The 70729-nt window shown below is 49.8% G+C and overlaps 2 protein-coding genes across 3 annotated transcripts in view; one reads left to right on the forward strand and one right to left on the reverse strand.

Annotated features, from left to right (window-relative positions):
- Positions 1 to 7462: 7462 nt before the first annotated feature.
- MLLT1 (MLLT1 super elongation complex subunit) lies at positions 7463 to 39695 on the reverse strand. Of its 2 annotated transcripts, none has more exons than XM_048497069.1 (12): positions 39451 to 39695; positions 36958 to 37138; positions 35948 to 36030; positions 33937 to 34080; positions 31759 to 31884; positions 30161 to 30730; positions 27615 to 27702; positions 21463 to 21574; positions 19553 to 19652; positions 19243 to 19314; positions 14656 to 14727; positions 7463 to 13112 (listed from the first exon to the last, which is right to left on the reverse strand). In XM_048497069.1, exons 1-12 carry the CDS (start codon positions 39460 to 39462, stop codon positions 12984 to 12986), a joined length of 1689 nt encoding a protein of 562 aa, XP_048353026.1. In that variant the 5' UTR covers positions 39463 to 39695; the 3' UTR covers positions 7463 to 12983. The 2 variants fall into 2 exon arrangements, with proteins under 2 accessions (XP_048353026.1, XP_048353025.1); XM_048497068.1 differs by having other exon boundaries at positions 27615 to 27711.
- A 19536-nt stretch (positions 39696 to 59231) lies between these two features.
- Positions 59232 to 70729, forward strand: part of LOC125432735 (protein-lysine 6-oxidase-like) — a 17621-nt gene continuing 6123 nt past the window's right edge. The window contains exons 1-3 of the mRNA XM_048496618.1: positions 59232 to 60013; positions 64377 to 64485; positions 68763 to 68900. Coding sequence (XP_048352575.1) covers positions 59416 to 60013; positions 64377 to 64485; positions 68763 to 68900 — 845 coding nt within the window. The 5' untranslated portion in view covers positions 59232 to 59415. The remainder of the gene's footprint in view (positions 60014 to 64376; positions 64486 to 68762; positions 68901 to 70729) is intronic.

The following is a 70729-nucleotide window of genomic DNA, read 5'->3' on the forward strand; positions in this document are numbered from 1 at the left end:
CTGATCCAGCAGGCTAGTTCTTATGCCTCTGAGTGAGGAGGGAGTATTTTCCCTCTTACGTTGGGTTTAGCAAAAACACCACATCTTTTTGCATCATGAGTCTGGGGCGCTACACAAGGGAGTTGGGTAATTGGCACTAGAACAGCGTAATTAGTCCCTGGAAAACTCGGATCCCAACCGGACGAGCACTTGTGGCCCAGGGGATAAGGGCTCCCACCCTCTTGTGCTCTCCTTCCCCAAAGCTGCTAAATTCAAGGGCTCAGTTCACAGCGAGACGGCTTATCTGTGGTCCGTTCAATTAATTTCCACGTTGTAGACTTAATAGGCTTCCCCGTCCCTTCCCAACTTGGGGCAGCTTACGTTATGATATGAAATACATATAAATAAACATCTAAAAGATTTTTTTTAAAAAATTCCAGTAAACCAGTATACCAAACTATTCAATCCCAGAGGCAATAACAATCTTGGGGGGTTGTGGGTTTTCCAGGCGGTATGGCCATGTTCCAAAAGCATTTTCTCCTGGCGTGTTGTCTGCATCTGTGGCTGGCATCTTCAGAGGATCTGATGGTAGTAAAGCAAGTGGAGTACATATACCTGTAGAATGTCCAGGGTGGGAATGTCCAGGAATGCAAATGGTTCTTTCTCCCACCCTGGACGTTCCCCAGGTATATGTACTCCACTTGCTTTACTCCAGCCCAGAAACCACACAACACCCCAGTGATCCCGGTCGTGAAGAAGAAGAAGAAGAGTTTGGATTTATATCCCCCCTTTCTCTCCTGCAGGAGACTCAAAGGGGCTGACAATCTCCTTGCCCTTCCCCCCCTCACAACAAACACCCTGGGAGGTAGGTGGGGCTGAGAGAGCTCTGAGAAGCTGTGACTAGCCCAAGGTCACCCAGCTGGCGTGTGTGGGAGTGCACAGGCTACTCTGAATTCCCCAGATAAGCCTCCATAGCTCAGGCGGCAGAGCTGGGAATCAAACCCTGGTTCCTCCAGATTAGATACACGAGCTCTTAACCTCCTACGCCACTGCTGCTCCTGTTGAAATAGATTGGGATTGGGGGGGGGGGGGGGAAGGTGTCACCTGATTAGATATTACTCCATTTTAAAAAAATATCTGCCTGTAAACCATCAGCAAGTCAACTACCCGGTTTCCCCGAATATAAGACATCCCCGGAAAATAAGACGTAATAGAGGTTTTGCTGAAGTGCGAAATATAAGGCATCCCCCAAAAGTAAGACGTAGCAAAGTTTTTGTTTGGAAGCATGCCCGACGAATAGAACACAGAAAAATAAGACATCCCCTGAAAATAAGACATAGCTCACCTTTGGGAGCAAAAATTAATATAAGACACTGTCTTATTTTCGGGGAAACACGGTAAATAAAAATGCCTCTCCCGGCTAGTTATCTATGTGAAGGGAAAGGAAGACCACGCAAATCCCACCCATGTAGAAAATCAGCATTTGGAGAGAGGGTTTCAGACATGACTTCCCCAACATGCTGGTTTTCTAGATCCAGATACTCTGTTACTGAGCGCAGGAATAGATCAGGAAGCAAAAGTCTAATCCAGCTGACTCGTTTTCTATTTGGAACCTCTTCTTGTACGGCAGGACAGCCGCGTTACCTGTGCCTGGGAAACTAACCTGTCAATTAAACGGGATTGAGATTAGCAGGTATTCGAAACATAGAGCTGGACGGGACATTCAAGGGTCAACTGGACACACGTCCAGCACAGTGCAGCCCACTCTTCCAGTGACCCCTGCCTTAAGCCCAGAGGAAGGGGGTGGGGAGGGGAAACCACTCCAGGATTGCGGGCCAATCTGTCTCGGAGGAAAATTCCTTCCTGACCCCAATACGCTGATCAGCGTTGCCCAGGGTGTGTAAGAATCAGCCGGGCCTGACTCATCCCTTCCGGTCATCCCTCTCATGATGTGCGTAAGCTCACAGAATCAGCATTGTGGTCAGACAGCTCTCGAGCCTCAGCTTCCAACCCTCCAAAAAAAAAGCTCACTGCCGCTTGGTGGATTCTGGTCCATGGAGGAACCGCTCTGTTGGGAAGTTCTTATGAAGGTTTAGCCAAAAATCACGGAGCACCCTGTCCAAAGAGACTTTCAACTCTCGACCCGCTGCTCGGCAGGGAGCCCCTGGCCCTGGGGTGGTCCCACGGTGTCAGTCCCCTGCTCAGACAATAAATCACTTGTAGGTTTTCAAGGATTTTATTGAAGACTTATGAGAGACAGAAGACTACAGTTCTGGTGAAAAGGCGCCAAGCTGTTGATCACATGGATAGCACAATCCCCACCCCCACATGGGAACAGAGAGAGGCAGAAGTGTCCAGCCTGGAGGCTCTCCCCAGCCGCAGAACTCCAAGGCCAGCACTGTTAAGAACATAAGAACAAGCCAGCTGGATCAGACCAGAGTCCATCTAGTCCAGCTCTCTGCTCCTCGCAGTGGCCCACCAGGTGCCTTTGGGAGCTCACCTGCAGGAGGTGAAAGCAATGGCCTTCTGCTGCTGCTGCTCCCGAGCACCTGGACTGTTAAGGCATTTGCAATCTCTGATCAAGGAGGATCAAGATTGGTAGCCATAAATCGACTTCTCCTCCATAAATCTGTCCAAGCCCCTTTTAAAGCTATCCAGGTGAGTGGCCATCACCCCCTCCTGTGGCAGCATATTCCAAACACCATTCACACGTTGCGTGAAGAAGTGTTTCCTTTTATTAGTCCTAATTCTTCCCCCCAGCATTTTCAAAGAATGCCCCCTGGGTCTAGTATTGTGAGAAAGAGAGAAAAATTTCTCTCTGTCAACATTTTCTACCCCGTGCATAATTTTATAGACTTCAATCATATCCCCCCTCGGACGTCTCCTCTCCAAACTAAAGAGTCCCAAACGCTGCAGCCTCTCCTCATAGGGAAGGTGCTCCAGTCCCTTGTTGATAGCAAGGCTCCTGCAAAAGCACTCCCAGACATTTCCACCCTCCTTAAGACCCCTTCCCCAGTTTGCTTAGACAGGCACGATGGAATGCTTTAATAAGTCGGGGCGCCTGAATGCAATCAGCATTCACCCACTCATTCTGTCCAGGTGAGTAACCTTTCCATGAAACCAAATACTGCAAGCGGTTGCGAGAGATGCGAGAGTCCAGCACATCCTGGGTTTCATAATGTTTGGCACCATCAGTCAGAACGGGAGGAGGATGAGATGGAGCGGGGAGCCAGGAGGCGTCAGGGGAAGGCGGCTCTTTTGAGGAGGCTGCAATGGAAAACAGGATGAATTTGACGTGAGGCCTTAGGCAAGTCCAGCTGCTCCATCACCTTGTTGATTTTGCGAATAACCTGAAAAGGCCCAATATATTTGTGACCCAAATTCCTGTACTTATGAACGTCTCCAAGATTCTTGGCGGATAGATACACCACATCGCCAGTGCAGGAATTGGTGGGTTTGGGGCTCCTGGCTGCAGACCGGGGGGGGGGGGGGCTACCCCAGCCGTGGACATGGAGTCGGTTGCACAGGTGGAGCCCCTCCCGCTGCAGGCTCTGATGCAAAGGGTGGGGCCCGCAGAGCTTCAGCTGCCGGGCCGTGTCCCTGAAACCTCGCTGCATCTCGGCCACCTCCCTTCTCAGAGTCTCATTTTCAGCCTCCAAACAGCAGAGGTCCCGATCCATAACAACTGACCGGTGGGACTCTCTTAACTCCACGAGTTCAGCTTCATTCCAAGACGTACCTTCCCCGCGGCGCCTTGACGGAACGTGCAGCCACGAGGCCCGTGCGAGGTCGGGTGGCGTTGCAAAAGAGCCAAGCTACGAGGAGCAGAGAAGACCCACATATCCAGGTCTTGTGAGGGTAGGGTTCACCACTGCCCCCCCCCCATCTGCACCCTGGTCCTCCTTATCCTCCTCTTCAGCCAGCAGTGGAGCCGTTGGGATTGCTGGCCTGGCTGTGGCCCAGACCACGTACTCCCGCAAGATGGCCACTGAGCACTTCTGCCAAACTGTCGCGTCCCTAGACGGTTTCATAACGAGACCCCGTATTGTCGAAGGCTTTCACGGCCGGAATCATTGGAGTGTTGTGGGGCTTGGGGGCTGCATGGCCGTGTTCCAGTAGCATTTCCCCCCGATGTTTCAGATCCTCTGAAGATACCAGCCACAGGTGAAGGCGAAACGTCAGGATAAAATGCTACTGGAGCACGGCCAGACAGCCCGGAAACCACACCACACTCCAATGAGACCCTGCGTTCAGATGATTTCTTAATTATGAAACAAGCATTTTCATAGTTGCAGAACTAAAGCGTATTGCCAGAACGAAAGCCTAAGCAGGAAGGCGCCCTCCATGACACCCCACGTTGTGCCCCCACAACCCACAACATCACCCCTGACTACCCGTTCCCAAGGGGGGGCGGCCCCCCTCCAGTCCCACGGTCCGGAGATGATGCAGCCTCGCCTCGCCCGGGGTCAACACAACCTACATTCCTAGCGAGCTGATCAGGCATTGCTTGGAAAGCACAGGACAAAGAGTGAGGAAATACAACCGCCGGAATGAAGAGGAAGGAAAGGATCCCAGGAGACAGAAGACACGGCAGGGTCAAACATGGGCGGATCGTGACATAACTTGAGCCTCCACCCACAACCTGAAGCTCTGGGCAAAGTTCAGGATAACCACTTTTTGTGAAAAGTTTGGGACTTTGCTTGGGATTGACAACTGGAAAACCTGTTTGAGGAGAAACAGACCAGGCCTTCCCTTACTGACAAAATTGGCGTCAGGGTGGGGGTGGGGGGCTACTAAAGATGGAACTCTCTGATTTTTGTGGATGCTGTTAAAACCTGAGAGGCGGATGACGGCCTGCCCCTTTACCCCCAATCCTCATCGAAGTGCCACCAATAATGCAGGAGTTTTCTGCAATGGCCCCTCCATTGTGGAATACCACCTTTCCGCCGATATTTGGCTGGTTTTGAGCAGCCTCTGTTTCCAGCATCACTTGAGGACAGATTTGTTGACTGGGGTTTCCCACTAAGCAATTTTTAATATGTTCATATTTTATGCTGGAATTAAGAAAAAATTGTTAGCACGTTGTTTCATCGAAGAGTCCTATGTTGAATGACTCAATTTGTTGCTTCCATTTGCAGAAAGAAAAACAGTTCTGAGAAGAAAACAATATCCCTTAGTATGTGTAGGTTGGTTTCAGTTGATGCCGGAGCCTTCGCTGTACACAAAAAGGCTTGCGGGTTTCTAAAAGCCATTATTAAATCTGCATTTTAGACTCTAGGTTTGCAGCCAAAGGTTTGCGCAGCTTTAAAACACCTCATTCAGATGTTGCAACAAATCGAAGACTTCCTAGGTCAGTGATGGCAAACCTTTTCGAGGCCGAGTGCCCAAACTGCAACCCAAAACCCACTTATTTATCGCAAAGTGCCAACATGGCGATTTAACCAGAATACTGAGGTTTTGGTATAGAAAAAATGGTTGGCTCCAAGGCACACGTCACTCGGGAGTAAGCTTGGTGGCAGTCGGTGGCTTTGCTTTGAAGCAACTGTGCAACGCTTCGAACAGGTGAATCACGACCCTAGGAGGGTTTACTCAGAAGCAAGCCCCATTGCCAGCAACCGAGCTTACTCCCAGGTAAAGGATCATGCTGTAGTTCTTCCCATGAAAATCAGTGGGGTTTAATAGCGCTTAACAGGGTTACCTACACTGCTTCCCCAAAACTAGGTCTTAGGTTTAATGCTAATAATCTCCCTGAAATAATTACACTATTATCACATGACAAACTGTGCCCACATGCCCACAGAGAGGGCTCTGAGTGCCACCTCTGGCACCCGTGCCATAGGTTCGCCACCACTGTCCTAGGTTAACAGGGACCTCACTCTCAGGGGCCGACCTGCGTTACAGACATCAGCCCAAAGAGTTCTTGGCTTGTTCCAGACGCTGGCACCAATGCTGGGTCTGCCAATAGATCAGATTTGAAATGGATCGTCTAAAAATCATGTGCTACAGATTGTTGAGGAATCCTGTAGTATTGTTATCATGCTACCTGATATGACAATGAATGCTGATTTGGGAAAAAAACTTATAATTCCTGGCTGAGGCACCAATGAATGAATGAAAAAGCACCAAGAGCCAAATAGTTTAGTAAGATTTGGAAAACGAGTTTAACGAAACAATTAAAATATTTATGTGCGTGCTAAAAGAATGGCAGATTTTAGTGGCGAACAATGCACCGGAACCTCAAGTTCTGCGGCGGAATCCACCTGTGTGTTTCCTTTGGTATTCTATAAGAGATGACGTGGAATTAAATGTGTAAAGTGGATTTGGTTGCAAGAGCTTATTAGCCATTTAAACAAAGCTGAGTTTAAGAAGTCTGTACACAGCAGAGTGTTGTGGGTTTTGCAGGCAGGAAGAAGCACCCAGGTGATTTGGGCAATGAAAGTCTTAGTTGATAGTTCGTAGTGGACAGCTCCATGGGAATGTCAACTCAATGCACGGCGACTGTGAAAAAGGCAAACTCTATGCTGGGGATCATGAGGAAAGGCATTGAGCATAAAACTGCAAAGATTGTCATGCCCTTCTATAAAGCCGTGGTGCGACCGCACTTGGAGTCCTGTGTTCAGTTCTGGTCGCCACATCTCAAGAAGGATATTGAAGAGATAGAAAAAGTGCAGAGAAGGGCAACGAGGACGATTGAGGGACTGGAGCACCTTCCTTATGAGGAGAGGCTGCAGCGTTTGGGACTCTTTAATTTGGAGAGGAGACGTCTGAGGGGGGATATGATTGAAGTCTATAAAATTATGCATGGAGTAGAAAATGTTGACAGAGAGACATTTTTCTCTCTTTCTTACAATACTAGAACCAGGGGGCACTCATTGAAAATGCTGGGGGGAAGAATTAGGAGTAATGAAAGGAAACATTTCTTCACGCAACACATGATTGGTGTTTGGAACATGCTGCCACAGGAGCCACTCACCTGGATAGCTTTTAAAGGGGCTTGGACAGATTTATGGAGGAGGAGAAGTCGATCTCTGGCTACCAATCTTGATCCTCCTTGATCTCAGATTGCAAATGCCTTAGCAGACCAGGTGCTCGGGAGTGGCAGCAGCAGCAGGCCATTGCTTTCACATCCTGCACGTGAGCTCCCAAAGGCACCTGGTGGGCCACTGCGAGGAGCAGAGTGCTGGAATAGATGGACTCTGGTCTGATCCAGCAGGCTCTTTCTGATGTTCGTATGTTCTTAAAGTCCTGGACAATACAGTCTTTGTATCTAACAATGCTTTGCAATGGAGTCTTTGCTTTGAAAACTGATCACATACTGTTAAAGAAAGTCATTGTTTTGATCCCCATCCCCCTCCTTTTAATAGTCATTTGATGCCTCCAGAATTTTCTATTTCCTGGTTTGGGAGTAGGCAGAGACAAGCCAGTGGGGCCAACCCAACCCAATCCAACAGCAGAACACGAAAAATGCCACGACACGCCGGAGTTGTGACTCTCTCGCCTTTTATTTCTTGCCTTTTTTTCCTATAAAAAAACTCCTCCATAAATTTCACAAATTTAACAAAGTTTAAAAGTCAGGACAAAAACGATCCCATAACTCGTTACAAATATTTTCCCCTTCCCGCCCCATCTTTTCAGGATTTTTACCTGGAGTCTTGGGCTGGGCGAGCAAAGAACCCCCCCCCCCCCTCCCAACATGACCTTTTTTTTTTTTAATGTCCTCTCTACTCCATGACCAGGTATTTAATACCTTTTCTTTCTTTTCTTTTCTTTTTTGCTTTTGGCAGACAAAAAAGCAGCCAGAAGAAAACTAACACACGAGCAAGAGGATTAAGTACTTATTTACTTCCTTGAAGAGTGCAAACTCTTTTGTTCGCCGGGGCTACCACCCCCATAGCCCGCCCGCCCCATGACAACTCCACTCCCAGTCAAATGTTTAATACATAGGAGGCCTGTTCAAGAAGGATAAATCAGGCCGTGCGTACTTTGCGTTATAAAAGAGAAGAAATCTGCATATATGACATGCAAACCCCTCGGAAATCCTAGTCTGCTCACCCCTCTGCCTCCGAGATCCCCACCCCACAGGTCTTTCCTTGCTGTACTGGTGAGAATATCCACAAGGTCACACACTTGCCTCTTTCTTCCGTCTAACAATACAACTGGGAAGGACAATTTCTGGGGTTGAAACCCTCTCTGTCAGAGTCCGGAGGTAACAGCGGTGGACACACAGTCTCAAGTACAACCGACAGGTCACTCGGAGACACGTGGGCCACGACACACTGAACCACGAAAACAAGCCGACGTGAGGGCTTGTAACGGCAGAGCCGGCCCCAAAATGAAGCCCTTCTGACCTCTGCCTGATCATGCATTAAGAGATGGAGACCGTGCCAGCCTGGAACCAACAGGTGTTTGGGTTTGAGCAAAAGCTCAAGGGAGCCAGTAGGGGAAAGAGCAGGAACAGAACTTGCAGCCCTTCCTGGCTTCATTTCTCTCAACCACTGCCAGCAATGGGGTCTACTTCTCTCCAACGCACCCTCTGCCGCCTCCGGTCCAGCACCTCTCCATCAGTGATACACATCAGTCTCTGCAGTGGCCACTCCAGTTTGATACCAGACACAACGGCTGGGGCCAGGTATTGGGGAAGAGAGAAATGCCACACGAAAGGTCCAAGTCTAGCTACCTGCCTTCTCCATTTGCCAAGGCCAGGTATGGAAAAGTTGAAAACTGCCCTGGCAGTGGCAGTAGATGGAATTGCAAAAGAAAATACTCACAAGTTTTTGCTTTTTTAAAAAAATGAAAATTATGCCCCCAGTGTTAAAAGCTAGATTTGCGTTGTACCCTCTGGGCACCGACAAGATGTCTCGGCTCTGAGCTTTCAAGAGTCAAAGCTTGTGTTGCAAGCTTTGACTCCTGAAAGCTCATACCATGACATTCTTAGTCGTCTCCGAGGTACCACTGGACTCGAATCCAGCTCTTCTACTGCAGACCAGCAGGGCTGCCTAACGGGTGTTCGTTGCCAAACCCTTCCCCCATCTTTTGCTTCTGAACAACAGCAAGCAGTAGACATACTGATGTTCCCCACCCCAACACAAGTTTCTTCTCCATTGACCACAACATGATTTCAATTCCCATTTCCAAACCTGCCAACTCAGCCAGTCTGGAAAACGGGAGGTCACAAATTGTCAGCCAGCCCAAAGCTACGGTTTCTACTGGAGAATCACAGCCAACCTCCCCCACGCAAGTCAGGGCGCCCTGCCCTGGCCTTTGTGAACTTGTGCAATAAGCCCCCCTCCTCCCCAAAACACACCAGCAGCTGGTCCAAAACCACTGACCTATACCAATCATTGAGTAACACACCTGCTGGTTTTAGAACCACCCATTTCCCGAACTGCTTCCCTGCCAGGCCGCTCTGAGGCAATTTATACCCTGAGCTGGGCCAGCGTCCATGGAAGCATTTGGCCAGAGCATATTGGCACGTCTTTGCAAAAAGCAAACTCTTAACAAATGCTTGCTCCAAACGGATCCCAGGGGTGGGAGAGTTGGGGTACCCTAAACTTCACGGCTCATAACCACGTGTTATCGCGGCTGTTATGGGCCACAAACCACACTTATGTCGGTCGGTGAGCCTTCAAGGTGCCAGAAGACTCTTCTTTGCTGGGAAGCCGGGTTTTGCTAGAACAGGCTAAACGCAGCTGCCATTTTTAGGTATTGTTTGATATGTTCACCACTGAATCAAAAATAATGCAAATCATAGTGTCTATAATGTTGAAGTGTATACAACATTAAACAGCCTTGGGGAGAGCCAACCCATTGGTCCATTAAGGCCAGTACTGTCTACTCAAAGTGGCAGAACAGAACCTGTGACCTTCCGCACGCCAAGTCTGCCTTTGACCCTTAACTTGAATTCCCTCCCAAGTTTTCCTTCTTTTTTTCTTTTTTAATCCCTCTTCCCATGGCTTCAGAACTGCTTACAACCCCCCCCCCCCCAAAAAAAAAACAACAACACACAAACCCCCTGGTGTCTGCTCAAAGCCACTGGGCAAAGAAGTAAACGAGGTGGTCGCCATCCACAGTCAAGACTTGAGCGCAGAGACCAGTGTTCCTCTGGATCACTTTCTGATTTGCCCTCCCCCAACTGTGCCCCACAGTGGCAAATGGAAAGGCTGGAAACAGATGCCAGTTTCTAAGGGGGGGTTCAGTAAGGGGGGGGGATGGAAAAATATATGGCAAAGATATCCATCTGAAATGTTAGCCACACCCTTTGTCCCTCACTAAGCTGTACAGTAATAAATGCTCACTGCAACGAGGTACCATCCCATCTCCCAACTATTTTTTAGCTACCTACCAAATGCTTTCAAGGGAGAGAGGCAGACACAAACACACACACACACACACGCACTGGATCCACAAACACAGCTGAAGAACGAATCTACTACAACAGAATGGGCAGACGGGCACCGAACACACCAGGCCCAACGGCCACGCCCCTGGCTAAAGGCCTCCAAGGCTTTTGAGGGTTTTTTTTAAGCGCTAAAGAAAAGAGGGGGGAGTACACTGGGTGACCACAATGTCGGTGAGGCCAAACTGGTGTTCTTTGGAGTGGGGGGGGGGGGGGGGAATTCTTTAGAGCCAGTCCACAAAACACTTTTGAAACAAAGAATCCCACCATCTTGTACAAACGAAGGTCTCTTTCCTGCAAGCCATCAAAGAGGAAACTTGAAGCAGTCTAAAGGGACACAAGGTTTCAGAACGTGGTGCTGCTAGGAATCATGCCAGCCGAGGCCTGTGCCCCTCTGCCCCCCCAAAGCTACGCCCAGGGACCCCACCCCTCAAGAGCAAAAGGTTCTTAGGCTCTCGCACAGATGAACTTGCCCAGCTCTTAGGGCAAACATGCTTGAGCAGAGAGAGACTGGCAAATGAAATCCGTTCAGGAGGGAAGGGGGAACATCCGTTAACTTTGGAAAGAAGCAGTTTAGTGTGTCTTCTTTAGAGGGGATTTTGGTCACTGTTCAAAGACTTGTGTCTAGCGCCGAAAGTGGGCCTCCCCCCCGACGGTAAACAGCTGCAGCATCACCCCAGATAGGAAGACGTAAGCCCAGGGGACCGTCCAGGATTCAGAAATGCCTGTGTCCCAAGCCAGCAGAGAAGGATCGAACAGCCCAGTAAGCACTTCTGTTAACACAACGCTGGTTCCTCTGGAGTTTCCAAGGCTCAGAGTTCAGTCACTGCGCCGGGGCTGGGGTACTACCAGGGCGGTGGCATTTTTATAACCGAAGGACAATAGTGTGCAGATACAGGAAGAAAATGTTTTGTGGGCATTCAGGGTCAACGTGACCTACCCCCACACCACCTTATTGCCATTTCAGTTGTAATCACTTGCATGATTTAAAAAAAAAGAAGAAAAGAAGGACAGGATGCAGCTCAAGGAACTAAGCTTTCCTATTTGATTTCTGTTTCTTTTTAAGTTGAACCAGGAAACCACCCCTGCGAGGAACTCTTTGAAAAGCACAAAGCGAGAGCAGTCTCTAGTCCAGCACCCCTCGGCCAGCAGCCGTTTGGCAAAAAAAAGGTTTAAAGAATCCTTGTCTGGAAACAAGTTCCCCTCCCGAGTTCTACGAAGACTGACTCAAAAGGGTCTTGTGCCCTTGCAAGCGCCTCGTGGGAAGTCCCTACATCGCACAAATACCAGTAAAGCACAGAAGAGCAACAAATATTCCAATTAGTGTTTTCGGTCTTATCAATACTATGCTTTCCAAAGTCCTATAAAACGGCAGACCTGCACGTCTGCAGGTTTTCCCAAAAAATGTGCGAGAGACATATAAAGATGTCCCCCGTTTTGCTTTCGCTCCACAGCATCCCACCTGTAGCTGCCTGGAGATGGCCCAACGCCTCTCTCTCTCTCTCTCACTCTGAGGACACAGAAGAGAAACGAGGGGCAAATGCATTTTGGCAAAAAAAAATTTTTTTTTTGCAAACACTGATGGTTGGAGGGAAAAAATAATAATAATAAAAAGCAACACGGATCAGCTCCTTTCAGAGCACAGAACAGAAGGCTTCGTACACACCTGCCTGGCTTCCAGACGCTAGAAACTGTCCCACTCAGAGGCCTTGTAACAAACAAGTCAAATGTTGCCACCTTTTAAAAAAAGAAAAAGATCCAACCCCTCTTCCCAATTTTTATACACACCCTTTGAAGCCATAAGACCCAAACTGGGCCCTTTTTACACCGTACATATATATTATATATATATATATATAAAATAGCATACAATGAACATAGTCCTTACAGTTAAAGCGTATTTTTTTTTAAAAAAAGGGGTGCAGAAGGGAGAGACTCTCTTGGAGGGGACCGGATCCAGCGCTGCGTCTAAAGTAAGCAAGGTTGGCAGGCTGCAAGCTATCGTCTGCAGCACTCACAGGAAGTCCGCTTGCCGGAGGAGTCTGGACGACCCCCTCCTCCTCGGAAGGCGTGAGAATACTGTACGAATCCGACGGTCCTCTGCTACACATCAAGACTGCAGCCGGTCAGGTGCGGACACCCGCCTCGTTTCAACAGGTAAGCCTCAGAACGCCACAGGCAGGCATATTCCGCAGTCTGTAGGTTTGTCAGAAACAAAACAGCTTCGCTCAGCTCTGAAACGAAGAGGCAGCTTCAAAGTGCATTCTCAAAAGACAAGCACACGCGCGCACGGAGCCCCTTTTTTTCTTGAAAGCTGGAGAGAGGGACGAGTGCGCCACGGAACAGCTTAGGACTGACGCGACTGGGCTCTATCAGGCCCAGGGGGGCTGCCAAAGCAAAGGAGGACAGGCTGGGCGGTGGCTTGGCTGAAGCTCAGAAAGAAAACGCGGCGGGTTTCTAGAGCGCAGCTGTTCTCTAAGGCAGTGCTTCAGGTGAATCGAGGAGGATAAGGCGGCAACAGAGGCCCACGGGTTGGTTTCCTGGTACCAAAGAGACGGGGAAGTCTGGTTTTCCAAAAAGCGTCCCACGGAATCCGGGAGGCCGCGGGTCACGTAGCCACAGCTTCCAGGTAACTCTGCAGCTTGCGGACGGTGGTCTCGTCCAAGGAGAAGAGGTCAAAGTCAAAAGTTGTGTTGGTGACGTTGAAGTGCCCCGTCTCCTCGATGAGGTTGACGATCTAGGGAGGAGGAGAAAGAGAGGAAGGCTTCATTCCAACAGCAGCCCAAACCGGCTCCACTCCAGTCGTCCAGCGCTGCCGTTCCCATTTTCTAGCCCCCGCCCCACATTGTGAACCCCTGCATTGCAGGGATATTGTGTCTGATGACTACAGAAGAAGAAGAGTTGGATTTATATTCCCTCCTCTCTCTCCTCAAAGGGGCTTACAAACTCCTTTCCCTTCTCTCCCTCACAACAGACACCCTGTGAGGTAGGTGGGGCTGAGAGAGCTCCGAAGAACTGTGACTAGCCCAGAAGGTAGCCCCATGTCCCCGAGCACATGCCACTGAGCCCCTGCAGGCCGACTCAGGTGGGGGCGGGGCTTGGCAGTGGGCAGCCGTGGCACGCAGGCCGGGCTTGGCAGTGGGCAGCCCCTGCCAGCCTGCACTGAGCCCAGGGGTGAATCTTGGCAGCAGGTAGCCCTGCCCCCCGAGCGCAGGAGGCCCAGGGGTGGGGTGCCCACAGAAGGGGTTGTCTCCAGGTGCCATTTCCCCCGATACGCCTCTGGACTAGCCCAAGGTCACCCAGCTGGCGTGTGTTGAGAGTGCACAGGCTAATCTGAATACCCCAGAAAAGCCTCCACAGCTCAAGCGGCAGAGCGGGGAATCAAACCCAGCCCTCCAGATTAGAGTGCACCTGCTCTTAACCACTACACCATGCTGGCTCTCAGAATCTCTATGCTCAGAGGCAGCACCCTCAGGATACCAATTTATGCACATGCACCTTATCAAGTCGCTGACATGTTAAGAACATAAGAACATCAGAAGGAGCCTGCTGGATCAGACTAGAGTCCATTTAGTCCAGCTCTCTGCTACTCGCAGTGGCCCACCAGGTGCCTTTGGGAGCTCACCTGCAGGAGGTGAAAGCAATGGCCTGCTGCTGCTGCTGCTACTAATGTTACTAATACAAGTTTTTTGGGGGGGGGGGGGGTGCAAACAGCAGAGCAAGTCGGTTGCCGTTGCGCCCTGAGAGCAGGCCTGCCGGACTCACTGCACGGGCCGTTATGGGGAGAACGAGGGTGGGCTGGCCGGCCCTTTGACCCGACGTTAGCAGCATGGAAATTGGGTTCAGCCGCTCTGGAGCTGTTTTTTTAAAAACAGAAAAGGCGGTAGAGAGAGCCCATCGACCCACACGTTCCTTGGTACGCGCAAGCCCCTGCCTTACGAGGAACAGAAATATGACAGCAACCACAGGAAGAGGCAGGCGCATCAACCACTCCCTAATTCTGTGGGGAAAGCACAGAACGGCTGAGAGAGAGAGAGACGCATGCGCAATGGGAGCAGGGTGATCTTCCTTGGCACCGGGCTGGTTCTGAACTAGGGCGGGAACAAGGGATTTGAAGGGTAACAAACCAGCCAGCTTTAGGCAGGATTCCTTTGCACACCCATCCATCAAAGGCAGCCAATCCTGGGTTTCATAAACTTGGGCACTGGTTTCGGACGCGGAATTTTGCTTGGTTTTGTCTCGACTCTGCCCCGTTCCCCCCCCCCCCCCGCCCCAAATACCTGCTGTAGTACGTTCCGTTCTCGTAGTGCCATCAGCCTCCGGTGAAGCTCCACTAACTCATCGGTGTAGGCCTTGAATGAGGAGGAAGCAGGGAGGGGAGAGAAAGCAGATCAGCGTGGCCACTCCCATTTGTTACGCTGAGGCTTCCCCACTGGGGGGGGGGAGGGGGTTTCGAGCCAGATCCAGGCAGCTGAACTGGGCCAGAAGCCTCCTGATAGCTCCGTGGTGGCGAACCTTTGGCACTCCAGATGTTATGGACTACAATTCCCATCAGCCCATAAGAACATAAGAACGAGCCTGCTGGATCAGATCAGAGTCCATCTAGTCCAGCTCTCTGCTACTCGCAGTGGCCCACCAGGTGCCATTGGGAGCTCACATGCAGGAGGTGAAAGCAATGGCCTTAAGAACATAAGAACGAGCCTGCTGGATCAGACCAGAGTCCATCTAGTCCAGCTCTCTGCTACTCGCAGTGGCCCACCAGGTGCCTTTGGGAGCTCACCTGCAGGAGGTGAAAGCAATGGCCTTCTGCGGCTGCTGCTGCTCCCGATCACCTGGTCTGTTAAGGCATTTGCAATCTCAGATCAAAGAGGATCAAGATTGGTAGCCATAAATCGACTTCTCCTCCAATTGGCCATGCTGGCAGGGGCTGATGGGAATTGTAGTCCATAACATCTGGAGTGCCAAAGGTTCACCACCACTGTGATAGCAACAAACAGAGCAGTCACGGACTTGGCACCATCTGCTCCAACTGGCTGCAGGTCCTCGAGGCTATCAGGCAGACAGAAGCCTTTCCGTGCACCGCAGATCCCTGGGAATAAAGGTGCCCATGACCTCTTGGCATGCAAAATGTACCCTCCTGCTGCCTACCCCCCACCTCCCTTTTTGGGAATGGGTTGAGAGTCTGTGATGGATGAAAAGCCCCATCACTGTCAGAAGGGCAGGTTGGTTGAAAGATACTGATAAAATAAACAAGAATGATAAAGGAAAAATTCTGGAGATGCGGATATTGACTGTTCTTTTCAACATATATTAACATAACAATGATGCGGCTGGCCTCCACACGGGCCAGGACTTTTACAGCGTTGGCCCCTGCCTGGTGGAACGCTCTTCCTCCAACTGTCCGGGCCCTGCGGGACCTTGGTGAGTTCCGCAGGGCCTGTAAGACCGTGTTGTTCCACCGGGCCTTTGGAGTGCCCAGCCGCTGATAAGGTGCCCCCTACTGCTCCTTGCCCTGGCACTGGTACATCAGAGCCCTCATATTGAGGGGCCTGCCGTCCCCCTCTTGGGGTGGGTTGAAATTGAGGCTTGGACGCCTTTTGTTTAAATGTTAATAATTAGCCGCTGTTTTTATGTATTTTAAGATGTTTTATTGATGGAGCCTATGTATTGTATTGTGTTGTATTGGATTTGCTCCTGTTTTATATTATGTTGTTCACCGCCTGAAGCCCTTCGGGGATCCGGCGGTATAGAAATTGAAACAATAAATAAATAAAAATAAATAAATATGTGGTGGACATGCAAAAAAAAAAGTGAAAAAAATGTAGGATAAAGACAAAGGCATTAATACAGGAAAGTTTAAAAATTAAATTTATTGTGGAGGCAAAGCTAGTGCTGCTAGGCATATTACTAAAGAATCTTTCAAAAACTTCTGAAGGACTGTTTCCGTATTTGCCAACAGCCGCTAGAGTGACATTTGCAACATGGCGGGAGATGGGAAAATGCCCTAGCTTAGAAAACGGGGAAAATAAAATGAGGGAGTACACAACAATGGCAAAATTAACATGCTTGGTCAATAAAAGACCTAATCAGGAATTTCGAGACACATGGGAAACGCACTTCTCGAATTTTTCATCCATGTAAAAAAATTAATACGCAATGTTAATAAGGGAACCTTACTGTATGTACTCGCATGTAAGTCGAGCTTTTCAGCACTTTTTTTAGGCTGAAAAATGCCCCCCTCGACTTATACGCGAGTCAGTGGCAGGGCTACTGGAGGGGGAGTGCGCCATGCAGCCGGCGCATGGCTTTGGGTCACGTGGGGGGCAGAAAATTCCCACCCTTCCCCTCTCCCTTCCCCCTGCGGCCCCCCTCCCTCACGACGCCCCCCCCCCACACACACACTTACTTTAGCAAACGGAGCAGGCTTGAGAAGAGGCCTGCCTGTGTTCCTGGGAAATGTAGTTCCCACCAGGTCGTTTGCAGCCTGGAAGGGAAAAGGCAGGTCTCTTCTCCAGCCTGCTCTGTTTGCTAAACTAAGCGTGGGGAGGGCGCCACGGGGGAGTGCCAAGCAGGGAACCCCCTCTGCCCCAGGGAGAAGGGGCCCACCAATCAGTATGAAATTTCAGAATCTCTGGAATTATAGAATCAGGGCCAGGGGCTTTCCTTCCTTTGAGGTCCTCTAACAGGTCAACTACTTCTTGAGATGAGACAGGAGGCCCACTTGGCAAATCTAAAGGGATGGGTGAAAGAGATCCATTGCTTAAAATATCGTCATTAAAAAGTTTGCTAAAATAGTCATGCCAAATATCAGGGGTAATGCAGGTAGGGGTAGGAGGCTTGCTTCGGTTAAAATTATTCAGGACAGCCCAGAGTAGCTTCGAATTGTTGGAAGTTACTGCAGAGTGGAGATGTTCCCATTAAGTGTTGACATGTTCCATATAGTTCTTCCTAATTAGCTGACGAAAGTTGTTTCTACAATTTATTAGTAGGGCGAGGAGGTCCTGGTCTCCTGAAGCCCTAAAGTTCCGATATAAGGAGCGAATTTGACTATTGTGCTCCATGCACTCTCTTATTTTCCAAACCAAGGCTGCCTCCCTTCTCCCTGGGGCAGAGGGGGGAATGGCAGCGGTGCCTCTGCTCTGTGCTCAGCTGGCTCCTCACCAAGGGAGCCAGCGTCAGCCGAAGCAGGAAGTCTCCCTTCTGCCCCAGGGAGCCTCGCCTTTTCCCTCGGGGTAGGTGAGGGGGGAAATGGTGGAGGCTCTGCTCTCTGCCGGCTGGCTGGGGCTGCATTTCCCACCCTCGACTTTGATAAGCAGGAGCTCAATAATTTTTCCCAGTTTTTTGTGGTAAAATTAGGTGCCTCGACTTGTACACAAGTACCGTGTTTCCCCGAAAATAAGACAGTGTCTTATATTAATTTTTGCTCCCGAAGATGCGCTACGTCTTATTTTCAGGGGATGTCTTATTTTTCTATGTTCTGTTCGTCAGGCATGCTTCCAAACAAAAAACTTTGCTACGCCCTTTACTTTCGTGGGATGCCCTTACATTCTCGTGACTTCCAGCACAACCTCTACTACGTCTTATTTTCAGGGGATGTCTTATATTCGGGAAAACAGGGTATATATGGTACATTAATTTACAGAATGACTTGTAGGTGTTACTATTGCAATACCAGCGCTGGAGCATAAAAGAAATGCATAATTCAACTGAATGTATACATTTGGGGGAAACATTTTGGGATATAATAATTGTGCTTGAACATTAGGTGATCCATCTACGCCATCATAGAATACCACTGGCATAATTCTATTGGCTCTCTCATTACATAGTTAGAACTAAGGTACGTTTCGTTCTCATTTCCTATTCTCTTGTGGGTTTCATACTGTGGCAAATAAATAAATAAATATTCAAAAAGAAGGACTGGCTGTTGCACACTTTCCCACAAACGGGATAATGCATTTCCAGGGCACTTTAGCAATCGTTTGCAATTATAAAGCATAAAGAAACCTTCATTAGGCGTTAAAAGTTTGCAACTATGTGAAATGGGAAAATCCACTTGCCGACAATTGCCAAACTGCGGTGAATGTGCCTTACCCAACACATGTGCAAGGCGTCCATCTTAACTGACCCAAAAACTCCATTTCACAATGGGCCAAGTCAGGATACGGCTGTGGTGGCGAACCTTTGGCACTCCAGATGTTATGGACTACAATTCCCATCAGCCCCTGCCAGCATGGCCAATTGGCCATGCTGGAAGGGGCTGGTGGGAATTGTAGTCCATAACATCTGGAGTGCCAAAGGTTCGCCACCACTGGGATACGGGATTGGACACCTGGATGAACCAGGCCTGACACTGTGCCACAGAGAGAAATACATCTCACCAAGACACACCTCTGAAGATGCCAACCATAGATACGGGCAAAGAATCAGGAGCAAGAGCTACCGGACTTCGACCACAACAGCCAACAACTTCATATGCTCAAAAGGCCCCCGTGACGGACTACTTCAGCCAGGTAAACCTGGTTTTGTTTCCCAGCAAAGTAGAGCAAGGATACCCCAAAGGCAGGGGTGGGCAATTATTTTTTCCATGGGGCCGAATAAGAAACAGAAAATATTGTGGAGGGCCGGGCCAAAAGGCAGGGGGGCGAGGCGCTTTTGAAAGCCCCGCAGAAGCCGGCAGCCAAAGCAACCAGCTCCTGCGGGGCTTTCAAAGACGCCTCGCTCCCCAGCAAGGCAGGGGGGCCAGTCAGGGTCATCCGGCAGGCCGGATGTGGCCCGCAGGCCGCATAATGCCCAGGTCTGCCCAAAGGGGTCAGGCCTGTCCCGCTCTGTCCAACTCAAAAACGCTTCCCTCTTCATGAAGCTACCTTGTCGTAGGTTCCTTTCTTGAGGATCTTTTCTGGTTTGCTGCACGACTCTGGACTCTTCCTCCCAGAGACCTGAGAAAGGTTAGGAGGAACATTCACACACGTTCATTAGGTCCAGTTCAGAGGAATCACACCAAGGAGAAAGAGGCGAGCGGGAAGGGGAGGCGCCTGCTCCTTAATCGCTGAGGGGGCAGAGCAGGCACGCGAGTGAGGAAAGGCAGGCCAGCCAAATTCAACCCATGAGCAGGGCAGGGAGGGTGCTGAGATCCCTGGTGGTGCACAGTAGCGGCAAACGCCCAGCTCACAGTACCTTATTGCTCGAAGGGGGGAGTTTCTGGCTGGGAGGAGGTTCGCAGCTGGGCAAGCAGGAGTCCGCGCTGTTGTCGCTGTCGCTGTCGCTGTGGCTGAGCCTGAAGAGGCAAGCAGGGAGAAAGACTGCTGCAAACTGTCGCAAGCTGGACTCTGCTTTCGGTTGATTTCTTTACCATTAAACAGCATCAGGAAATGAGCATTTGGGTGTCTATTGCCAGAATTGAGAACAGTCAATACTTGCAAGCACCACTATACTCCCATGTCGTCCCTACGTCCTGTCACCCGGCCCCGATGACCAGTTCCCAAGGGGAGACGACATCTCTCCAGCCCCACGTTCCTCTGGAACAGGGGTAGGGAACCTGCAGCTCGAGAGCCGCGTGCGGCTCTTCTGCCCTTGCACTGTGGCTCCACGAGCCGAGCCGCCGGCCCCATCCTTGCCCGCCCTGCAGGCAGCAGGGCGGGCACACCAACTGCCCACGGTCGGCTGGGCCGCGCTGTGGGCTTCCCCTCTCACCCGCCCCGTTGGAGCGGGGCGGGTGCTTTCCCGGCAGCCGGCGAGGCCGAGCCGCTGGCTTCATCCTTGCCCACCCTGCAGGCAGCAGGGCGGGCGCATCCATGCGCTTCTCAGAATGAGCGGAGTAAAAGGTTAATATATATATTATTATATTATATATATATATTATATATATATGGCTCTTTGAGTGTTAAAGGTTCCCTACCCCTGCTCTGGAAGGAGAGACCGCCTTCCCACCAGTGGAGCCTGCCGAGAGAGCCCCTGTGATGGACACATGCAGCTGCAGGGGGCAAAACAAACTGATAATGGGTCTGAGAAAAAGGAAAGGGGGGCAGGGGGTCTGAACAGAAGCAGGTGCCCAGGTACCAGGCGGGAGGTGAAACACGGCGGGAAAACAGTACGCCTGAAAAGAGGAACCAATCATCCTTTCTCCAAACGTCTGTTCACTGGGAGTAGCAAGGCACGGAACCTCCATGCTCAGAGACAAGCTATCATGGCTGGCTGGCAAACTCTCCAAGGCAGTGTGAAATGGGACCACCGGCCCAGACAGCTCTTGGGCAATATTTCTGATCTTCAGCCACTGTGCTGAATGCTCAACAGGGAAACAGAGAGAAATGACGGAGGAAAAAGATTTCTACCACCCTGGCGGCAGATGTGACTTCCAGTAGATTCTAGTGCCGTGGTGGCGAACCTTTGGCACTCCAGATGTTATGGACTACAATTCCCATCAGCCCCTGCCAGCATGGCCAATTGGCCATGCTGAAAGGGGCTGATGGGAATTGTAGTCCATAACATCTGGAGTGCCAAAGGTTCGCCACCACGGACCTAGTGCAACCTGTCAAGCGCAACCTGTCAAGCGTTTCTTCTTTCTGTTACTATCCCATATAAGTATGCAATTGTCAGGGTGACGTCCGAATCCCCTTCCCCCAAACGGCTTATTTTAAAGCCAACAAGCAACTCCAGCCCTCAAGGGCTGCAAAGAAATGGCATCCGCACCATTTGGCAGGACTTGCCTGGTTCAGGACATGGGTGTTCTATACTTCCAATAGCCCTCTACCTTTCCTTCCCCACCCTGCTGCCCAGGGGACAGAAAGCTGAAACACACAACATTCTGTCTGCAGCCTGGCTTCACTTGCACGGCTGAAAGGGGCTGCAGCATCCAACACATTGTTGTGCCCCTTCTTTTTTTAAAAAAAAGATACAGATGACAAAGCTGCCCTCTCATCCTGACCACATCAAGGCATGACATTCTGCACCGGGGGGGGGGGGGGGGGAAGAAGAACGAAGGGAGGCCAACCGACCACCTTACAAGTCCTCCGTTTACGTGGTTATATTAAAGGCCACAACACGTTACCCTAGCATGAAGCGAGCTGGCAAATCCCAAGTGGGCTCACCTGGCATCTCTGCTGATGGGGGTTGCCTTGACGGCCGTCTCTTCACCGGAAGAGCTGTCGTCTTCGTCTGATTCCTCAGACTGGAGATCCTCCACCATGGATCGCAGCGGCCCTGGCCATCGGAAGCCGGGAAAAGCAGTTTTAATGGCCATGTCGCCTGAGAATTTGGACTTCCGCGCCAAACAGAATCGCACCTACAGGGCCCCCATTGTCAGACTGCGGACGGCCATCCGTCGGCCATCCGACAGCCATTGTCAGACTGCGGACATCTCCCTGATACTGTAACAGCTCACCAAGATTTTTTTATTTCATTGATACCCTGCCCTTTCCCAGCAAAAGCTCAGGGCAGCTTCTAAACATTAGTTAATCACATCATAATGTCACAAAACCATAAACAAAAAAAAAATCAATGTATTGGTCGGCTGGTTGCCTTTCACAGCGTCGAAACATTAGTAGCACAGTAGATTCAGGGCTGTATGCCAGAGTTCTAGTAGCATTCTCTCCTGACGTTTCGCTTGCATATGTGGTTGAGAGTCATTCAGAGGATCTGATGGTAGAATGGAAAGTGGAGTAGGCATACTGTGAAACAGGAGAGGCCATCTGAATCAGTAGCCTGGCATGTGAGTTCACAGAGACTATAGGCATGGGAGTAACAATGAAGATAGCAAGGTCAATAGGTGAATGGATCTGAATAGAAGTATCCTGGTCTTTGTTTCCTTTGAGTGCCATAGACAAGGATACTTCTATTCAGATCCATTCACCTATTGACCTTGCAATCTTCATTGTTACTCCCATGCTACAGACTTCTCTGTGACTCACATGCCAGGCTACTCCATTCAGATGGCCTCACCTTTTGACCTCACAATATATATACTCCACTTGCTTTCCATTCTTACCATCAGATCCTCTGAAGATGCCAGCCACAGATGCAGGCAAAACGTCAGGAGAGAATGCTGCTAGAACACGGCCACACAGCCCGGAAACCACACAGCACCCCCCAAAAAATCAATTTAAGTAACAACAATATTCCAAACGATCCAAACATTAAAGAACAAGACACAACTTCGATGGCAACCAAATCAGGTGTCCGTGAGGGACTCGGGAGCAGCCTAGAAATCTATCCATACCCTTCCCATCATAAATCTACTTGCTGTGTGGACAGCGAGGTGGGGGATAAGGGGGGGGCAGCAAGATGAAACAGAAACGATGTCGCCTCAACCAAAGGCCCGGTGGAACATTTAGCAGCCCCTGCAGAAGATGACCACAGACTGCCAGTTGTTTAAGGAGGATCACCTCCACAGGCTGATTGTGGGTGGGGTGGGGTGTGAGCCCTCCCCAGTTCAGGCTAGTGCCGCCCCCTTCTCCTCCTCGGTCCGTGCTGGCCGGAGCTAATAGGAATCGTAGTCCATGAACATCTGGAGTGCCGTAGGTTCACCACCACTGTCCTAGGTTACCTTGACTCTCCAATCAAAAATCAATCAGGGAAAGCCAAATGTCAGAGATCAGGGAGCAGCCTGTCCAGCGGCTCTCTCTCTCTCTCTCTCTCACCCCACTCAGTTTTATTCACCCAACCCATAAAAAACCTACTGGGCATTCTGAATAAACTTTACCTCCATTCACTCTCCCAGCCCTTTCCCCTGGTTTCATACACCAGGAGATCCAGGCCTTTGACCCCACGAATGATACCATCCCCATGAAAACACTGAGCCTCCCAAGACCAGGCAACCCGCCAGCACGGTGTATTGGTTAAGAGTGGCGGACTCTAATAGGGGGAACCGGGTTTGATTTCCCACTCCTCCATATAAAACTTGCTGTTCTCTTCCAACCGTCTCAGCCCCGCCAATCTCACAAAATGTACTGGAGATCCCTGGCCCCTCAATGATGCAGCTGGCCTCCACCCAGGCCAGGGCCTTTACGGCTCTGGCCCCTGCCTAGTGGAACACTTTCCCTCCAGCTGTCCGGGCCCTGTGGGACCTTGGGGATTTCCGCACGGACTGTAAGACCGAGTTGTTCCACCGGGCCTTTGGAGAAACCAGCCGCTGAGTATGCCCCCCCCCCCCCCCAGGTTGGAGATCCCAATATTAGTGGGACCCATTATCAAGATCTATGGGTCCCCCATACCATCGGGACCCACTTACCCCCCCCCTCCTAAGAGGATTAGGTTCAGGTGGGACGCCATCTTTGGATATTATAACTGCTGTTTTTATTATAATTATGGATGTTTATGATGATTTTATGTGATTTTATGTTGTACTGATCCCAGAGTTCCCGGGATGGGGCTGCATGTATAATCACCACTAAGTGGAGTGGGAGTGAGTGAGTGAGTGAGGGAGGGAGGGAGGGAGGGAGGGAGGGAAGGGAGGGAGGAAAGGGAGGGAGGGAGGGAGGAAGGAAGGAAGGAAGGAAGGAAGGAAGGAAGGAAGGAAGGAAGGAAGGAAGGAAGGAAGGAAGGAAGGAAGGAAGGAAGGAAGGAAGGAAGGAAGGAAGGAAGGAAGGAAGGAAGGAAGGAAGGAAGGAAGGAAGGAAGGAAGGAAGGAAGGAAGGAAGGAAGGAAGGAAGGAAGGAAGGAAGGAAGGAAGGAAGGAAGGTGTCTGTTGTGGGAGAAGGGGAGGTGGCTGTAAATTGCTTTGAGACTCCTTAAAGGCAGAGAAAAGTAGGGTATAAAAAACAACCCTTCCTCTTCCTTTCCCCATCCACACAGCCTAAACAGCAGCACAAAGAGAAGCCTCGGCCTGCCCTTCGGGGCCTTCACCCTCCGCAGTGGGGATTAATTTCTTGCTCTCCCTTGTCTCAAAACCTCAAAAGACTGCTGTCACACAGCACCCAGGAAACCCAGTCCTGCAACAGGAAGTCCCTGGTTCAGATCTCAACTCTCCTGGGAACTCCCCGGGGCCCTGAAGCTCCTCTGCCTCCCTCGTGAAAAATGGGGGCACAAACGCTGGCCTGTTTTGCATGAAGCACACAAGTGGGTAGGACCTCTGATCAGATCTAGCATGAGCAGAGAGGGACTCGCAGAAGCAAGCCTTCCTGCCTTCCCAACTGCTGCACCCCCTTAATCATACAGGACGGGGTTCCCCAACAGTGTGAGGAGGAAGCAGGGGAGAGGGAAGTCTCGGAAAACTGGCCCACACTTCCCCCCTGGTGGAACAGGCTCCGGAATGGCTTTCCCTTGGAGGTTCGCCATGCACCTACCTTTCATGGGTGTAGGCCAGTGGTGCCGAACCTATGGCATGGAACCTATGGCACTCAGATACCTCTCTGTGGGCACGTGCACACAGAGATTGTCATGTGGGGGGGAAATCGCCCCCCCCCACACACACACACATCTAGGCTGGCCTGGGCAACTGGACTTGATGTGCGTGCACCCCAGCGAGCAGGGAGGGTGGCAGGCCTGGTGCCTGTGCTCCAGGTGGCTGCTGCCAGGGGGGAAGAGGTGGCAAAGATGCTAGAGGGCCACAGAGCGGTGCATGTGAAACTTGCTGGAGGCTACAGCAGGCTGGCCCCTGCTTGAGGGGGTTACTCAGCTTAAATTGCCGCATTGGCATTTTGCGATAAACGAGTGGGTTTTGGGTTGCAATTTGGGCACTCGGTCTCGAAAAGGTTCGCCATCACTGGTGTGGGCACATGGTGAAGACCTCCCTCTTTGCCTTCGCATTTGGCTAACCCTCTGGAAACTCCCTCTGCAGCTGCTCGTCTGGAAGGCGGAGGTGGGGGCATTTTAGTGCTGTTTTTATTGTTAGATTACATTTATGAAGTTTTTATTGTGGTTTTGAATTGTTTTTAACCTGTGCGAACCACCTAGAAACACTGCTATAAGTTGGGGTATAACTATTTATTTTTTTAAAAAAATAAACAAAATAAGAAAAAAATACCATTAGGATCTAAGCTGTACTATTGAAAGAGGTTCTAAGAACATTCCAGTTGTGACTCGTGGGGTTGTTCTCAGCTCGGAGGCACAGCAGATTCCCCTGGGCTTCATTCCCCAGTCCGAGGCCCTGGTCGCCACATCTCAAAAAGGATATTGAAGAGATAGAAAAAGTGCAGAGAAGGGCAACGAGGATGATTGAGGGACTGGAGCACCTTCCGTATGAAGGAGAGGCTGCAGCGTTTGGGACTCTTTAGTTTGGAGAGGAGATGTCTGAGGGGGGATATGATCGAAGTCTATAAAATTATGCATGGGGTAGAAAATGTTGACAGAGAGAATTTTTTCTCTCTTTCTCACAATACTAGAACCAGGGGGCATCCATTGAAAATGCTGGGGGGAAGAATTAGGACTAATAAAAGGAAACACTTCTTCACACAACGTGTGATTGGTGTTTGGAATATGCTGCCACAGGAGGTGGTGATGGCCACCACCTGGATAGCTTTAAAAGGGACTTGGACAGATTTATGGAGGAGAAGTCGATGTCTGGCTACCAATCTTGATCCTCTTTGATCTGAGATTGCAAATGCCTTAACAGTCCAGGTGCTCGGGAGCAACAGCCGCAGAAGGCCATTGCTTTCACATCCTGCATGTGAGCTCCCAAAGGCACCTGGTGGGCCACTGCAAGTAGCAGAGCGCTGGACTCGATGGACTCTGGTCTGATCCAGCAGGCTAGTTCTTATGTTCTTAAGTTGTGGGCTGGGAAAGTTCTTCCTCTGCCCAGACCTCGGGAGACCTCTCTGACAATACCAGATGGACCAAAGGTTCAGAGAGCTTTCAAGCGTTTGTGAGTGGAAGCATTATGGGTCCGCTCATCAGCTGTTAGCCGGAGGGGTCACACCTCAGGGGTTGCTGCTGAGTCCCGGCTTCCCCAATGAGAGGAGGAGGAGGAGGAGGAGGTGGTGGAGGCAGCAGAAGAAGAGTTGGATTTATTTCATGAATAAATTTTTCTCTCCCTTTTCTCTCCTGTAAGGTAACTCAGGGGGGCTGACAATCTCCTTTCCCTTCCCTCCCCCCGCAACCCAACAAACACCCTGTGAGGTCCTTGTAAGGTTAGTGGGGCAGAGATCTTTGAAGCAACTTCTATTCCCACCAGCCTATTATTATCTTTTTGCTCCAGATAAGCCATCCTTACTCCAGGGGTTCCCAAAATGGGGCCTGTGGACGCCACAGCGCGATCTGATACCATTCCTGGTGTTCTTAGAAAATGGGCGTGGGGCTTCTGACTGGCTGTGCAGATATTTTTTTAAAAAAAATTGCTTCAGCAATCACTGCCACCACAGTACAAGGATCTTTGCTGGATCAGTGTGCATACGCCAGAAAATCTTGTTAGAAGAATATATTAGTGTTAAAAGGCTTCCTGTTAAACCAAGATTCAGACAAATATGAGGAACGATTTACGAGTGCGGTTACACGCAACCTCGCACCCTTGACATTTTGCTGCCGTGCCCCTCCTTTGCCACGTGTCCAAATTCTAAAGGGGAAAAGGCTGGGGACCCCCGTCATGCTCTGCCTACCAGGCAAGGGAGTGGGAAGAAACTGGGACACAGAAATCTACCTTTGCCAATACGTTGCCATAGCATGCAGCTTAGCCACTGTGGTTCTCAACCTTCCTGATGCCGTGACCCTTTAATACAGTTCTTCATGTTGTGGTGACCTCCGATCCTAACATTTTTCCATTTTACAGATGGAGAACACTGATGCAGAGAGTCTTAGGCGACCCCTGTGAAAGGGTCATTCGACCCCCAAAGGGGTCGCGACTCGCGACCCACAGATTGAGAACCGCTGGGATAGAAGATGAGGAGCAACGTTTTACGGTACTTCTGGGGCGCCAGAGTTGGACGCTCCTGATTTAAACGGATCTTCAGCAACGGGGAAGAGAATGGCTCTGCAGCGGAGACTCTGGAGAAACTATGAGTGCTAAAATGATTAGAATGAGCCAATGGAGGGCAGAGGAAAAGCGCATCAGACAGGATAAAACACCCACCTACCCTCATGAGGAGGTGACTTTAGCTACCTACCGGCTCTCAACCCTATTTCTACCGCCCCCATTTGTAATAATAGGATTGTCACAGCAATCACTGAGAAATTGCACAGCCCTTGAATCCTTCTAAAGCACTGCGGATATGGCTGTGACTGTCATCCTAAAACAGCAATGACCCTGAACTTTCGGGCAGGGTAGGTTTAATTTGCACCAAGACTCACGTGGGATTTCCAAACCGCAACGCACCTTGGCTGTGGTTCTGAGATGGCTCAAAGTCAGAGTCGGAGCTGGAGTCGGAGCCGGAGCTGGAGTTCGAAGGGCTGGATGCAGCGGACTTCACCCCCCATAGAAAGGAGAGAAACGAGTAGAATCTTAAACCCTCTATGACGTGCGAAAGAGAACGACAGCCCTGATCTCCCCTCGGACTGCATTTCTAAATAGCTAAGAGAAGTCCATGGGAACTACAGCAGCTTCACTTGCCATTATGGACCAATGACATGTGTCATCTTGGGAGACGAGCCCTGCTTTGCGTGCAAAAGGTGCCCGGCCCAATCTGAGTGAACCCCAGCTAAAGGCCCTTGAGAAACAGGAGAGACCCTTATTGGTCTGAGACCCTGGAAAGCCGAGACCAGTCAAGAGGAGACGGAAAGGCCGTTGTATGTTTGAATTCTGGCAGAAGGGCCGCCGTGCTTTAGGACAGAAAATCTGCAACTATGCTCTCCTGCTTCCAGCCAATAGCCTGCATGTCAGAGCCCTGGCGTTGAATGCAGGGATGCCAAATTCAATCCCCAGTCAAAAGGATTCTGAGAAAGATTTTTCTTGCACCGAGTCTCAGAAATCCAGAGGAGGAAATACTGAACCAGAGGAACCAAGAGTTCGACTTATATTGCAGTTTCACATAAAGATCCGTTGGACAGAAAGATCTCTCTCCAGTGTGCCTCGCTGTAGAAATAAAGATATTATGGGTGTAACCAAGGCCTTCTCTGTGATGGAACCCTGCTGATAGAACTCCCTCCTAAAGGAGGTTCACTCTGGCCACATGACCTTTAAGTGGCAGACCAAAACATTCTTTCTGCACAGGCTCCCCACAGAAGGGAGAAGGGAAGGGTTTGCTGTTTAAATTGTTAGACTTTAGATTTAGCCTGAAGGAGCAGCAGTGGAGTAGTGGGTAAGAGCAGGTGCATTCTAATCTGGAGGAACTGGGTTTGATTCCCCGCTCTGCCACTTGAGATGTAGAGGCTTATTGGGGGAATTCAGATTAGCCTGTGCACTCCCAACACACGCCAGCTGGGTGACCTTGGGCTAGTCACAGTTCTTCGGAGCTCTCTCAGCCCCACCTACCTCACAGGGTGTTTGTTGTAAGGGGGGAAGGGCAAGGAGATTGTAAACCCAAGAAAGTCAATGCAAACTCCTCCTCCTCCTCCCCCCCTCCTCGCATTCTTCCTCTCACTTTAGAAGAAGAGCTAGATTTATATCCTCCCTTTCTCTCCTGTAAAGAGACTCAAAGAGGTTGACAAACTCCTTTCCCTTCCCCACTCACAACAAACCTGTGAGGTAGGTGGGGCTGAGAGAGCTCTGAAGAACTGTGACTAGCCCAAGGTCACCCAGCTGGCGTGTGTTGGAGTGCACAAGATAATCCGAATTCCCCAGATGAACCCCCACAGCTCAAGCGGCAGAGCAGGGAACCAAACCTGGTTCCTCCAGATTAGAGTACACCTGCGCTTAACCACTACGCCACTACTGCTCCTCTTGTTTATGTAGCCTGAACCAGGAAGAATTAAGGACGGACAATATAATTTTTTAGAAGATCAATAAGTTTGATGGGGGGAAAAATATCTGCACCCTCTGCTTTTAGCCCCAAGAGTGTGTGGTCAGAGCATCCGTTAGAGGTAGGACGTGCCGCAGTGCCTACCAAAGCCACAGCATCTCCTGTTGGAAGATCTCAAGAGCAGGGCACAGTCTGCGATGCCACAGCTGGCCAATCTGGGGACAAGGAAGTAGTTTCTACCAAGAGCCCTTAAAGTCCAGGCTTTACACACAGAGGGGCTCAGGTTCAGCCCCTTCCATTACATATATTTAAAGCACAGGCGTCAAACTCGCGCCCCTCCAGATGTTATGGACTACAGTCCCCATCCTCCCCTGCCAGAGTCATGCTGGCAGGGGATGATGGGAACCGTAGTCCATAACATCTGGAGGGGCGCGAGTTTGACACCTGTGGTTTAAAGGATCCCAGGGATACCAGACAGACGAATGGTCTGTTTAGTGACCTTGGGAGTTCACCATGCAGGGAAAGATAGAGGACGGTTAGCTCTGAACAAAGATGTGCGGGGTCCCTTTCCTCTCCCTCTGCTGGGTCCTCACAGCTTGGGGCCTGCCTACACCTGAGGTTATATCCCCTGACCCTGCCAGTGCATTGCAGTCACCAGCAGATCTGCTTCAACAGTACAAGCCGGCAGAGAGGGGCCGGGGCTCAGTGACATAGAGCCTGCTTGGTAGAAGGAAAATCTTGCATTCAGTCCCTGGCATCGAGTTCCACTCCAGGCAGTGACAGGAAAGACCTCACCTGAGACACTGGAAAGTGGCATCCAGCCTCACTAGGCAATCCTGACTCGGCTGGACCAGCGGTCCAGCGCAGTGCAAGGCAATGGCATTTCTCAGATCCAGGGGATCATGGGCGGAGAAGCGATGCGCAGGCACCAAGGTGGCTACTGCCTGCCCGCTGCACGCCACCTGACCAGCAGGCAAGTCTAAAGCACGCCCCTCCCACTGCCCCAAGCTCGCAGGCCCCTCACCTCCGATTTCAGAGAAGCTTCGTCTTCTGAATTGGACTCCTCCACCGCCACTGTCACTGCCGCCGCCGCCACCTCCACGGGCTTCTTGACCGCCTTGGGCTCGCTCTCCGCCTTGACCTTCTCCACTTTGGCGCTGGGCTTCTCCTTGGGCGGCCGCTTCTCGGCGTAAGGTACGGCACGGGGCGAGGTGGCCGGGATGGTCTTGGCCGCTTTGGAGCTGCTCTTCTTCAGCTTTTTGGCACTGGGCTTGGGCGACTCTACCGCCGGGGGCCTCTTGCTGGACGGCTTGAGCTCGGCCTGTGGAGGCCCCCCCTTGGGGGAGGAGTTCTCCAGCTTGGGCTCCTTCAGGGCCAGCTTGGGCTCCTTGAAGGCCGCTTTGGGGAGGGGCTTCTCCTCCTTGGGCACCTTGTTCTCAACCACTTTCCTCGAGGAATCCTTCAAGGGCTTGCCGGGTTCCCTCTCCAGGTCTTTGGAGGAGGCCTTGCTCTCCGAATCCTTCCGGGGTCTCTCTCGGTGTTCTCGGGTCACTTTGTGAGGCTTGGAAGCTTTGCTCCCGTCTTTGCCGGCCTCCTGAGGACAAGAAGCCGGGAAAGAGAGAAGGGGAACGTTACTGGAAGGGAAGCCGGAAGCTCCTGGAAACACCCAGGTGAGATGTCTCCGAGGGCTGCACGAATTCAGAAACGAGATCTCAGTTGCCATTTCCCAAAATTACTCGGCTGGAAGCCTTAAACCTTCGGAACAGAGCGAGGGCAGGAACGCAAACCATTCAGCTCAGACACCGCCGTGCTGAGGACAAACTCACTTCATGCCAGCCTCTACTGACTGACTCAGCAAAAGCAGTGACTCGGCAATTCAAACAAGCCCTTTCAGAGGTGACCCATGTCGGTCTGCCACGGAACAGCAAGACCAACAGGATGTTCAGGGCATGAGCTTTTGAGAGTTAAAGCTCCCTTCCAGAGGTCGCACCATGAAAATTGTCTTGGTCTCTAAGGGGCTACTGGCCTCATCTCTCACCGTCATAGGTAAGCTTCCTTAAACCTGCTAGGGCCTAAGCCCTCGACCCCACTATGCTAGGAAGTAGCTCAGTTCAAACCACCCACCCTAATGTGGAGGAAGAGTTCAATGTTCAGAGATTCTGTCACCTGGAGTTATGACTCTGTGTCCGGACTGAGCCTGTCAGTGCCAAATGGCAGGTAGGGCAGGGGGAGGCGGGGTACCATCCTCTGATGTGGGGCGAAAGCCCGGCGTCTTCCCTTCGGCGCCCCAGGGTATCCCGGACACAGATCTTACCAAAGGAAAGTGTGAACTGTTCTCAGGCTCGCAATGCTTTGTAGCGAATGCTTTGTAGTTTGCAGAGGAGAGTAGGAGCCGTTTGGCTCGGTGGGAGGGGGCAACGGGATATAGGTAAGGGGTATGCACGGGAATCACCAGATTCCTCTTTTATGATGTTACCTACGCTCTGAATTAAAGTCTTTAGAACAAATCTACAGTTTCCGTGATTTCCAGATCCGAGGTTTGACACTCTGTGAACTTGTTTCTAGATCTCATGGCTTTGGGAATGGGAGCGCCACACCCTTCACTGCTCCAAAGCCACCCACCTTTGATCCATGGGACTGTTTGGTCTTCTTGGGATCAGAGAAAGCTGACAGCGGGATTGTGGGCAGCATGGGGTAGTCAGGACTGGGCCGGGACACAGTTTCTGCTCCTTCCGGCATCACCATGACCTAAGGAAGGAAGAGCAAATGAATTATCAGCGAGTGCTATTATAGACCTGGCTGCCTCTCTGCTAAAAGCATTCTAGACTTTCCTGAGATTAGCCTACTGTCCAAAGCACCTTTGATCAGAACACTGAAGGGGAAAAAAAAATCAGTTTTCTAATTACCATCTCTTTATTGAGCTGGGAGTACAATCTGTGGGAATACTCAGCAGGAAGAACATGAGGCATAGCACCGGTATATAGGAGGAAAAGAAGGGAAAGTGCAAAGTTGAGCAGGTTATTAGATCTTTGAGATACCTACGCATTTTTCTATGTGCTTCATCAGAGGATCTTATGTAAAAATCCCTTTGGCTCCCACTTTGAACAAAAACGACCCTGGTTTCCCTTCAGATCAGAAAACCTGGAAGGCATTGTGTGCCCTTCTGAAGCAGCCCACGATTCCAGATAAACACACATGAAACGACTTAAGGAGACGTAACTGTTGCAGAAAATAAGACCACAGTCATCTAATCCTAGCGTGGGAACAGGGCTCAGTGGCGGAGCAGCCATTTCACGCCCCCGCCCTCCCCAGGTTCAGTTCCCAGGTAAGGATCTCAGGAAAGAGCCCTCCCCACCTACAGTCCTTGAGACCCGATGGTTGGAGGAAACACAACCAGGCTACGGGGATCAGTGGGAGCTTGTCAGTGGGCACCAGAGCATGATCCACATAAGAAGCTGCCACTGATCTAGTTTGAGGCACAGTCTCCACCCCTTTTAAGAACCAATTTCTCTCTTTAAATGCCACTTAACTTTTGCTAAGAAAAACCACCTGCAAGGGAAGTCTCTTTACCTGACACTTCTTAAAATTAAACAAGCGACACAAAAGCCTACTGAAGCGCCCTGAGGTTGCACACGTCCTGCACGTGAAGCTGTTGACCAATTTGCCACGGGTGTGAAGGTGGCTCGGGTTTAAAGGAACACAGATGTTGAAAGGAGACCATAAAACACTGATGACTCTCGGTGACGTAACACACGGCACGCGGGCCAAGTTCTACAAGCAACCCTTGGAATTGTAAGTGTTGAGAAAGACCTTTCTTCACCTGAAACCCCAGAGAGCTGCTTCCAGTACAAAAAAGAAGCGTTTGGATCTATAACCCACTTTTCACATAAGGAGTCCCAAAGCAGCTTACAAACTCCTTTCCCTTCCTCTCCCCGCAACTGACATCTTGTGAGGTAGGTGGGGCTGAGGGAGTTCTGAAGAGCTGTGACTAGTCTAGGGCCACTCCGCAGGCTTCATGTGGAGGAGTGAAGAAACAAATCCATTTCAACAGATAAAGGGTCCACTGCTCATGTAGAGGAGGGGGGAATCAAACCCAGTTCTCCAGATTAGTGACCACTGCTCTTAGCAGTGGCGTAGGAGGTTAAGAGCTCGTGTATCTAATCTGGAGGAACCGGGTTTGATTCCCAGCTCTGCCGCCTGAGCTGTGGAGGCTTATCTGGGGAATTCAGTTTAGCCTGGGCACTCCCACACACGCCAGCTGGGTGACCTTGGGCTAGTCACAGCTTCTCGGAGCTCTCTCAGCCCCACCTACCTCACAGGGTGTTTGTTGTGAGGGGGGAAGGGCAAGGAGATTGTCAGCCCCTTGGAGTCTCCTGCAGGAGAGAAAGGGGGGGGGGGCTATAAACCCAAAACTCTTCTTCTTCTTCTTAAAGAGTCCACTGCTCATGTGGAGGAAGGGGGGAATCAAACCCAGTTCTCCAGGTTTGTGTCCATTGCTCTTAACCATGACACCATGCTGGAGACCACACAGGAATCGGGGCCTGGCTCAGTCTTGTGCAGCTTCATATTTCTAAGGGCCTTATGCTATTACAGTTTTTAGAACTCCCCCACTAAACATGGGTACAAACCAGAATCCAGTCAATAGTCTCCCAGGACCTCCCCCCATTAAGAAAGAGTAAAGACAGCAAAAAAGCCCCACATATTACAGAGACCGACCAAACACTGAAGCTGACTGAGTAAAAAAAAACCCCACAGAATGCAGGACAGAGCAAAGGGGGGGGCGGGATCTCTGCCACTCACCCCTCCAGCTTTGAGCAGCTTGCGTCGGAATTCCTTCGTCGGGTTGTTGAAAGTCAATTTCTCACAGCGCAGGTGGTTGACAGGTGGGTTCCCCTCCAGGTTCAGGAAGAGATCGTAGGTGAAGCAAACTCTCTTGGGTTCCTCCTGTAACAGTTAACAGAAAAAAAAACACCTTGTAAAGGGCAGACTGCCCCTGAACCTGGAGGTTCCTTTCTCCTTTGTAGAGATGCCCTTACAAAACACTTCACAAGGCAGAGAGGCCTCACTCTGAATTATTTCCGCCAGACAAATGGCCAGGCTTAATACCCTACCTTTTAATCCAAATGGATTTACAAGGTGCTGGAGATCACAATCAAATCTTTCTCTCTTTCTCACAATACTAGAACCAGGGGGCATTCATTGAAAATGCTGGGGGGAAGAATAAGGACTAATAAAAGGAAACACTTCTTCACGCAACGTGTGATTGGTGTTTGGAATATGCTGCCATGGGAGGTGGTGATGGCCACTAACCTGGATAGCTTTAAAAGGGGCTTGGACAGATTGATGGAGGAGAAGTCAATCTCTGGCTACCAATCTTGATCCTCCTTGATCTCAGATTGCAAAGGCCTTAGCAGACCAGGTGCTCGGGAGCAACAGCCGCAGAAGGCCATTGCTTTCACATCCTGCATGTGAGCTCCCAAAGGCACCTGGTGGGCCACTGCGAGTAGCAGAGTGCTGGACTAGATGGACTCTGGTCTGATCCAGCAGGCTAGTTCTTATGTTCTTAAATCATCGGGGTGTTTTTTTAAAAAGGATTATTAATAATCAAAGAGCAGATCCCTCCAGACACAACTACACTCACGACTAAATAAAAAAGAAGAGCAAGTTACTGGCAGACCCCTGGCTCACACAACAAAAAAGTGATCAGATGCAACTGATTATGCCAGCAGGGAGGGAAATTGAAGCATTGTTTGCCTTTCAAAACATCTCTACTTAAGCATCAGATGGGCAAACTGCTGCCAGACATTGCTGCCAGTTTAATGTCTGACAGGTGCCAATCACCCAGTCATTTATTCATGACTGCAATTTGATTGTTAACTGCAGAGATGTCAAGCTCATTTGTTAAGAGGGCTAAATATGACATAAATGTGACTTAGTTGGGTCGGGCCCGGTGGGGGAGGGGGTCTGCCTTGGTTGGCCCAGAACAGCACTGCCGGATGCCTGGACTGGTGAGCCAGATTGGGAGCAAGGTGGTTTGCCTCAGTTGTCCCACAGGTGAGATAAGCCCCCTTAAGGGGCAGAATTTGGCCAGCAGGTTGCATGTTTGACACCCTGGTTTGCTGGCAGGATTTTAACAACCGGAAGCCGCTGGGGTTCTTTCTGGAGGGCAGTAAGAAGAAGAAGAGTTTGGATTTATATCCTCCCTTTCTCTCCTGTAGGAGACTCAAAGGGGCTGACAATCTCCTTGCCCTTCCCCCCTCACAACAAACACCCTGTGAGGTAGGTGGGGCTGAGAGAGCTCCAAGAAGCTGTGACTAGCCCAAGGTCACCCAGCTGGCGTGTGGGGGAATGTACAGGCTAATCTGAATTCCCCAGATAAGCCTCCACAGCTCAGGCGGCAGAGCGGGGAATCAAACCCGGTTCCTCCAGATTAGATACACGAGCTCTTAACCTCCGTATGCCACTGCTGTAAGCCACTCAGGCCCTGACATGGCTGGCCCAGGCGAGCCTGATTTCATAATGGCAAACCACCTCTGTTTGTCTCCTGCCTCGAAAACTAAACCAGGAATCGCCAATAAGTCATTCGCAATTTGACAGCACTTTACACCCACCCACAAAATTCACTAAGATCAACAAGCAAAACTGGGATGGGAGAAGATAAATCAGCTGCTTCCTCCAAGTAAAGACAGAGTACAACATTTTTTGCTTTTCAAGCACACCCTGGCTTACAGAAGGCCGCTGGAAGTCAACTCTGAGAGAAGAGCCGACCACTTTGCTTTTAAAGGAAGGGGGAGATGACTGATAAGCTTACCTTGTTTTTGAAGTGAACTTCGATGGGCATGATGAAGCCAGCATAGCCAGACTCCTCCACTTTGTACGGAGGGTCTTTGCAGACTGAGGGAGGGGAAAAAAGCAGGAATGGTGTCAGGCTTTTGAGTTTATTGCAGCACAGCCCAAGCAGGGAGCAAACGCAAAGAAAGGAGGCCTGCATGCAAACTCGAGGGAGCTGCTAGCAGGCCAGTACCTTCCTTCCCTACTTCAGCCCCTACGATCCCACGTCTGCGACATCGGCATGACAGACCACGCAGGGCTATCACAAGGACCGTGGCAAGATAATGTACGCAAAGTGGATGCTCCAAAGCCCACTACGAGTACGAAGCAGGTCATTATCACATGAAGCAAGAGGATGCCCTCGTGATGCCCGACAGAACGTTGCTTTTAAAAATACACAAGGCACTAAGGGGACACCGATGCTAGCACAGAGCTCTGCATCCTAAGAGCCCTGCTGAAAAAAGTCTAGCCTCCAGTTTTCAACAACAGGTGACCAAGTGCCTCTGGAAGCCCATGAATCGGGCCTGACAACAGCAGCCTCTCTCTCAGTTTGTTCCCAAGGCTCTGGTTGTCAGAGACACACTGCCTCCCAAACTGGCGGTTCCACTTAGCAAGCATGGCTAGCAGCCATTGAAGGGGGTTCCGTCCACAAAGATGTCCGATAGGTACCAAGAGTGGATATTCTACCAACAAAATAAGACTGGAATGCACAGCTCACTCAAGCCTCTCGATTTGGAGAGAAAGCCTAACATCAGCCTGCTAACTGCACCTGCCCTGCATTATACTTCCCAGAGTAGTTTGATCTTGAAAGGAAGCCAGATTGGCCCTGGTTAGGACTTGGATGGGAGACCACCAAGGAACACACAGGGTCGCTATGCAGAGGCAGGCAATGGCAAACCACCTCTGGCCTAGAAAACTTGACTTACATTAGCTGCATCTTGATGCCATCTTCTACCACATACACTCACACAGAGAGAGACATTTGCTCACCACGTTTTGGTTTTGGGAAGCTCTGATGTAGCCGAAAAACCACCTTCTCCACAAAGTGCTGGATCTCAAACTGCTCAGGACCGCGCACAAAGACCATCCAGTCGTGGGTGAAGCCTTCGGTGGTGGGCTTCTTTCGCAGCTGGGCCCGATGCCCCAGCTCCAACTTCACCTGGACCGTACACTGGAAGGAAAAAAGAAGGAGCACGACACAGAATGGGATTTATTGGAAAAACAGAAGACGACACAACGTCAGTCATTAAGCCTAGCTTAATAGCCTGTCAGACACATGAAAACCTGCTTAACCGTATGCTTTTGTGTGACAGGTAGACTCAACAGGGAAACAATGGAAAGTGTGTGTGCATCTTTATACAACAGACCAATGCTAAAGAGCATGTAAAACAGGAGATGCTCTGGTGTTCCTTCCAACACAGCCTGTTTTCAGAACACACAGTCAGACCATTGATCTTTCTTGTCTGTCCTGATTGGTTCTCCAGCCTCTTCCAACACCTACAGACTGAAATCTTTCTTCACTGGATCAAATCGGGGCTCTACCACTGAGCCACAATATGCCTTCCCAGCTTCCCGGGACCATGACATTCCTTGGAAATTTTTCACAGGCTCCTTTGTGAGAAATCGACTAAGTCCTTGCAATCAGTAGATCAACAAGAATATTCACTGCTTAGCAGCAGACCCGCACAAGACCTCACCTCCCCTGTTTGTATCACCAACAGCCTCCATGACCAGTCAAGGGCTGAAATATGCTGAGGAAAGCATAACTGTGGGGAAAGTCATCCAGAGAACAAATGGACCGAACTGCATGGAGAGTGCCCGACACGTGTCTAAGAACATCAGCCTTAGTTCACAAAAGCTTCTACTTTGTAAGCCTTAAAAAAGACCACAAGTCCTTTGGTTGTTTCAATAGCCCTTCTGGTGCTAGGATCCCGTTGCATCTGATGTTGAATCCGAGTCCCACCAAGGTAGGGCGCGTGCTCTGCACATCCGAGGCCCACATTTCCAAAGTAGCCAGCTAAAAAAGATTCTAAAGTAGTAAGGCTGGGGAAATCTTCTGCCAGCTCAAAAACTCAGAACCCCCCCCCCCCCAAGTGTACACATACATGAAAGCTACGAGATATGCAGCTGGAAGAAAATCCTATCCCACCAGAGGTGTAGCGTCCACACTCAGAGGCAACGTAAAATTTCTGCCTGCAGCATTGCACCAATGATAGTCCATTTTTGCAGACATGTGACAAATGTTTTGTGATGCTGTCACCCGAGCAGCAAACAGGGATTCATTAGAATTGGCTACCCATCGTGGACCTGATGCTCAGCGACTGTGGAGTGACCAGCGTGTGTCCTTCTCATGGGAGGGAGTGTCTGCGAACTGTTCTATTCTCTTAACCGCAGGTCCCCGCAAAGCAAGACGGGAAGTACAATTCTGACCTACTGTGCAGGGATTTTGCAAGAATATAAGAATACAAAACGTCATATGTGTAATGAGTAGTAGCAGGGCCGAAAATCGAAAGGCAGAGAATCCCCTGGTCATGCTGTCCTGGGGGAAAAAGTCACCACTGCCTCAGTTTCTTCTTTTCCCCATACACAGAAGCAAAGCAACAGGGCTGCTTGTTAGAGTTACTCAGCTCCCCCATGTGAAAGGCTCCAAGCATATTGACTCCTGTCAACAAAACGGTGGTATTTAGAAGTACAGTAAGGAAGACCAAAGCTCAAATGCAAGCACTGTGCGCCTGCCTGCCCTCAACTCACAGCTAACTCACAGCGACACCCCAGACATTCACCTTAGGCAAGGGGTCATGGCCAGCCCCCAGCTTTTTCTCCCTCCCTGACAATGCAAACGGAAACAGCCCCCGCTGCATTCAGCTGCTGCTGCAAAGACCACCACCAGTTATGTAGGGCTGGTCCCTCTTTGTGAAGAGCTCAGACCCTCCTCACCCATTACCCTTCACTAATAAGGAGAACCCACCTAACTTATCAAGCACTCTCGCCCTCCATCTTTTCCAGCGTGGGTGAAGAGGACTTACTTTTCTCCCCTTAGGGCCCCTCTCGCCCCATTGTATTCAGAAGGGATGCCCCCCTCCCCACTTCTTTTGGACTCCTATCAACCCCCGCTGATGTAGGCCCTAGCCAACACATGCTCTGCACTGCTGCCAAGTGCACGCGATTGCAAAGGGGCAGCAACCGCCCCTTCCCCTGAACAGGGACCACCTGCAAGGACCACCCAAGTCCACACAGGTCCGAGGGGGTGGGCAGGGGTGGGAAGCAACAGCAGCCCCGTGGTTTTGGGGGGGAAAGGGACCCACACCCCGCAATCCAAATAAGCCCCTCCCCAAGGGCTTGGCTCCTCCCTTTCCTCCTGCCACGCCCCCCAGCATTTCTTTGGGGGCTACCGCTGCCCCTCCCCGGCCACGCCCCCTCATGGAGGCGGGGAAGTGAGGCTGAGCCACGCCCCTTCGCCCAGGCCACGCCCCCCGGTCTCACCTGGTTGTCCATGGCTCGGCTGGGCCTTCCTGCGCCTCCCTCCGCCTGCCCGGCCAGGCCGCTTCTCAGGGAGCCGCCTCCGTTCCGGTGAAGGCCGCGTCCCCGGCCCAGGCCGCCGGCCTCATGGTCGCTGGGTTGGCGGGCGGGGCGCCGGTCCGCTCTGGGCCCCCCCCCGGCAGAGCGTCTCCCTCCCTCTCTGCCTCGCCTCGCCTCCTCCCACAGCCGCCTCCACACCGGAAGCGGAAGTCGAGGGGAGGGACGGCGGAGGGAAACCGGCGGCCGCCTCGGCCAATGGGAGACGGCGGCTGCGCGCGGGGCTCGGGCGGGCCCGCCGCCAATGGCGAAGGAAGCCGCCGGCCAGGGCCAATGGTAAGGCGGGGCGATGGCGTTGCTAGGCAGCGGGAGAAGGAGGGGTTTTGCTGCCCCCTCTCGGCCGAAGGCGGCCTCTGTCGGGAGAATGCCTAACCGCCCGCCCCGCGCAGACTCATGGGAGAGAAGGGCGCCAGTTTTCTACGTGCGGGGAATGGTCTCAGTCCTTGCACGTAGAAAGCTAGCCTGATAAGGGAACAGACGTTTCCCCCCCCCCCGCCCAGCAGGCATTCTAGTTTTGTTGTATGGTGGAACATTCGCTTCCCTCCATTTACAATTCAACCTATGGAAGAGAGAGGTCTTGGTTAAAACATGCTCAGTGATGAGCTGATCCTCTGTGATGATGTTTGTACAGTATTCAAATCTCTGCATTCAGAAAGGAGCGAGCAAAGGAGCCCTGACCCCTGAGATGCTAGCTTTCTATGTGCAGGAAATGTTTTTAAAGCTGGAGATAAGACTTTAGATTTTCTGCACCTACCTTAGCATGTCAGGGAATATCATTTAAACCAGTTGCTTTCTGATATGTTTCTATGTCTTTATGGTGTTAGCATGTGGACAAAAATTAAACATTCCCTCCACATAGAAAACTAGTGTGTCAGGGAGAATGCAGACAACTTGATATGCTTCTTTTATATGTGCTGGAAATGTTTTAATGTCAAGTAGAATTCACACAGAAAGTCAGAACGGTTTTATCCCTGTCCCCTCTCAATTTTTTTTTGTTACAGCGTGTAGATAATTATTGTAAATGGAGGATCATTCAAATTCCCTCCACACCTGCTCATGCAAAAGAATAAATTTGGGCAATGGTTTTCAAAAGAAGGTATAAGAAAATACTGATAGTCCCTGATAAACTGGGATCACACATGTATAGAGTTGCCAACTGTGGCAATTACCAAAACTTAGGTGGATTCCGGACAGCATAACTATACTAAGGTGACCAGATGGTCACCTTTGTGAACCGGGACAAGGGGGGTAGGCAGCTGCGCGCGCGTGCGCACCAAAGGGCAGGAAACAGCAAGCCCCAGAAGGCAGTGCGGCAGCCTCCCAAAAATCGGGACAATTTGAAGAACCCACGGGACGCGGGACAAATTGTTTAAAGGCGGGACTGCCCCGCCAAAAGCAGGACGTCTGGTCAGCCTAAACTATACCCTCTTTAGGACATTATAAATAGCATTTTGGGGAAGAACTTTCCCCAAAACGAATCAAGCTCGTCATATTTCTCTCAACCTGAGTTTTTCAAAAATCACTGAACAAGTGATCTTTTTTCACAATCCCAGCGTGCAAATATAACTGGCAAGAGATGCCTCCCCCCCCCCCCGCCCCGGCTGTTTCTCCCCGACCCTTCTACCATGTCAGTGAATGGGTGGAAGGGGGGGAAATACAACATCTCCTGCCCGTTGTGTTCACGCAGGAGCACCTCCAACCTGGGATTGTGCAGAAGAATTGCTGGTTTAGCAATTTTCAAAAATTCCAGGTTGAGGGGGAATAAAAAGGGCCAAACTCATTTTGGGAACGGGAGCTGCGCAAAGCTGCCCCCCCCCCCCAAAAAAAACCCGGTTTATATAACATCCTATGCCCGTTATAGTTGGCCTGAGCAAAATCACCATTGTGTCACCCAAAGTGGTGTGTGTACAATTGAATGTAACATCTTGAAGACGGTGTTACCGCGCTGCCTGGGTAACTTTTACTCTCCCAGATCAACCAGCTCTCAGCAGCGCAGAGGAACAGAAACAGGACCCAACGCAGCGAGAATAGTGAAAAATAAAAATTAGTTTATTGAGATGCTGACCTACGTGTCAGCACCTCCGCACCACGGCAACTGCAACTGCCTAGCAGCTTTACAACAACTTATATAGACTTTTTCCCACCCGGGAGTCCGGGGGAATACAGGACAGCCTACAACCATTCATTTACAGATACACAGCAACCAATTAGAGTCCGGAGGGCAGTCCCTTCTTGAATTTCGCGGCAGAAGCAGGGCGAGGCGATGACGTAGGCATAGGCGGGAAAAACACAAAAGAGTTCTTTGGGTGCTTGGGACAACAGCACCCTTATCTGCCTGCTGGTGGGATTAGGCAGATGGATGTGCTTCTTCCGGGGTCCCTTTGTCAAACGTCCATTCATGGTTTTTGCAAATGAAAGGGACATGCCCAGGTGGAGCAGGGGTGGATTCCTGCCTTGAGCAAAGGAGGTTCCATGCAGATACAAATACAAAATACAACTACAATTCCTGCTTTCTACCTAAAGCAACTTGTTCCTATCTAACTCATAAAGAAATAAAACATAACTTTCACCTTTATTAAACAGCAAGATCAGAAATGGAATAATTCATTCCTGGCTCCGCTATCAACGGTAAGCCTGAGCCAAACTTTTCGCACTTATGAAGAGAGATACTGTAATTACTTGTATATAAAAACCACTCACTCCCAGCCTCTGGTTTATTAATATTTATTCCTTTGTTGTTCTGTTCCCCAAGTAAAACAATCTAAAGGTGCCCTGTTCTTGGGTGGAACAGAGTGGGAGACACACAAGCAAGGTGTAACATTTGGGTGCTGTGTGGTTTCCGGGCTGTATGGCCGTGTTCTAGCAGCATTCTCTCCTGACGTTTCGCCTGCATCTGTGGCTGGCATCTTCAGAGGATGCAGGCGAAACATCAGGAGAGAATGCTGCTAGAACACGGCCATACAGCCCGGAAACCACACAGCACCCAAGTGATTCCGGCCGTGAAAGCCTTCGACAATACAAGGTGTAACAGTTCAAAAACAAGGTTTATTGCTTAGAAGATTGAGACCCTAACTCCTCCCAGGGTCTGACTAAGATAAAGAGCGAATCAGGTACTTGCTTGACTGGTGGAACAAGCTTGAAGCTGTAGACTTTTATTCTTTCTTGTCTCCTTTCAAGAAAGTCCACTTGTCTTGCTTCCTCTTGGTTCTCTCAGCCTTTTTTCCGGATTCTACTTTCCGTTGACACCTCAACTTTATGTTCTCTGGATTATATACACTTTATGCACCATGGGCCGTAACGGATTATTGCAGCCTTCCAACTCCCTAGGCACCTTAAACTGACTGAAAGGCTATACAGGGGCATTACTAAGTGAAATTAAAGGAAGACTGCTCTAGGGAGATTTCTTAAAGGGACAGGAGTCTAACTAAAATTCCCTCCCTTAGAAGGAATTCGCTAAACTAGGCTGACCAGGCGTCCCGCTTTTGGCAGGACAGTCCCCACCTTCAAACAATTTGTCAGCGTCCCGTGGGTTATTTCAGATTGTCTCGATTTTTGGGAGGCTGCGCGCACCTGCCTTCTGGGAGCAAGGCAGTGCAGCAGTGCCTCCCGTGGACGCCGGCATGGGGAGCATGGCAACTAAGGTTTTCACTGCCGTTTCAACCTCTGTGACAGGGCGGAAAGTGAGCGTGCCTGAAAGGCAGTGGCTCCTCTTGACTCTTGTGGCTCGCCCTGCTCCTAAAAATGCGCCTCCTACGGACGGAAAGACTTTGATGGGCGTCTTAAAGAGATACAGAAAGACTGGAATAATTACAAGGACAAACTATTGGAATTTTAAAAATGCATAAAAATCTCAGTAGAGACCTTTAGTAAAGATTATAACAACAAACAGAGTTTATAACTGGCAATTTGATAATGCTCGGTTGAAAAGTTAAGGTGGACGGGATGTGGAAACAGGGGTTCTCTGGGAACGATTATACTGACCGGGAGGACTCCCGCTCATCCTCAAGGAGATGGTGCCAGTTTTGGACCTAAGCTAGAATCTCAGTAGAAGAACATGAATCCTAGAGGACACTTTGGGAGGGTGGCTTGGAACAGAGCCGCCCCACTACTTTTTTTCGCCATTGTGGCAGTAGACCAAGAGGAAAACCTGATGGTTAATCTTTCCTCCTCTCGTGGAAGCCCCTTGGTATCGAGCATTTCAGAAACATGGACTTTCAGAAAAATGATCAGAGACTCACGGTGCCAAAATACCAAAGGCAAATCTGTCATGTATTGATTCTGAACAGGTTTAGTTTACGAGAAGAAAAATAAGTTGTACTTCCAGTAATTTCTGGGCCACAGATTTGGGACTTCATGGAATCAACATCTTGATTGCTTTCCATGCCACCTTAACTGAATGTAAGCAGAGTGCTTCTACACCTGTGATTGATCAAGAAAGAGCATGTTATCACCGGCACTAGGCAGTTGCTGACAGATCGCCCATCGGATACATTAGGGCTGAGGTCAGATACATCTAATTCGACTTAAGTTCATTATAGCCAGAGCATATGTATATATATTGTTGATGCCACTGGGGTTATGTAATTAAGGTAAATGTTATGTGATATGGATTATGCCTGATTGGCAGGTCCAGTTGGCTCGTTAAATTTTCAATAAAATTGCATGTGACTGCCATGAAGATGGATGGTAGAAAACGAAATACGTCCCGATTATGGTCAATTGACATGTTCATCATCCATAGACGCTTCGACCAGAGCGGTTTATCAAATCGAATAAATCATCATCATCATCGATGTCCAGGGGCTTACATTGTCACAGCCAGGCAACTTGTAAACAGTGGCAAGATTTACGCGCAGCTGGCAGCACTCGAACTCTTGGCGTTTACCGGCACCACATTCTGTTATGGACTTTTTGGTTTTGCATTCTGCTGTTTGATACATAGCACTGGACCAGGAATCTAGCTTCTTATGAACTATACCTCTTTATATTTAAGAATTATACTGATGCAATTGTACCAATAGTTTAAGAACTTATGTCAATAGAATGATACATTTGAGTTTTTGAAGCGATAGTAGATTATTTATTTGAGCCGTAATTGCTTTATTTTTTTCACTACCAGCCAGTCAGAGTTATTATGCGCAATTTCACCAGTTAATTAGTTTGCCCGCTTTTTTTACACCTGTTTGTGTTCATTTTGTTGTTTTTTGTTTTGCCTTAACTCCCAAAATATCAGGTTGTGATCCGAAAGAGTTTGGCATTTAATTGGGTCAATATACTCAAGGATCTGGGTGCCCAGATCATATCTACCCTTGAGTGCATGTGATGTCTGGCTGAATAGAATATATATTCTAGTGAATTTACCAGAGTGTTCCTGCCAGACATCGCATAGGCCCATGTCTTTTATTATTTCAAAGAAGCTTTTAGGTAATTTGTTGTCTTTCATCAACCGATTTCGTAATTTGGTTTTTCTCTTCTTTTCTTTTTCTTTACTCATCTTTTTGTCTTTATTCGGGTCAACCACTTCGTTTAAATCACCCATCTCTATCCATTTAGCCAGGTGGAGGTCATTCAATTGCTTATGGAGGGTTTGATAAAAACTGGCTTTATTCTAGTTCGGAGCATATATTCCAATTATTGTTGTTTCACTTTTTGTTTGGGTTTCCACTATTATGTATCTTGCCTCTTTATCTCTATATATTAGTTTTGGATTAAGGTGTCCCTTAATGTACAGGGCTACTCCCCTTTTTTCTTTTTTTGAAGACCTGAATGAAAGACTATGCCCAAACTTTTATTTCCTAGGGTTTTTTTGGTCTTTTTCTAATATATATGTTTCATAAAGCCCAATAATATCTGATTTTTCCTTTATACGTTGATGAAAGACATTCTTTCTCTTAATTGGGTTGTTCAAACCATTTACATTCCAGGACATTACTTTACCAATCATTTTAAATTGAGATTCTTACCACCTATTCTTCAGTTAATTTCAGGCTTTTCTTATTTCTGGTCAAAAAATCTTATGCTTTACTTACACTGCTTGTTGATATTGTAACGCTTTGAATTAAATTGGAAGGAGAGACTCTCCGGTACCAACCATCGGAAGTTAATACCATTTCTTCTCAGGGTGTCCACAAGTGAGTTATAATCTTTTCGCTTTCTTCTTATTGAGGTTGGAATTTCCTTTAAGATAATTAAGTTGTTCCCTTCAAGTTTTATTGGATATGTAGAATGTTCTCTCAGTATGACGTCTCGCAAGCTCTTTCTGACACAGTTTATAACAATGTCTCTGGGAAGTTTTTTATCCCAGGTAATTTTTGAATTTACCTGATATAATCAATCTATTTCTCTCATTGCGTCTTCTTGTTGCAGGTCCCATACTTGGCATAGTAAAGAGAGGATTCTTTTAAGTAAATTTTCATTTTCTATTTCAGGTAGTCCTCTAATCCTCAGAAAGGTTTCTTTTTGTTTAAGCTCAAAAAAGGCTATGTAGTCTGATTGTCTTTCAAATTGTTCCCTTAAGGTGTCACATTTGTCATCCACGTCATCTATTCTAGTCGCATTCTCATTAAGTGCATTTTTTTATTTCATGCAAAGTCTCATCGATTTTTTTTAATTGGTTCATCTCCTTCTTAATAGCCATTAGTTCTTGCTCCATCCTTCCTGCTCGATTTTTAAGATCATTTTGGGAGTTGATAATAACCCCAATGAGTTGTTCCAGTTTGGTTTCACGCTCTGATGTTCTTTCCAGGGTAATCCCCCCTGGATTTGCCTTTTTTTGCTTTTTTATTTCTGGTTGATACTGAGCTAATGTCAATCAATCAATCAATCAATCAATCAATCAATCAATCAATCAATCACCTTTATTAGGCATAATTTAAAATAAAATAAAATAAATATATTAAAAGGGGAGGAAAACAGAGGTTAACTAAGTTTTGTTCAGGCCCAAAGCAAGAAACTTTGCCACATCCTCGGTCCATGAACAGAATCCCGGGGCCTCCAGATAAATTAGGGAACCTCTTTGACTCTCATCAGATAGTTCAGGAACTACAATTCCACTATCGAAGCCCCTTACTCAGCATGGCCAATTGGCCATGCTGACAATGATAAGGCTGATGGGACCAGATTCGTAGTTCCTGAACATCTCTGGATGAAGGTCAAAGCATGGTTCCCTACCCCTGGTTTAGAACAACGATCGTTGAGGAGTAACGGGCTTTACTTAACCCTGTTGGAAAGAGCAGGTTTTGAGTTTATATTTTTTATGTCAGTCAGTGTGATAGGAACAATACAAAAGAGCATGTTCTGTTGTTTCCAACGTGATTGAAGAACATGGACAGGTCCTTTTAAGTGGCGGAATACGAAGGTATCTTCCACGTGTTATTGCAATGGGGAGGGTATTGAAACGAGACTGCGTAAAAGCACGTCGTAAAACGGAGGTTTCTTTCTTTAGTTAGTCTCTTCTACTTTGGTGCAGGGACCCTCCTGGTATTGAATTCAGAAGGTATTTTTTCTCTCGTATACCAAGCGACGGTCAGTATGGCACTGTCTTATTCTGTAATGGCCGGCCCTCCTCTATAGTTGTAAAGAACAGGAAGACACAATCTCGATAATCGCTAAGATCTTTCCACTCTTATTGTGGAATATCTCCTCTACCTTTCAAGTGGAGATTTTTCTTCCCCTGATTGGGGATTGTCAAGGGTGGATCACGATTCTCTGGAGTTTATCCTAGAGATTTTCGACAGTCACCACCACTAAACCAGAAGTCGCCAAGGGAATTGTTCACAGAGTTCAGCAATCAGGGTTCCGAGTCTCCACATGGACATTAGCAAGAGCTCTGTGCATTTCAGGGCTGCTAGACAGTGGAATCCAATTCCACGGAATGAACTGTGGATTCTTGGGGATTCCTTGTCCATTAACATGTCATGCTTTACGTTACTGAATTCCATTTCACATTATCGCATGTGGTCTTAGGCATCAGTAAGGACCACATTACTGAAGGGTACAGCCCCAGTGGTTGTGCATTTGTTATATCTTTGTTGAACAAATTGAAAGGTGTGAAACTAGTTAACATTCACCATATCCTTGTACCAATTGTCTAAGGCATTGCAGCGTATTGAGTTAATGTTTATTTATTTATTTATTAAATTTATAGGCCGCCTCATCCCCGAAGGGCTCGAGGCGGCTCACAACATGACTGTTTCCAGAACAGTAATTCAATATAACATAAAATCTAACTCATTAAAATTCAGCAGCAATTAAAACAATAAATACAGATTAAACAACAAAGGTTGTGTAAAAACACACACACAGGCGCCCGGTCTTGAGGCCAAAGGAGAAGGGAGGAGAGGCAGGGCCCAGGATGGAATCAGGGCCCTACCAAGATAGAAAAGGCAGCTTAGTTCCGGTTTCAGTGGGGGGCAATAGAACCGGGGCCAGCCCCTCCAAAAGCCTGGTGGAATAGCTCCGTCTTACAGCCCTGCGGAATTTACCAAGGTCCCGCAGGGCCCGGACAGCTGGAGGTAGAGCATTCCACCAGGCAGGGGCCAGAGCCGTAAAGGCCCTGGCCCAGGTCGAGGCCAGCCGCATCGTCGTACAATTCCAACCCTGGTTTCTTTAAAAGATGACTGAAGTAGATTTTTGTTATCCCAAATATGTATACCTGATGGTTGTTCTCGGTGACTTAAAATCACAATCCCCTTTATTCCCTACCAGGGGCACCTAGTGAGGTACGTGTGGCTGAAAGGTTTCTGGCCAGGTCACCCAGCAGTGATGTAAAACTGGGAAGGCCCATCTGGTTCACCAGGCAATCGTACGCCACACAGGTGGAGTGTGGGGTGGCCTCGTTCTTCAGAATTTCAATGGGATGGTAATGTGAGGGGAGTTCACCTGTGCCTTCAGCGCACGAAGAAGAAGAAGAAGAAGAAGAGTTTGGATTTATATCCCCCCTTTCTCTCCTGCAGGAGACTCAAAGGGGCTGACAATCTCCTTGCCCTTCCCCCCTCACAACAAACACCCTGTGAGGTGGATGGGGCTGAGAGAGCTCCGAGAAGCTGTGACTAGCCCAAGGTCACCCAGCTGGCGTGTGTGGGAGTGCACAGGCTAATCTGAATTCCCCAGATAAGCCTCCACAGCTCAGGCAGCAGAGCGGGGAATCGAACCCGGTTCTTCCAGATTAGAATGCACCTGCTCTTAACCTGCTCTTAACCACTACGCTACGGCTGCTCTTCAGCTTCTACCCGTTATTGTTTTAATCTTACTGTCATTGTCCTTACAACCCCTTGTGCTCATCATCCTTGGGCCTAGCCCAGCCTTGTGGCTGCCTGCCTTTACTGGACACCATTACAATTGCTATTCTTGCTACAAATGTTATTATCAGGAATACAATTAATATTAGTAAAAGTTTACATTTGTAAGTGCACCTCCTGTGTATCTCATATCAATCGGTGTCACTCTGTTGGTTATGTATTTTTTTAATCAATCTATCCGTCTTTTTTTCTGTGGGTTAAGGGAAAGTATTGGTTGTAGCTGTGAATGTCTGCAAATGAAGTACTGCATGAACAGTTTAAGTTATTGTATTTTAAATAACTTTAAAAACTCTGAATATTTATATGTAGCCCTGACTTGGATGTCCCAGGTTACCTCTAACTCCGCAGCTAAGCAAGGTCAGCCCTGACGTAGGTATAGATTTTTTCTGGGGGGGCTCGGGGTGGGGCCACACCCCCACCCGCCCCTAGGGCATGGCCACGCCTCCCCAAGCCCCGCCCCTGGCCTAGCGCATATAAAAGCAGCTCTCCGAGGTTGGGGATGGCAGACTCCCCTGCCCTCCCCTGCCCCTCCCCTCTGGGCAGAGGCATCGAGGGAAAATGGAGCCTGGTGCAAAATCTCCTAATGATACCACCCAGGTTTGGTGAAGTTTGGTTCAGGGGGTCCAAAGATGTGGACCCTCAAAGGTGTAGCCTCCATCTCCTATTAGCTCCCATTGGAAACAATGGGGGATTGGGGCACCCCCTTTGGGAGTCCATAGCTTTGGACCCCCTGGACCAAACTTCACAAAACCTGGGTGGTATCAATAAGAGACTCTCCTGATAGTACATCCCAGGTTTGGTGAAGTTTGGTTCAGGGAGTCCAAAGTTATGGACCCTCGAAGGTAGTATCATCAGGAGAGTCCCCCAAACAATCCCTGAAAGTTTGGTGCTGCTAGCCCAAACAATGCGCCCCCTGCAGGCCAAAAACATGAATGGGGGGATTCAAACCCGAGAAAACCCCCCCCCCTTACCTACGTCCATGGGCAAAACACCTCTATTACTCTGTTGCCAAATACGAGATCGCTGTAAGCGAAGGCAATTGAATGACACTTTGCACACACGTGCATATATCTATGTATAGTAGCCTGCCTTTCCTTCAGGGAACACAAGGTGGCATACATTTTTTAAAAAACCAACTTCCTGCCTGTTTTTGTTTCCGTTGAATTTCCTACTAACTTCTTACATGGAATTTGCCTTTTTGTGTAACTTGCCTTTTACATGGAATTTGACTTTTTCATGGCCATAACTATGCTTTTGCGATTTGTCAAAAAAAAAAACACCCTGTCGCCGCCCTTTCTCTTTGTCTGAACATAAGTCACAGTGAAGGACAGGGAATATCTATTCAAGCAGGGGTGTCAAACTCACGGCCCTCCAGATGTTCATGAACTACAATTCCCATCAGTCCCTACCAATATGAGCATTGGCTATACCGGCAAGGGCTGATGGGAATTGTAGTTCATGAACATCTGGGGGGCCACGAATTTGACACCTGTGATCTATTGGGAGGACAGAATGTAACAGGAATACCAGTATGATTGCTGTTCACAAACCCCATAAGGCAGTGGTGGCGAACCTATGGCACGGGTGCCAGAGGTGGCACTCATAGCCCTCTCTGTGGGCACAGGCACACAGAGTTTGTCATGTGGGGGGGCAAGAAGAACTAAAGCGTGATCCTTTACCTGGGAGTAAGCTCAATTGCTGGCAATGGGGCTTGCTTCTGAGTAAACCCTCCTAGGGTCATGATTCACCCGTTCGAAGAGTTGCATGGTTGCTACACCAAGCTTACTCCCGAGTAACATGTGCCGTAGAGCCAACTGTTTTTTCTAAACTGAAACCTCAGTATTCAGGTAAAATTGCTATGTTGGCACTTTGCAATAAATAAGTGGGTTTTGGGTTGCAATTTGGGCACTCGGTCTTGAAAAGGTTCGCCATCACTGCCATAAGGTGACTGCAAACAAATCCAGCAGATCTCCATCAGTTTTTCTTGAATCTGAGGATTTGGCTTTCAAAATATCAGGTACTTGTTATTTTAATTTAACCAGTGGAACTCTGACTTTAGTATTGGCAAGATGAGCCAAATTTTAAATATCTTTTAAAATGATTTCCTTTGAATATCTTGACACAATCAAAGTCTGGCCTTGGCAAAAATGCCTTGCCATTTCCCCCCCGCCCCAGGGTTGTGGAGGGGGTGAGATCCTCTCCTCCAGCACAATTCTAGAATTAAAAAAAATAGCAGACTTTATCCGGGAGAAGAATTTAAAAAATAAAATAATTTGTGCAGGTGGCCCTTTCCCCCTGCCTGCTTTGGCAGGTGGCTTTCTTATTTCAGGAATTGCACCTAAGGAGCAGGTTGGCCTCCCGAAGGATCTCTGGTCTGAGCCGGCACCTTACAGGGATGCTCCGTCCCACCCACTCCTCAACACCATAAAACCTCCAGAGCAAAAGCTCTACTGTTAAGAGAAAACCACACCAGGTCCTCTTGAGTGAGAAATAGCGCCTGTGTAAACACAGTGGGTCTGAGGCAAAGAGGTCTAAGGCCTCTCTTTGTCCTAGTCAACAGATCCCGTTTGTAATCCTCGCCAGCTGTGGTTCTGCCAGACAGGTGGAGAAAAGGTGAGCAATCCTCTGCCTCATTCTCCCTCTTTTCTACAGAGGAGAACCTTTTCCCCCCAAGGACATCCTCTGAAATCTGGTTCAAGATGGCGGAAGGTCAGCCAACCATGCCATCCAATAATGCATGCTTAATAACCACAACTGACACAATTGGAGCAGGTTTCTGGTGCATTCTGACAGCCCAAATGGATACACTGAGGATCAGATCTCTCAATGGTTTAATTTTTACTTAGAACAATGTTTTCAGTTGCGGAGCTTGGGACAGCAAAGAGAGGTAGATTGCAAAAAGGTCACAGGAAGAAACATTGATCTCCCCCCCCCGCCCCCCACACACAGGATGGAAGGCTGAGTCAACCTTGAGTTGGCTACCTGAAACCGACTTCCATCAGGATCGAAATCAGGTCAGGCCCAGAGCTTTGACTGCAATACTGCAGCTGACCTCCCTGTGCCACGGAGCTCCCTCCATGCATCTAGCACAGTGGTGGCAAACCTATGGCACGGGTGCCAGAGGTGGCACTCAGAGCCCTCTATGTGGGCACATGCAAACAGAGTCCCGCCCCCCCCCCCCCCTGACACACACACACCCAGACACATCTAGGCTGGCCTGGGCTGCTGGGCTTGATTATTAGCATTAAATTAAAGACCTTATTTTGGGGAAGCAGTGTAGGTAACTCTGTTAAGTGCTGTTAAACCCCACTGGTTTTTATGCAAAGAACTAAAATGCAATCCTTCACCTGGGAGTAAGCTTGGTTGCTGGCAATGGGACTTGCTTCTGAGTAAATCCTCCTAGGGTCGTGATTCACCTGTTGGAAGAGATGCACGGTTGCTTCAAAGCAAAGCCACTGACTACCACCAAGCTTACTCCCAAGTAATGCATGCCTCGTAGCCAACTGTTTTTTTCTAAACTAAAACCTCAGTATTCAGGTTAAATTGCCGGGTTGGCACTTTGCAATAAATAAGTGGGTTTTGGGTTGCAATTTGGGCACTCGGTCTCGAAAAGGTTCGCCATCACTGATCTAGTACATTTTATTCCAGTGTCTTTTCAGAGACCTCAGTGGTTCTTCCAGCCCCATTTTATCCTCACCACAACAACCTTGCGAGTTAGGTTAGGCTGGAAGACAGGAACTCTAGCTCACCCAGCAAAATTTCCTGGGAAGTGGGGACTTGAGCCTGGGTCTTTTGTGCCCTCGTCCAGCATTCTAAACACTCCACTGGCTCAGAATTTTTTAAATACAAAAGTATCCCCAAATGGGCAATATCCGAACAACGGTTTTACTAGAGACAGGAGCCAACAGAAGACAAACAGACATTGAAGGAGCATCCTTTTCTTGCTCAATTCAGCTTTCTTTCCAGATATATCAAGCAGCACACATGTTTCCAAATTAAATTCCTCCCATTGAGCTAGGGAGCAGCAGTGGCGTAGTGGTTAAGAGCAGGTGCACTCTAATCTGGAGGAACCGGGTTTGATTCCCCGCTCTGCCGCTTGAGTTGTGGGGGCTTATCAGGGGAATTCAGATTAGCCTGTGCACTCCCATACACGCCACCTTGGGCGAGTCACAGTTCTTCGGAGCTCTCTCAGCCCCACCTATCTCACCGGGTTTTTGTTGTGAGGAGGGAAGGGAAAAGAGTCTCATTACAGGAGAGGAAGGAGGGAATATAAATCCAACTCTTCTTCTTCTTAATGTTAGGAGAGTTAAGTGTGGGGATCACTCTCCAGTGCTTTGACACACCACACACTCCACCCCCAAGCGAATGAGGAAAATTTGGAATGTGCTTCATGCCTTTTCCATACAGCACTTTGATGAAAGGCAAAAATATTTACCGGGGTCTTTATTTAGCAAACTGAAAGAGAGGCAATCCACGCTGCTTCCTTTGTGGTGTTGGCAAATATTTCTCTTCGTCTGGAGGCAGAAAGGAAATTTACCGGTGGCTCTTAAGGCCGTGACCTCCCGGCTTGATAAAGCCGCTTTCTTAGAGCTCGGTCGCAACTGGCTGCAAAGCCGGGCCTGGAACATGTCGTCCCCCATAATAATTGACAATTGAAGACAGACAGCTGCTTTATACTCAACCAGACCATCGGTCCATCAAGACAAGAACTCTGACTGGAAGAAGCTCTCAGAAGTCTCAGGCAGAGTCGGGCCTGCTCCCAGGAAAGCGGGCTGGGGGATGGATAAGAACATAAGAACATAAGAACATAGCCTGCTGGATCAGACCAGAGTCCATCTAGTCCAGCCCTCTGCTACTCGCAGTGGCCCACCAGGTGCCTTTGGGAGCTCACATGCAAGAGGTGAAAGCAATGGCCTTCTGCTGCTGCTGCTGCTCCTGAGCACCTGGTCTGCTCAGGCATTTGCAATCTGAGATCAAGGAGGATCAAGATTGGTAGCCAGAGATGACTTCTCCTCCATAAATCTGTCCAAGCCCTTTTTAAAGCTATCCAGGTGGCCATCACCACCTCCTGTGGCAGCCTATTCCAAACACCAATCACACATTGTGTGAAGAAGTGTTTCCTTTTATTAGTCCTAATTCTCCCCCCCAGCATTTTCAATGGATGCCCCCTGGTTCTAGTATTGTGAGAAAGAGAGGAAAATTTCTGTCAACATTTTCTACCCCATGCATAATTTTATAGACTTCAATCATATCCCCCCTCAGACGTCTCCTCTCCAAACTAAAGAGTCCCAAACGCTGCAGCCTCTCCTCATAAGGAAGGTGCTCCAGTCCCTCAATCATCCTCGTTGCCCTTCTCTGCACTTTTTCTATCTCTTCAATATCCTTTTTGAGATGTGGCGACCAGAACTGGACACAGGACTCCAAGTGCGGTCGCACCACTGCTTTATATAAGGGCATGACAATCTTTGCAGTTTTATTATCAATTCCTTTCCTAATTATCCCCAGCATAGAGTTTGCCTTTTTCACAGCTGCCATGCATTGAATTGACATTCTCATGGAACTATCAACTAAGATGCCCAAATCCCTTTCCTGGTCTGTGACTTATAGCACTGACCCCTGCAGCGTGTATGTGAAGTTTGGATTTTTTGCCCCTATGTGGATGCAATGTTGCCCACCATCGAGTGAGCAGGACTGGTGGAGGTTTCGTCGTTGCAACGTTCCATCGCTTAGACCAGTGATGGCGAACCTTTTTGAGACCGAGTGCCCAAATTGCAACCCAAAACCCACTTATTTATCGCAAAGTGCCAACACGGCAATTTAACCTGAATACTGAGGTTTTTGTTTTTTAAAAATGATTGGCTCCGAGGTGTACTTTACTCGGGAGTAAGCTTGGTGGTAGTTGGTGGCTTTGCTTTGAAGCAACCGTGCAACTCTTCCAATGGGTGAATCACGACCCTAGGAGGGTTTGCACAGAAGCAAGCCCATTGCCAGCAACCGAGCTTACTCCCAGGTAAAGGATTGTGCTTTAGTTCTTCGCATGAAAATCAGTGGGGTTTAACAGCGCTTAATAGGGTTACCTACATTGCTTTCCCAAAACTAGGTCTTAGGTTTAATGCTAATAATCGAGCCCAACATCCCAGGCCAGCCTAGATGTGAGGGGGGGGGGCACGTGCCCACAGAGAGGGCTCTGAGGGCCACCTCAGGCACCCGTGCCATAGTTTCACCACCACTGGCTTAGACCAGCGTTTCCCAAATGGTGGGTCACGAAAGCAAAATGCTGGGTCACCTAATGTCTGGGGCTGGGGTCAACCACCCCTGTCCTTGCTCAGAGGGAACCACCCATCTGGAACCAGACCAGCCGGGACAATACAGCAGCTTCAGGGCTCCCCCCCCCCGCCCCCCACTAGCCAGCCACCCAGAAAGGGGCCAGGGATGGAGCTGCAGCTTGTGGCAGAATAAACACATCAGTTTGGGTGACTCTATATTCAGTTGTTCTTACTGTTGGTTTTAAAAGACCTTCCCTTTACCCTCAGGTAAGTATTTCAAAAACAATTCCTTAAAACACTAACTTGCAGACTACCCTCTCCATTAGATTTGTCTAGCCGACACACGGCTTCAAAGGGTAGGAATTTTTACCATCTGCGGCAGGCACGGCAACTGGCCCCGTACCGCTCCCGTTCTGATCTAGCGACGGTGATCCACGCAACGGTCACCTCCAGGTTAGACTACTGCAACTCGCTCTACGCGGGCTTGCCTTTGGCCATGATCCGGAAATTAAAACTCATTCAGAATGCAGCAGCCAGGCTGCTTACTGGCAGTTCGAGCAGGGATCGGATTTCACCGATCCTATACCATCTGCACTGGCTGCCGATTGAGTTCCGGATTATGTTTAAAGTGTTGGTTTTGACCTTCAAAGCCGTTCGCGGTCTCGGACCTGCATACCTGAGGGACCGCCTCTCCCCATATTGCCCCGGTAGGCCCCTCCGCTCCTCGGAGGAGGACCTACTCGTGATCCCTGCCCCCAAAATGATCAGGCTGGCCTCCACGAGGGGCAGGGCCTTTTCAGCCCTGGCCCCTACCTGGTGGAACAGGCTCCCTAGGGAGATCAGGGCCCTGCGGGACTTACAGTTTCCGCAGGGCCTGCAAGACGGACCTGTTCTGCCAGGCGTTTGGCCAGCCTGGTTAAAAAAATATATACATCTACCATGTCATCTGGCCTCTCGTGGGCACAAGGGGGGGAGGGGGGTATCCAGACGCCATCCACATTTTAAAATGGGTTCTGTTTTCATATAATTGATATTTAAATTATGTTTTAATGTTTGTTTTAACCTGTTGTGAACCGCCCTGAGCCCTCAGGGGAAGGGCGGTATATAAAACTAATAATAAATAAATAAATAAAAATTCCAGCTAACCCTCAGGAAGCCAATTCTTCTCTCAATCTCTATACTAAAAATCCTTCGCGCTCACAAGCTTCCCTGTTAATATCTGAGTGGGGCTTTCCTTGGAGTAAAACAACCCCATGTGTTTATTGAGTATCATTGTTTTTGTTTTTACCAGGGGTGTAGTACAGATTTTCCTTGTAACCTGACCCTCTAGTCCCTCAAGCATAGTAGCTTCCAAGTTCTCGCAAAGAAGACAAAGTTGTTTTTTCCTCTCCGTTTTCTCCCCGCGTGTTGATTCTGGGGGTGCCACCAGCATCCTCACAGAAACAAGAGCAAATGGGATGGGGCATCATCACACCCTGCTTCAGTGGTGGGATTCAGCAGGTTCGCACCACTTCCGCAGAACCGGTTGTTAAAAGGGTGCTTGTAAACAATCAGTTGTTAAATTATTTGAATTCCCATCACCGGAACCGGTTGTTATATTATTTTAATCCCACCACTGCCCTGTTTCACACCACGGCAGAGGCGTTCCTCCCATTGGGCAAAGTGGGCAGTTGCCCTGGGCGCAGCCCTGTAGGGGGGGCACAGGTTTGTTTGTGGGATTTTTTTGTATTTTCAGTGTTTTTCCATTTTTGGCCTGCAGAGGGCGCTGTTTTAGGCTAACAGCACCTAAATTTCAGGGATGTTTTGGGAGACTCTCCTAATGCTATCACGCAGGTTTGGTGAGGTTTGGTTCAGGGAGTCCAAAGTTATGGACTCCCAAAGGGGGTGCCCCATCCCCCATTGTTTCCAATGGGAGCTAATAGGAGATGAGGCTACACCTTTGAGGGTCGATAACTGTGGACCCCCTGAACCAAACTTCACAAAACCTGGGATGTATTATCAGGAGAGTCTCTTATTGATACCACCCAGGTTTTGTGAAGTTTGGTCCAGGGGGTCCAAAGCTATGGACTCCCAAAGGGGGTGCCCCATCATCCATTGTTTCCAATGGGAGCTAACAGAAGATGGGGGCTACACCTTTGAGGGTCCATAACTTTGGACCCCCTGAACCAAACTTCACCAAACCTGGGTGGTATCATTAGGGAAGTCTCCTAAAGATACCCTGAAAGTTTGGTGCTGCTAGCTTAACAATTGCACCCCTGCCAGCAGGCACCTCCCAAATTTCCCCAGATTTCCCTTTTAAATCCCCCCGCCTTTGACATGGATTTAAAGGGAGAATCTGAGGTCCCCAGTTTAAACATTGAAAGTGATGCTGTTTCAGGGTGGGGGAGAATCAACCCCAAAATAGCATCACTTCCAATGTTGTTTAAACTGAGAACCCCAGATTCTCCCTTTAAGGTGGATTTAAAAGGAGAATCTGGGCTCCCTAGTTTAAACACCATTGGAAATGATGCTGTTTGGGGGTGGATTCCAGCATCACTTGTTTAAACTAGGGAGCCCAGATTCTCCTTTGAAACATTGAAAGTGATGCTGTTTCCCCCAATTGGGGGGGACTGGATACAACACCATAAAAGGTTTTCATAGCAGTAATAAAACATTTTGAAAGCATTTTGAAAATGTTTTCAAAAAATTATTTCTGCTGTGTGGCATGGCTTATTGCTGAGTTGGGGCATGTTCTATAATGTGATGGTGACTTTGAAACAACCTGGTGTAAAAAAATCATTGCTTGGTCACAGTGGGGGAGGGCGGCTGCCCATGGGGAGTGCCAAACTCCAGTTTGCCTAGATACGCCACTGGGTGTAGCTACAAGGGAAGGGGGGTGCGCATTGCATTGGGCACACGCCTGGGGGGGCATCAAACTCAGGTTTTGCCCAGGGCTCCAGTTTGCCTAGTTGCACCACTGCACCACGGCCAACCAGATATCCCAGAAGACCCACAAAACACAATTGCAGACTTCCCCAACAACTGCTATTCAGACCACCAATTGCTTTTGGAGGTTCTTTAGCCATGCTGGCAAGCAGCCACTAAAAAAAGGTTTTGACGGATTCACAGAGGCAGAGAGGCAGGAACCACTTTTGGCCATGTCAACAGCATGGAGGTCCTTCACCAGTGGCATGCCTGCCTGTCACGCTGAGGTGAAAAGGCAGAGGAAAAACAGAGTGCACTACCAAGGTTAAAACAAGCTGTCAGGACAGCGTGGACATATTCTACTCAGGTTGGTGGCTGAGGAAGCTCCACCTGTTGGATGTCTGCCTAGTGTGACCCGGGAAAAGACCCAGGAACACTAGCCGGGCTGGAAGCCGTCGGGGGTCAGCTGCGGCTTCCACTTTCCAGGCTTTGCCTCTAAGATTTCTGCCTGCAACCCCCACCAAGGGACGTCACCCCTTGGCTTGGAAGAAGAAGAAGAAGGAGGAGGAGGAGGAGGAGGAGGAGGAGGAGTTTGGATTTAAATCCCCCCTTTCTCTCCTGCAGGAGACTCAAAGGGGCTGACAATCTCCTTGCCCTTCCCCCTCACAACAAACACCCTGTGAGGTAGGTGGGGCTGAGAGAGCTCCGAAAAGCTGTGACTAGCCCAAGGTCACCCAGCTGGCGTGTGTGGGAGTGCACAGGCTACTCTGAATTCCCCAGATAAGCCTCCACAGCTCAGGCGGCAGAGCTGGGAATCAAACCCGGTTCCTCCAGATTAGACACACGAGCTCTTCACCTCCTACGCCACTGCTGCTCACACCCTGCTCACAACAAACACCCTGTGAGGTGGGTGGGGCTGAGAGAGCTCCGAGAAGCTGTGACTAGCCCAAGGTCCCCCAGCTGGCGCGTGTGGGAGTGCGCAGGCGAATCTGAATTCCCCAGAGGAGCCTCCGCAGCTCAGGCGGCAGAGCGGGGAATCGAACCCGGTTCCTCCAGATTAGATACACGAGCTCTTCACCTCCTACGCCACTGCTGAGAAATGTCGGGGCGGGCGGGCGAGCAGCAGACGTGCCGGGGGGTTTGCCCACTCGACGGCGGCGAGAGCTCCGCCCGCAGCGTCCCTGCCTGCCCCCTGGCGCGCCAGCCTGACCTCGAGCCGTCGAGGGTGCTGGCCGGAGCTGCACCTGTGGCACGGCCGCCTGCAAGGGGGCGTCGCGCCAGGGGCGCCGTCGGGGGGTGTGTGTGTGTGTGCTCTCCTCCCTCCCGCGGCGCCTCCCCTCGGCGGGTCAGTCCGGCCTGCCTGCCTGCCTGCCCGCACGGAGCCCCCCGCGGCGGCGCGCACCATGGCCGGCCCGCTCCTGCTGCTCCTGCTCCCGCAGCTGCTGCTGCTGCTGGGGCGCCCCGACGGCAGCGCCGCCCGCCCGGGGCCCGCCTGGCCGCAGCAGATCCGCTGGCGCAGCCACGGCCGCCTGCACCGGCTCCTCAACAGCGCCGCCCGGCTCCTGCCCCCGCGCGCCCCCGCCGCCCAGCGCCTCCACCTCAGCCACGCCGCCGACGCCCCCCGGGGCCCCTTCCCCGACGACGGCTCCGGCACGGCCGCCCCCGACGCCGCCGCCGCCCCCCCGATCTGGGCCCGGAACTCGTCCGGCGGCGCCTCCCGGGCAGGGCTCCCGGCCGCCCTCCTCGACGGCTCCGGGGGCGCCAGGGGCGAGCGGGGCTGGCCGGAGCCGGGGGGCAACGACGTCCGAGGGGGCCCGCCGTCGCGGGGTCCCAGCGCGGGAGGCGGCCGGCCGGGGGGACCCTCCGGGGACGACCCCCGGAGCCCCTTCAAGACCAGGAACAACATCTTCTACAACCCGTCCCCCAGCGGCAGGCAGCGCGTCCCCGGGGGGCCCCCTGGCAGCAGGAGACCCGGCTACGGGACCAGCTACTTCCACAATGGTGAGCGGCGGCGGAGGGGAGGGAGTGGGTGGCCATGGGGGGGCAGGGCAGGGGCCATGCGCCTGGGATGTTCAGAAGAGTCTGGGGTCTAGGAAAAGGCAGATGTGGAAAAGGTGGCCGGACCCCCCCAAGGGACCCATACCGGAGACCCCCATCCGAGACCCTACTCTTCCGCAGATGGGAGGGAGGTGAATGTCCCTAAACACACCGATTACTTTTATGCTCCTAGGTCAGGGGCCAAATGCCGCCAGGAAGCCTGCAGAGCGCCCCAAATAAATCCCCCCCCCTCCTGCTAAATGACAGCTCAGAGGTACACTGCCTGCTCATATGGAAGCTCCACTCAGCCAGGCGGGGCCGGGACGGTGGTTGGGACAGCTCAGTGATGGCGAACCTTTTCGAGACCGAGTGCCCAAACTGCAACCCAAAACCCACTTATTTATCGCAAAGGGCCAACACGGCAATTTAACCTGAATACTGAGGCTTTAGTTAAGAAAAAATGGTTGGCTCTGAGGCGTGTGTTACTCGGGAGCAAGCTTGGTGGTAGTCGGTGGCTTTGCTTTGAAGCAACCCTGCAACTCTTCCAATGGGTGAATCACGACCCTAGGAGGGTTTACTCAGAAGCAAGCCCCATTGCCAGCAACCAAGCTTACTTCCAGGTGAAAGATTGCGCTTTAGTTCTTCGGGTGAAAATCAGTGGGGTTTAACAGCGCTTAACAGGGTTGCCTACACTGCTTCCCCAAAACTAGGTCTTAGGTTTAATGCTAATAATCGAGCCCAGCGGCCCAGGCCAGCCTAGATGTGTGCGTGGGGGCAGGCATTTCCCCCCACATCACAAACTCTGTTTGCATGTGCCCACAGAGAGGGCTCTGAGTGCCACCTCTGGCACCCGTGCCATAGGTTCGCCACCACTGGGATAGCTGATTGAGGCCATGGAAACTAAGCAGGGCGAGTAGTTGGGTGGTGGACCACCGCAGAAGGTTTGCAGAGAAGGGCAAAAGCAAACCACCTCTGCTTCTCGCTTGCCTTGAGAGCCCCAGGCTGGGTCACTGTAAACCCATTGCCTATTGGCCGTGACCGTGGCCGGACCCCCCCAAGGAAAGCCCATCACAGCCTTCGGCAATCCATTGCAGCTTGACTCATCATCCTCATTGTTAGATGTCCCCACTGCATGGGAAGGTGTCCAATTCTGATTTAAAGCTGTCCAAACTAGTGGCTAGGACTAAATCCTGTGGCAACAAGTTCCACAGATTAATAGAAGAAGAATGTCCCTTTTGTCTGTTGAGATCCTGATGCTCAGCAATTGAGTGTATTTCCACTCCCTCGGTTTGGGTGCTGCTGGAGATGGGGTGAAAGGGCCTGATCCTCGTTCCTCAACTCAGGCACAATTTTATAAATGTACTAGCGGGACCCAGCCACGCGTTGCTGTGGCAATTATCCTTCTCATCCACAACCCACACATATGTGCTGTGGCAATTGTCCTTCTCATCCGCAACCCACAGTCCGCAACCCACACAGATGTCCATGCAGGTCCAATGATCCCCAGCATAGCCTTTTGGGGTGGTCAGATGGAATCCCTCTTTCCCTCTTCAATGCACATCGTTATATGGTGCTGTCTTGTTTTTTTAGCATAAGGTAACCCTTCCCATTCCACAATGGAACTGTCCAGAGTGCGAATCCCGCCGTCCATGAGGCTGGTTGACACGCACAGTCCTGGCTTGGGTAAGGCAGAACTGGGGCAAGGAGGCTATCCCAGTCAGGCAGCAGAGGCAGGGTGGCGAGGCGCTCGGATCGAGGCCAGCTCCCTGGGTTCTTAAAGGGCCACGTGCGAAAGAAGTGGAGCCGGTAGTGTTGGTTCGCCCCCACCCCGCGGATTTTCTAAAAGAAAAAGGCAAACTCCAGCTCACTTTTAGTAAAAGAGAGCTGTGGCGAATATGGGTGAGGAAGTGGTTGGATGTGAGGGAGGGCAGAGTGAGGTGTGTGAGGATGAGCTGGATGTGTATGAAAGTGTGTTGCGTGGTAGCAGTGGGTGAGGGACAGAGAGTGAAAGTTACCTGCGTGTGAGGGGGGGAACCCCACCTGACGTCTCAAACGGCAAAGTGTGTATGTGTTTCACTTCCCCTTGTATTACCTAACAGTATTGCCTATTTACTGTTTCCACTGCTCATCTCTGCCCATCTGCACGAATATTCTAAGCCCTCAGGCCACAGACAGACAGGCTGCACGGACATTCTAAGGATGACAGTTGAACACAGACTGCTTCATGGCCTGGTGCGCCAGGAAAAAGACATTTTACCTGGCTTGGGTATGGATTTTCGGCGATTTGAAGGTCCGATTACCTGCCTGCAACAGGGAGGAACGCCATGTGAAAATTTGGGGGCGATCCATCCAGCCGTTTCGGCGTTAGGGAGTGACTAACAAAGTCACTGTTTGCTTTTTATATATATATAGATTAGAATCTCACCTATGTTAGTCTTTTATGCCGTAATTCTAATGTCACTGCATGAACGACACCTCTGTGTGTGCTTCAAAGTTGTGAAAATTCAGTCTGTGGTGTTTGACACCTGCCGATCCACCCTGTGTCTGATGTATTCATAGAACTTAGCAGTTGTGGCATTTTGCAGTTCTCAGAGATGGTTTCGTTGCAAGCTTTGCAAAAGGTCCCCAACTTGGCACCTGGGGGCAGCATCATGCCTGCCGACTGACACCTTTCTCGGTCGCGCCCCCCCCCCCCAAAGTAGTTTTTTTTTTTAAGTGGGGCTTTTGTTTGGCCCCTGGAGATTTGATTGGCCCTTCAGATTTTTAAAAAATGTGCTGTTCAGCAGCTGCCGCCACAATACAAGGATTGTGTGACTGAAGGTCAGCTGTGGCCATTTCCAGCAACCGTTTGGTGGCTGCAGCACCCGCCATTACTATGTCAGAATTTTATCTGGATCCGCAGTGTCAAAAAGGTTAGGGACCCCGTTTTACAACCTACCTGTAGTATAGTTCAGTATTAATGTGGAGGGGTGTGGGGTGTGAAGCAGAGGAGATTACGCAGGGACGTAGGTAAGGGGGGGGTTCTCGGGTTTGAACCCCCCCATTCATGTCCGAAGCTCCGCCCCTCCGTTTGTGGGTTTTAAAAACATTTTAGTGCTTTTTTGGTTTTTGGCCTGCAGGGGGCTAGCAGCTCCAAACTTTCAGGGATTGTTTGGGGGACTCTCCTTATGATACTACCCGGGTTTGGTGAGGTTTGGTCCAGGGGGTCCAAAGCTATGGACTCCCAAAGGGAGTGCCCCATCCTCCATTTTTTTCAATGGGAGCTAATAGGCTACATCTTTGAGGGTTCATAACTTTGGACCCTATGAACCAAACTTCACCAAACCTGGGTGGTATCATTAGGAGAGACTCCTAAAGATACCCTGAAAGTTTGGTGCTTCTAGCTTAACAATTGCACCCCTGACAGCAGGCACACCCCAAATTTCCCCAGATTCTCCTTTTAAATCCACCCCCTTCGACATGGATTTAAAGGGAGAATCTGAGGTTTAGAAGAAGAAGAGTTTGGATTTATATCCCCCTTTCTCTCCTGTAGGAGACTCAAAGGGGCTTACAATCTCCTTGCCTTTGCTCACTCACAACAAACACCCTGTGAGGTAGGTGGGGCTGAGAGAGCTCCGAGAAGCTGTGACTAGCCCAAGGTCACCCAGCTGGCATGTGTGGGAGTGCACAGGCTAATCTGAATTCCCCAGATAAGCCTCCACAGCTCAAGTGGCAGAGCAGGGAATCAAACCCGGTTCCTCCAGATTAGAATGCACCTGCTCTTAACCACTATGCCACATTGAAAGTGATGCTCTTTCAGGGTGGGGGATAATCCACCCCAAAACAGCATCACTTTCAATGTTGTTTAACTAGAGACCCCAGATTCTCCCTTTCACGTGGATTTAAAAGGAGAATTTGGGCTCTCTAGTTTAAACACCATTGAAAGTGATGCTGTTTGGGGGTGGATTCCAGCATCACAGCGGCTGCCGGGGCAGGGGGGGGGGGGCGCAAAACTCAGATTTTGCACCAGGCTCCATTTTCCGTCTATGCCTCTGCCCAGAGGGAGGGGCAGGGGAGTCTGCCAACCCCGACCTCGGAGAGCTGCTTTTATAAGCGCTAGGCCATGGGCGGGGCTTGGGGAGGCGTGGCCATGCCCTAGGGGCGGGTGGGGGTGTGGCCCCACCCCTGAACCACCCCATAAAAAATCTATATCTACGTCCCTGCGATTACGACACCTGTAAGGTAGGCCAAAATTTAAAGGGCTACCAATGACTCCACAAAGGCCACTGAGACCCGAGGTTGCTCGCCCGATCTACTTTTCTCCTCTTTTCACCGTGGTTCCTCCGAGGCCTTCCGGATCTGATCCCCGATCCGTACTACATCCAAGCCGCCACCTACGTCCAGCGTGTCCAGATGTATGCCTTGCGATGTGCAGCGGAGGAAAACTGTCTTGCCAGGTAGGCCCGTGAAATGTTATTTCTTTCACATACAGGGATGACATGTATCCCAGATGCCTTGGCCTGTACCCTGGGGTGCCATCTTGAATTAGATTGCGTCACAGTTTCTTAATGCTCTGTCTTCCCAGAATCTCTTTGTGCCTTGTGCCAGGAATCTGTCTCAAAAATGCATGGTTAAAAAAAGTTATAGTTCATTAACTTGCAAGCTTTAGCCAGTCAGCTGATTGTGTGTTTGTGTAAATTTGTATGTGATGGATGACAGATTGGAAGAGGGTTTTCCCTGTTTTCAGGGGTCATCGGAAACAGCCCTGCTGGATCAGATCACAGGCAGTTCACAAGGAAGGTACAAAAGCAGCTGGTCTGCCCTGTTAGTTCACAATCACAATAACCTTCATTCATTCATTCATTCATTCATTCATTCATTCATTCATTCATTCATTCATTCATTCATTCAGTCTTATATACCGCCCTACCCCCAAAGGGCTCTGGGCGGTGAACAACATAAAATTACAAATACATAATAAACTCTTAATAATTTAAAATAAAATGCAGCTAATAACATATGAACAATGCCCGCAATAGTCCCCATTAAACCCTCCCAAGAGGGGAGAAGAAAAGATGGGTCCCACAGATGGTAATGGACTTTAAATACAGGAGAATAAAAGGGAGCACTTACTTGGAGACTCCTTGGAGACCTCCTCCTCCTCCTCCTCCTCTTCTTTTCCTTCTTCTTCTTCTAGGGTTGCCACCTCTGGGTTGGAAAATAACTGGAGATTTTGGGATGGAACCTGAGGAGGATGGGGTTTGGGGAAGGAAGAGACTTTGGTGGGGTATAATGCCATAAAGTCCATCTTCCAAATAACTATCTTCTCCAGATAAAGTGATCTCCGTTATCAGGAGTTCAGTTGTATCAACAGAGATCTCCGACTTCCACTTGGCATTAGGTATTAGACAGTGGTTATACACTATTATTAAATTGTTAAATTTAAAATCATATGTTACATCTATGGAGTATGGTTTCCAACTTGACAGTTCATTTGTAAAAATATAAAATGCATTAAAAGGGTTTAGCCATTCAATTCCATGACAAATTTGTAAAACAGATACCATTTGACTATATTTAAGATCCAACGCCAGGAAATATCTGGCACTTTCCGATTTAGTTCTATTTGCTAAAAGGATAAATCCACTCCTCAGGCTCTGGAGAATTACTAATTAAAACAACAGGATAATTAAATTTTCTTAATATGAAAATAAGTAAATAAATAACATTGAGCCTTTACATACGTATTTTATAATAACCCGAGGTGCCATGGCTGAAGACTATTACTCATTTATATATAGTTTATATTTGCATGATAACTGATTTCATTCAGCGTTGCGTTCAGTATCTTTGGCTGAAAAATTATCATATTGAATTTCAATGCAAAAAGTTCTATTCATAAAGTTACACAACTCTTAGGTACATGACCTTTAACAAGTAGCTGGCTAATCTCCCAAGCATATCAGGGTCATTACTATTTAGTAATTTTACCATTGATATTTTGGACGGTTTTTTACCCCTTTATCGATGGTAATAGGGCTTCTCTCTGTGCGTTGTATTTTGGACAATAGTATAAAATGTGTTCCAATGTTTCGACTATGGTGTGACGGAATGGACATATTCTATGTGTTAGGGGCCGCTTCTCAAACTGACCTTGCAAGAGAGCAGGTGAAAAAACATTACATCTGGCTCTGGTCAGTATCCGTCGTTGTTTGGGATCAGGGATTAGTAATAAGTAGCTGGCCCTGTTAGTTGCAGTTAGTGTCTGTCTAGTTCTCAGAGGTAGACTGTCTTTGAATATGGATGCTTCATTTCACAGCCCTCTCACCAGAGGCGCACCATGGGTAAATGGCGCCCGGAGACAAATTGTCTCCAGGATGCCCCCCAGGCTCTGCCCCACCGCCCCACGGCTACGCCCCTGATGCCCCCAGGCTCCACCCCCCCACTGACCTTGACCCCGCCCATGTCACCATGGACACGGGCAAGGTCTAGGGCAGTGGTGGCGAACCTTTGGCACTCCAGATGTTATGGACTACAATTCCCATCAGCCCCTGCCAGCACGGCCAATTGGCCATGCTGGCAGGGGCTGATGGGAATTGTAGTCCATGACATCTGGAGTGCCAAAGGTTCGCCACCACGGGTCTAGGGTGCCCACCTCCCTCCCCCCCTGCCGGCTGGGCTCCTAGCCGGCAGCCTGCAGTCTCTTCTGACTGGGGAGGGGAGGGGGGAGTCCGGGGGGGTGAGGATGCTTGGAGTAGCAGGTGTTCTGCTGCCTCATCATTTTATGCCTCGACTGACACGGGATAGGCTGGAGGCACGCTAAAACCATGAGGCAGCAGGACTTCCTGGTCACATGGGGGGCCAATTGTGCGCTCCCCATGTGACCAGAAGAGTGGCGCCCGGGGACAAGGGGTACCCCTTGTCCCTAGGTAGATACGCCACTGCCTCTCACCCATGACTTTATCTGATCCCCTTTGAAAAGTCTTTGCCACATATTTTGGCAAGGCTGCTGAAAAGTGGGAATAAAGTAAGAGGGTGGGTTCAGGAGTGCCTAGTGGGGTCTGGAAGCTCATGGAACCTATTGACCTTTACTTTTTATGTCCTTTTGGGGCTGGGGCTGGATCATACACGGGAATCTTCATCCGGTAGCCCTTGGCAACCTGGTCTTGTGGCGATGAGTTCCGGAAGTTGACGATGTTGTGGTTGTTCTCTCTGTCTTTTCTGAGTCCAGTTGTCCAGCTAACCAGCTTCCAAGTTCTCGCAAAGAAGACAAAGTTGTTTTTTCCTCTCCGTTTTCTCCCCGCGTGTTGATTCTGGGGGTGCCACCAGCATCCTCACAGAAAGCCCCTTCTTGAACGGCTGTTTGCACATCAGTGCCAGAATGAAAACCTATTTTGCAGGTTATTAGCACAGAAGTGCCAAGTAACAGATGCCGTTTTCCTGTGGAATGTGGGGGAGGGAAGGCATCCCCAATGATCTCGCTGGCAGGTTAAAGAGCCCAATTTCCTGTAAACATCCAAACAAATCCTGCCCTCATCCCAGGACATGGTTACCCATAAAGGTCACAGCCTGCTCCGTTTGCTTATTTGCTCGTTCAGTGAAAGGCTCCTTTCTGTCTGCCCCCTCCGTCTTTGACCCTCCTTGCTAAACTCTCTTAAAACTCCTAACCTTTGTTAAATCAACAAGGGAATCCTTTGGCAGGAGGAGAATTCCCAGAGTGGATGCAAAAATATAAAAGTCTGCTTTTTCCACTTTCTCTCTATAAGCCTGGTTTCCCATGATAACAACACTGCTGTAAAATGTTAAAAAAATGAAAATACAAAATCAAGTTAAAATAAAACCGTTTTTAAAAAATAGTAAAAAAAAAATCAGCCCACCATATTTATTTGGAAGCAAAATCCCTCTTTCTTTTCCTGTGGCAGCCAGGGACATAGCTACACTTACAGAATGTAAGCTGTATTATTGGGAAGATGTATCCCATTTCCTTTTTCTGTGGCAGCCAGGGTGATACTACGGTTTCAGAATGGGAACTGGGTTTACCAGAAGGCAGTATTCCATTTCCTTTCTGTGTAGAGCAGGGGTGGGCAATTATTTTTTTCCATAAATGCATAAGAAACAGAAAGCATATTGTGGAGGGTCAGCCAAAAAGGCTGAACTCACCTCTGCAGAATAGGCATGATAAGTGACAGACAGGTGCACAGATCAACCTGGAATCAGTGGCAACAGTTCTGCATACAACACTATTTGCCACAAAGAATCACAGGCTTAACCTACCTGCATAGTTGTCCACTGTGACAATCAAGCAAGTGGGGAGACTTAAGTCCCTTGACCTACTTTTTTCGTCGACTGGTGCTTTTGAAAGCCCCGCAGAAGCCGGTTGCCTTGATTGCCGGCTTCTGCGGGGCTTTCAAAGGCGCCTCACTCCCCAGCAAGGCGGGGGGTGGGGGGGGGAGGCGCTTTTGAAAGCCCCGCAGAAGCAGGCAGCCAAGGCAGCCGGCTTCTGCGGGGCTTTCAAAGGCGCCTCGCTCCCCAGCAAGGCAGGGGGGCCAGTCAGGGTCATCCAGAGGGCCGGATGTGGCCCGCGGGCCGTATAATCCCCAGGTCAGGTGTAGAGTGTGAGCTGTACTTATCTAGAGGATGCATCCAATTTCCTTGTTCTCTGGTAGCTAGGAACATCCCTGCGTTTTTGGAATGTGTGTTTTTGCTAATGAAGCATACCCTAATTTCTTCCTAGATCTGCCTACCGACCAGGAGTGAGTGACATAAGCTACCGAGTCCTCCTTCGTTTTCCCCAAAGGGTTAAGAACCAAGGCACTGCGGATTTCCTTCCGGTGAAACCACAACACGCCTGGGAATGGCACAGTTGCCATCAGTGAGTGAGCAAAGACAGCTGGTTCTGTCCGTCTGTGTGAAGGATTCTGAGAATCAGGGGAGGTCTGGTGATGTAGTCTAGGGGGCTTTCCGCACTGACAGAGTTGTACTGGTTTCTATCTAGGTTCACCTTAGTGTATCCGCACTGCAACTGAGCTCAACGTTGTTTTGTCTCAGTTCCCCCCCCCCCCCTCAGAACTGCGACAACCCTGTCGCAGTTATGAACTGCACCTTTCTGCTGGAACAAGGTCAATACCGCTTCAAAGCTTCGAAGTGCGGACACATCAAAACGACAACTCATCCGTTCAACCAATCAGGAGCCGCTTTTGTGGCATGCGCAGAACGGGAGAGTCGTGGCGGGCATGTAACTGTAAACTGTAAAAACTGTAAAAAAAAAAGAACGCTTCCGTTTCCCATGGTAACACAAGCTCCAATCACAATCGAGGAGCGAAACAGGCACCAAGATGATCCCGCCCACTTAGCTCAGTTCCAGGGGGCCAAGTAAGTTGCTGCGCGGACAGCCCGCCCTCTCCCCTCACTGAAGGGAACCGAGCCCACCTTAGCTCCCTTCTAGAAAAGCGGAAAGCCCCTAGGTTAGCAGTTCCTAACCGTATAATTTTACGGAGCCTGGAAATGAGTCTCAAAAAAACTGAGGCACCATATTGGATGCGCGGACCAATCATGGTCTGTTCTGGCAAGGCAGTGTGCAGTATTGTGTTCTAGCAAGGCGGTGTGCTCCCCTTTTGTCTGCCAAAAGGTTGATAATGGTGTCACGTGAAGGGGAAGCAACAGGGAAGCCACAGGGCTGGCTGATGCAGCCCCTCATCTGAAAGATATGGGAAATCCCCATCAATCAGCTGTGAGGGAATCTCAAGATGTATCCCCATCAATATCACCATCAGCCAGCTGTGAGGGAATTGCAGATGTGTCCCCATTGATATCCCCATCAGCCAGTGATGAGGGAGTCTCATATGTATTCCTATTGATATTCCCATTAGCAAACTGTGAGGCAGTTTCGGATGTGTCCTCCTCAGCCAGCTGTGAGGGAGTCTCAACAAAATGTACTCCCCTCAGTCAGCTGTGAGGGAGTCTCAGATGTACTCTGTGGTGTAGTTGCCTAGGGACAGGGGGCACCACCGAACTGGTCACGTGGCAGCGCAAAATTGGCCTCCCACATGACCAGGAAGACGGCAAGGCAGCAAGAAGTCCTGCTGCCTTGTCGTCTTCTGGTGCTCTCGGCCCCACCCATGTTGTCATCTACATGGGTGGGGCCAAGGAAGCCAGAGGACCCCCCCCCAAGCCTCGCCCCCCTCCCGACTGCTGGCTCCCCCCAAGCCCCACCTCCCTCCCGGCTGCTGGCTCACAGCCGGCAGTCCCTTCTGCCCTCCCCTCTGGGGAGGACAGACGCAGGGATGTAGGTAAGGGTTGTTTTGTTCTCAGATTCGAACCCCTCGCATTACATGTCCTGCTCGCTTGAAACAACGCATGGAACGGAGCAGCCGGAAAGCCCTCAGTCACTGAAAAAGAAACCCTCACAAAAAATCTATGCCTACATCACGGGACAGAAGCAACTGGAAGGCTCTGTGCTGGGGCCGTTGCTTTTATAAGCCCAGGGGCGTGGCCGGGGGTGGGGCTGAGGAGGGCAGAAGGGACTGCCGGATGGGGCTCAAGGGGAGGTGAGGAGTGGGCCCCACCCCGGGCATATGGGGGGTCACCCGGAGAACGGATGTCTCTGGGCGCCGCTTTCCCCCTGTACGCCTCTGGATGTACTCCCCTCAGCCAGCTGTGAGAGAGTCTCAGATGTGTCCCCCTCAACAAGGTGCAGGGATT

This window comes from Sphaerodactylus townsendi, linkage group LG05 (assembly GCF_021028975.2).
Source record: "Sphaerodactylus townsendi isolate TG3544 linkage group LG05, MPM_Stown_v2.3, whole genome shotgun sequence".
NCBI classification, from domain to species: Eukaryota; Metazoa; Chordata; class Lepidosauria; order Squamata; family Sphaerodactylidae; genus Sphaerodactylus; species Sphaerodactylus townsendi.

What these genes read in the sequence shown, in the direction of transcription:
- MLLT1 (XM_048497068.1), bottom strand. An exon ending in ATCTCAGAACCACAGCCAAG is followed by an intron (nt 21,575 to 27,614) that starts GTGCGTTGCGGT and finishes TCCGATGGCCAG; the next exon opens with GGCCGCTGCGATCCATGGTG. An exon ending in AGAAAGGAACCTACGACAAG is followed by an intron (nt 14,728 to 19,242) that starts GTAGCTTCATGA and finishes TCCTCATTCAAG; the next exon opens with GCCTACACCGATGAGTTAGT.